Source organism: Rosa chinensis, chromosome 1 (assembly GCF_002994745.2).
Source record: "Rosa chinensis cultivar Old Blush chromosome 1, RchiOBHm-V2, whole genome shotgun sequence".
Taxonomy (NCBI): domain Eukaryota; kingdom Viridiplantae; phylum Streptophyta; class Magnoliopsida; order Rosales; family Rosaceae; genus Rosa; species Rosa chinensis.
The window spans coordinates 16,399,112-16,470,438 of NC_037088.1; the positions used below are offsets into that span (position 1 = coordinate 16,399,112).

The 71,327-nt window shown below is 38.2% G+C and overlaps 5 protein-coding genes, 2 long non-coding RNA genes and 1 pseudogene across 12 annotated transcripts; 1 reads left to right on the top strand and 7 right to left on the bottom strand.

Moving 5' to 3' along the window:
* The first annotated feature begins 1,240 nt into the window (after positions 1-1,240).
* On the top strand, positions 1,241-7,265 carry LOC112188572 (putative disease resistance protein At3g14460). Of its 5 annotated transcripts, none has more exons than XM_040518590.1 (5): positions 1,241-1,384; positions 1,539-1,626; positions 1,842-6,061; positions 6,581-6,667; positions 6,901-7,265. In XM_040518590.1, exons 3-4 carry the CDS (start codon positions 1,869-1,871, stop codon positions 6,603-6,605), a joined length of 4,218 nt encoding a protein of 1,405 aa, XP_040374524.1. In that variant the 5' UTR covers positions 1,241-1,384; positions 1,539-1,626; positions 1,842-1,868; the 3' UTR covers positions 6,606-6,667; positions 6,901-7,265. The 5 variants fall into 5 exon arrangements, with proteins under 5 accessions (XP_040374524.1, XP_040374537.1, XP_024183483.1 ...); XM_024327715.2 differs by adding an exon at positions 6,343-6,468 and having other exon boundaries at positions 1,248-1,626; XM_040518628.1 differs by having other exon boundaries at positions 1,248-1,626; positions 1,842-3,822; positions 3,907-6,061.
* A 2,091-nt stretch (positions 7,266-9,356) lies between these two features.
* Positions 9,357-23,069, bottom strand: LOC112187276. 2 transcript variants are annotated; one of them, XM_024326024.2, is made up of 13 exons: positions 22,963-23,069; positions 19,416-19,517; positions 19,177-19,320; positions 17,175-18,071; positions 16,847-16,934; positions 16,627-16,697; positions 15,093-16,173; positions 14,706-14,998; positions 13,339-13,445; positions 12,568-12,715; positions 10,895-11,044; positions 10,464-10,693; positions 9,357-10,206 (listed from the first exon to the last, which is right to left on the bottom strand). In XM_024326024.2, exons 1-12 carry the CDS (start codon positions 23,014-23,016, stop codon positions 10,565-10,567), a joined length of 3,264 nt encoding a protein of 1,087 aa, XP_024181792.1. In that variant the 5' UTR covers positions 23,017-23,069; the 3' UTR covers positions 9,357-10,206; positions 10,464-10,564. The 2 variants fall into 2 exon arrangements, with proteins under 2 accessions (XP_024181792.1, XP_024181786.1); XM_024326018.2 differs by lacking the exon at positions 22,963-23,069 and adding an exon at positions 20,446-20,571 and having other exon boundaries at positions 9,358-10,206.
* A 3,941-nt stretch (positions 23,070-27,010) lies between these two features.
* On the bottom strand, positions 27,011-27,827 carry LOC121052024. Its single transcript, XM_040515864.1, has 2 exons — positions 27,379-27,827; positions 27,011-27,291 (listed from the first exon to the last, which is right to left on the bottom strand). Exons 1-2 carry the CDS (start codon positions 27,799-27,801, stop codon positions 27,028-27,030), a joined length of 687 nt encoding a protein of 228 aa, XP_040371798.1. The 5' UTR covers positions 27,802-27,827; the 3' UTR covers positions 27,011-27,027.
* Positions 27,828-27,845: 18 nt separating this feature from the next.
* On the bottom strand, positions 27,846-29,954 carry LOC112202348 (PKS-NRPS hybrid synthetase CHGG_01239-like). Its single transcript, XM_040519456.1, has 4 exons — positions 28,900-29,954; positions 28,587-28,820; positions 27,963-28,469; positions 27,846-27,873 (listed from the first exon to the last, which is right to left on the bottom strand). The coding sequence occupies exons 1-4, from the start codon at positions 29,952-29,954 to the stop codon at positions 27,846-27,848; spliced, it is 1,824 nt and encodes a 607-aa protein (XP_040375390.1).
* Positions 29,955-31,990: 2,036 nt separating this feature from the next.
* On the bottom strand, positions 31,991-33,821 carry LOC112202358 (annotated as a pseudogene).
* Positions 33,822-33,916: 95 nt separating this feature from the next.
* Positions 33,917-34,950, bottom strand: LOC112180096. Its single transcript, XR_005804862.1, has 3 exons — positions 34,797-34,950; positions 34,275-34,663; positions 33,917-34,174 (listed from the first exon to the last, which is right to left on the bottom strand). It is a non-coding gene; the product is annotated as an uncharacterized LOC112180096 (long non-coding RNA).
* Positions 34,951-35,463: 513 nt separating this feature from the next.
* On the bottom strand, positions 35,464-37,437 carry LOC121051031. The gene is made up of 5 exons (XR_005804863.1): positions 37,192-37,437; positions 36,314-36,378; positions 36,170-36,226; positions 35,597-35,720; positions 35,464-35,474 (listed from the first exon to the last, which is right to left on the bottom strand). It is a non-coding gene; the product is annotated as an uncharacterized LOC121051031 (long non-coding RNA).
* A 31,031-nt stretch (positions 37,438-68,468) lies between these two features.
* On the bottom strand, positions 68,469-70,118 carry LOC112181775. The gene is made up of 2 exons (XM_024320179.2): positions 69,129-70,118; positions 68,469-69,008 (listed from the first exon to the last, which is right to left on the bottom strand). The coding sequence occupies exons 1-2, from the start codon at positions 69,996-69,998 to the stop codon at positions 68,808-68,810; spliced, it is 1,071 nt and encodes a 356-aa protein (XP_024175947.1). The 5' UTR covers positions 69,999-70,118; the 3' UTR covers positions 68,469-68,807.
* Between the last annotated feature and the right edge of the window lie 1,209 nt (positions 70,119-71,327).

Genomic DNA, 71,327 nt, shown 5'->3' on the forward strand with positions numbered 1-71,327 from the left:
CATTGAAGTGACAGGACGGATCTGGAATATAACGACAATTATATTTTTAAAAAAAATCATAAAATTAACGGTATACAACGTATAACTATTATATCTCTTTTTAATTACTGATAAAATTATTTGGTTACTATATTTTTTTGAGGTAGGGCCAAAACGGCTGCCCTTAAAAAGGATGGGCATGACGAGGGAACCGCGTCCGCATCAGTCGACGTGGTGGAACGTCCTCCTGAGTTAAAGAGATAGCTTTCTTTCAGGACCCCTCCCAAAGAGAGACGATTCGGTATTTGAACAATTGAACCAGCTGAAGGAGAGTGAATAGCCTATTTTTTGAGCGGATGACGAAAGTATTTTCGGCCTGGGTTTCAAAATTAGGGTTTTGGACCTTGGGTTGGGTGGCTGCAAGGTGGAAGGTGACCCTTTGATTCCCATGAGTGTTTGTTGGGTATTTTGGCTGCGCTTCATGATCTTTAAAAAGGCTGAACTGCTTAAGTAATGGCTCTTTGGTCAGCTATATATCTGTCAGCTCAATCAGAGTGAGTCGTGATGTATAATTTGGCTAATCAATTAAATGAGTTGACATTTGCTCAACAAAACAAAAGAACTAAAATGGTTTCACTTATTAATATGTGCATTATTAGCTGGAATCAAATCTTCTACAAGGAAATTAGAAACTCAGAATATTGGAAGTTAAAAATATGAAGTCATTGAGTTAGCCGCTAAATCGCTCTTAAGTTACAATTAAAATTGCTCAAATTACAACACCGATGGAATTACATTTGTCATATATGATGGTCGAGAGAAATTGTTCTTTTATTAATATGAATAAATTATATGTTTAAGTAAACTATGTCTTTATACGCAAGCTAGGATTCAAAATTCCCTCATTCAAAATTGTCCATGAGCTTGAGCTCAACTAATACAGGTGCGACTGGCTAAAGGGTAGATGTTGTTTGTACGTTTAGCTCTAACTAGTAGAGAACATTTTGAACGTTTTAACCGAAAGAGATTCAAAAAATAGTAGATGCTGTAGCATCATCAGTTTTCTATTTTTCACGCATTCCAGCTTTTGAAATGTTTATAAATTATAAAACAAATTAAATAAATAAATAAAATGTTTTTGTGTGGAAAAAGCAGCACGAAAGGAACAAAGTGACACACACTCCTGTGCTTTTCTTTCAGTAAAGTAATGCAGATGCTTTTCTTTTGTGGTCTCTTTCTCAAATGCAAATGCTATTCTTTACTCTAGGCCAAAGGACTTGACCGGTGTCCATTCATACTCAATCTATAAGAAGAATATTGTTTGCATTCGTTTACAGTTCGTACTTCTTGAATTTAGTCGTTTACAGTTCGTGCTTCTTGAATTTATACGGATCCAAACGTCCATGTAAGTGCTTCTTGAATCCAATACTTCTCATTCTGTTTCAATTTTTATATGTATGCATCATTAATTCAGACTTGATATGTGATGACAAACTAGTTCCACTAATTTCTGCACTAACTTGCTTGCTTGCTTCAATTTGGACTGGTTGGGATTTAAGCGGAATCAGAGACTTGCTTGCTATCGAAGTTGAAGAATTAACTTCGCTAGTGCTTTCATAGTGTTCTGAGACAAGAATTAACTTTCATGTAAGTGTGTTCTGATCCTGCAAATCAAAGGGAAACATATCAAATTAAACAGATCATCAAGCTATAACAGCATGCATGATATAAATTAAATTCCCATTATATCGATTTCTCATCATCTTTTTTTGGTCAATGATTTCTCATCTTCTTAATTTATGAATACATGAGCCAAATATTAGATTTGCGCCTTATTTAACTACTAGTTTCACTTTTTACAGTTTTAAGCGCTCTCATACAATAAAGCTATGGGAGAGGCTGCACTTGGGGCATTCCTTCCGGTGCTGCTTGACAAGTTAGCGCATCGAGAGGTCTTTCAGTACTTCGGACGCCTTAAGGGGGTCGGCAAAAAGGTACTGGAGAAATGGACTAGAATGTTGACTGCAATTGAAGCGGTGCTGAGTGATGCGGAGGAGAAGCAACTAACACAAAAAGGAGTGAAAATGTGGCTAGATGATCTCAGAGATTTGGCTTATGATATTGAAGACATATTGGACATAGTTGCTACTAAAATGCTGAAGCGAAGGATAGAAAGACATCAAGGAAGCAGACGCAAGTTGTGGATCAGCTCACTTTCTAAACTTAAATTCAATTTTAGTTTGAACTCAGAGATCCAGAAGATTACTGATCGGCTAGAAGAGATATCTAATAGAGAAAAACAGTTTGGATTGAAGAAACTAGGAGTGTCTAAAAAGCCATGGAAAATGCCACCCACTACATCTCAACTAGATGGACCTGTGATCGGAAGGGATGAAGCAAAAGCAACAATTCTTGATGATTTGCTCTCAAAAGGCGAACAAAGTACCAACAATTTTCAGAATTTTCACGTGGTTTCCATTGTTGGTACGGCTGGACTAGGGAAGACAACACTTGCCAAACATGTATTCAACGATGCTGTAACAGAACAGTTTTACCCAAAGGGATGGGTGTCTGTGTCCGATGACTTCGACCTTCTAAGGGTGACAACTGCAGTTCTTGAATCTGTCACGTCAGGTGATGTGAAGAAATCCAAAGAGCTCAACTCAGTTCAGGAGAAGTTGAGTAAGGAATTGGCTGGCAGAAAGTTTTTAATTGTTCTAGATGATGTCTGGAATACATGCAACTATGATCAATGGACAACATTGCAGTCCGCGTTTCGTGTTGGAGCAGTAGGAAGCAAGATCATAGTGACGACACGTGATGCGAATGTTGCAAAGATGATGGGAGACACTGAACCTCATAACTTGGAGTCGATGTCAGAAGATGATTGTTGGAAAATCTTTGTCAACCATGCACTCTTAAACAACAGACCCCAAGATGTTGAGTTATTTAAGGAGAAAATTGTAGTAAAATGCAATGGATTGCCGTTGGCTGCAAGGACTCTTGGAGGTCTTTTACGTTGTAAAAGAGCAGACGAGTGGGAAGAAATATTAGACCACAAGATGTGGAATCTATCCGACCAGATGGGCATCCTTCCAGCATTACAATTGAGCTATCATTATCTCCATTCGAATTTGAAACGCTGCTTCACCTACTGTGCAATACTTCCAAATGATTACGAATTTGGGGAGATGCAAATGATCCTATTGTGGATGGCAGAGGGTTTGATTCCGCAACAACTAAAAGAAAATAAAGAAATGGAAGATTTGGGTCGTCATTATTTTCAAGAGTTGGTGTCTAGGTCATTATTTCAAAAATCAAGCAAAGAAAAGTCGCGATACATAATGCATGATCTCGTTACTGATTTGGCACGCTGGGCTGCAGGAAATTCATGTTCTAGATTGGAGGATATGCAGAATTATGACTCGCAACTTAGATGTTTGCCCAAGGTTCGTCATTCATCTTACATTTGTGGTGACTTTGATGGGGTCAAAAAGTTTGAGGTCTATTATGAAGATAGATGTTTGCGGACGTTCTTACCACTTTCACTTTCAGATTATAATTTTTTGGCTCATAAGGTTACTTCTGATTTATTGCCCAAACTCCAATACTTAAGAGTACTTTCTCTGTTTGGATATCAAATAGAAGAGCTGCCAAATACAATTGGTAAATTGAAGCATCTACGGTATCTTGATCTTTCTCACACTCAGATAAGAAGTTTGCCAGATTCAACAACCACTCTTTACAACTTGCAGACATTGATATTGGACAATTGTAAGCGATTGGAAGCGCTACCCCCAAGCATGAGGAATCTGGTAAATTTGCGTCATCTCATCAATTCAGGTACTTATTCATTGGAAGAAATGCCTCCTCAACTTAGTCGATTGATTAATCTCCAAACATTGCCTAATTTTATTATTGGCAAAGGTAGTGGATCAGGAGTAAGAGAGATTGGGTCATTGTTGCATCTGCAAGGGACATTGCACCTTTCAAGACTAGAGAATGTGATTTGTGTCGAGGATGCTAGGAGTGCCAAATTAAAGAGCAAGGAGAGGCTTGAAGCCCTGTTACTTGAATGGTCTTCTTCAAGTGCCTCAACAGAAATTGCAACAGTTGTGCTTGGCATGTTAGAACCACATAGCAAGCTCAAAGAGCTCACCATCCAAGGTTATGCTGGATTGAAATTTTCAACATGGATTGGAGATCCTTCATTTTCTAATATGGTGCGTGTAAAGTTAGATGATTGTGATCATTGTCGATTCTTGCCACCATTTGGACAATTGCCTTCTCTCAAAGAACTTTATATACAAAGAATGGATGCAGTGGAAAGTGTTGGTCTTGAGTTTTATGGAGAAGGTAGCGTGCCATTTCAAGCTTTAGAGATCCTTGAATTTCAACATCTGAATAACTGGAAGAAGTGGTCTTCTTGCCAACAAAATGAGGGGGTTGGGGTTTTTTCTTGCCTGAAAAATCTTTCCATCGAATGGTGCCCCAAATTGGAGGTTAGTCTACCGGAGAAGCTTGATTCATTAGCACAGCTACATATATGTGGATGTAAGGAATTGGTGGTTTCAATATCCAAATATAAACAGCTTCATGAATCAAACATCAAATATTGCAAGATGGTGGTTTACGACACAAGTACGGTTCAGTTTGAATTACTAGAATCCTTGTGTTTTTCAAAAATTTCAAAGTTGAGATTCCAAACAGAGACGTTCGTGAAAAGCTTGAAAAATGTTAAAGAGTTGAAGATTAGTGGTTGTGAGGAGCTAACATATTCCTTTCAGAATGAGGATAGATTACTGCAACACCTAATTTCTCTTGGTCGTTTGTATATTGAAGACAACTCTGGCCTTGTTGAAAAGCTAGGGAAAGAAGCAGAGCAGTTGGTGCAGTTGCAGATACTGGACTGCAAGCTTGAACGTCTGGAATTAAGCAAGTGTGGAAGCCTTTTGAAGGTACCAGAAGGATTGCATAACCTTACATCTCTTCAAAAGCTTTGTATAAATCAATGTTCAAGTCTTGCTTCTTTTCCGGATGTTGGTCTGCCACCCTGTCTTAAAGTCATAGAGATTCGGAAATGCGATTCTCTGTTGCACTTTGCAAAATACCAGATTCCTCCAAGCCTAAGAAGAATAGAGATTCAGAAATGTGAGAATTTGAAATCATTGATAGAGAAAGAGGAGGTGGTGGTGGATGGTTCTTGCTCGTCTTATTGTCTCGAGTATTTGGAGATAACGATGTGTCCATCTCTGCTGTTCTTATTATGCAAAAGCCAATTACCCAAGGCTCTTAAAGAGCTTATGATATGGGATTGTAGACAGCTGGAGTTAATAACTGAGAGGTTCCTCGATGACACCTATCAACTCGAAGAACTTGGCATCATGCACTGCCCAAACCTTAAATCCTTACCCGAGGGACTGTGCCACCTCACCAATCTTCAGACATTTTATATTGTGGATTGTCAGAGTCTTGTTTGGTTTCCGAGAATGAGTGTGTGGCCAAGAGAGACGACTATCGAATCTTGTGAGAAATTGGAGGTGGCACACTTGCTGAGAGACATGATGCACTCTAATAATCTTGGGCATTTGGGGATTGAATACTGTGAAGGTTTGACTACTACTTTCTTTCCCGCCAACCTAACATCACTTCAAATTCAGAAGATCAAGAATTGTAAGGCGCTGATGGAATATCAAGGGTTGCACAGACTCACCTCTTTGAGGAATTTGTGGATCTATGGTGAAGATGATCCAGGTCTGGTGTCGTTTCCACCTGCTAAGAATTCGAAGGAGAAGGAGATGCTGCTCCCCAGATCTCTTGTTGAATTGGCAATTCTAAACTTCCCAAATCTAAAGAAACTGAACAAGGGCTTTCAATTCCTCACCTCTCTTGAATGTCTTCGCATCTGCAACTGTCCGAAGCTTAAAATCATTCCAGAGGAGGGCCTGCCTCTTTCACTTACTCAACTTGATATTCATGAGTGTCCTCTACTTGAAGAGAGATGCAAAGGACGATACCGGCCCAAGATAGCACACATCCCTTGCGTACAAATTTGGCCGCCCCTCAATCCAGCCCTTTCCAGGTACGAACGTGTAATTTCAGACAACATCCGCACTGATGATAATGTTTATCAAATTTCCCTCTTTTTTAATTTTTACTTTTTATTTGTTCCGTCTGCTGAAAACTGTTGAGCAAAACCTTTTCCTCCTACACATATTGACATAAGAGAACTCAAATCAAGGTTTCACTAATCAGAAATGGGGGAATTTAATTGACATAAGAATATCTTATTATTCTCTTCATTCTTATCGGTACATTTGCTTCATAGTTCCAATAACATAATATTTGGATTCTCAATTCCAGGTACTTGTAATTTCAGACAACATCCATATTGATCCTAATGTTATACATATGCACCAAATTCAGTAAAGCGAGGGAAAATAATAACCTGTTGAAGCACTCTTACTCCTGTTAATCAAGCCACTGAAGGTCAGTTATTGAGTCATGAACTCTGCTGGTTGTTGTGATCCATATATAATAAGGATAACAACATATATTGCTCTTCTAATACTTTCCTCTGTTTTATTTTTTCTATCTGCAGTTTTGCTTATGCTGGAAACTGTTGAGAACATCCCTTTCCACTTGCTGAGAAGGAGAATGAGATAAGAGACGATTTAGATCTCACCAGGTATTTTAAACTCAAATGGCGTTATCTAAATTAAAGCTTTCAGTAAGAAAAAAGAATATCTTATTATACTCTTCATTCTTATGAATACATTTCAGATGTCAGGGTTATTGATGATAATGTTATTTGATATGTTACGCATGTAGAAAAGCGAGGACGATTGAATGACAACATGTTTCGAAGCAATTCAGACTTTCCTCTGTTTTAACGTTTAACTTTATTTTTTCTATCTGCAGTTTCTGCTTGTGATGGAAACTGTTGAGCACATCTTTTTCCACCTACAGATATAAGAGACAACTCAAATGGTGTCATTTGGATAGCAGCTGTAACTGCTAAAAATAAGAATATCTTATCATCAATATTTGCTTCATAGTACCAAGAGTCCAAGACTATAGTATTTGGACTCTCAAATTTCCAGGAGGTTTGTCATTCACTGATTCTAGTTTTGTATCCATGGAAACAATATCAGCTCTATTGTGGCGTGTCAAAGAAACTTGGTTTTCAAATGCAATACAATTTCTTAGTTCTGTATCTTGCTGGACAACTTGTCATTTATAATGTTCTGATTTTCAGAGCGTTTCATATCCTCAATCCTGGATTTGATTTCTTGGTTTATCTATTACAGTTAGTTTGTTTTTATACCGGCGTATTTCAAATTCTTGTGTATTATCTGCTTGTGTTTGGAACTAAATCAGATAAGGACAATATTGAAATCAGTTCATTTGCAAATGAATTCTCCATTGGTTCCAGTGTAATGAACAGTTTGGATGTAGTGATTCAAATCTATTGACTTTATAAGGCTAAATTCCTTGTGCAGGCTATTGCAATCTAGCTATTACAATCTATAGTTTTCAAGATTTGAGTTGAATGAAGAATAAAACATACGGATATCAAATCATTCCTTGCACAGGCATTTCAAATTCATTTCAAATGTATTGCATCTAGCCTTTTTATGTTAGGGTTCGATTTGCCAATTAATCACTCATTTGAATAATTTTATCGCTCATACTATTCAATGGGTTTTAACAATGTGTTTATGTCATCTTAATTAAGCTACTAATCAAAACAAGCAGCTGCCATTGCTAGTTGTAAGCGCACACAAAACAGGGGCGTAGCTAGCTAATAACTAGAGGGGTCAACTGACCCTCCTCTCTTAGTACTTGCCTATAACAATTATGAGGTTTTAGTTCTATTCTCGATCATGACTAATTTTTGTAACTTTATTCACTTGACCCTCCTCTACTTTAGATTTTCTATTGTTTTTTCTTCACTTTTCTACTAGAGTTTTCTAGTCTCAATAATATAAAGTATCTTGAGAAAAATCTTATTCAAGAGAATTATAAATATCTTAAAGTAATTTATGAATCACATTTTCTATGTCATTAGATGAGTTTAAACAGTAATTAATTTTGTTATTGAAGGCTGACTCCCTTGGTAAAGTTTCTAGCTACGCCACTGTATATGTATGTGTGTGTTTAGATATTGAACCTTGTAAACCCTGCTAAAGTATGCAAAAGATCATGTTCATACAAAACACTCTTTGAATCTATCTAACGATACCCAAATCAAATAGATTTATAAAACGTTTAGTGAGTATTAAAACTTCCTTCTATACATACTGAATCCATTTCAAAGTCCTTGATGATGAGTCTTAGTTCAATTAACACAGTATAACGAAATAAAGGCTGGACTAAGTTCCATTTTTCCTCGACATATAAATACATTTATATTACCTTGTTGAAACCACGAGTTACGTACTATGTTTGTTTCATAGTACATAATTATCTTTTTGCGAGTTGGGACACACTGATACATAGTTATGCGATCAATTTTGAGCGTCACTGCCATTCTTAAACCAAGTAGGAAGCTCCAGGCTTCAGCTTCACGCACTTCCCCTATACGAATGAAAGCAGCAATGCCTTCGATCCATACACCAGAGTTGTCTCCAATTTTACCACTTTGGATGCTCCTAGCACATCAATTCCAATACGTTTATACCAACTAGGACAAGGTTTCGACGATTTTACCAAGCAGCAGCATTATCACTAATAATTTTAGCTGGCTGTATAGTAAACAGAGTTCTCATCAAAAATGGTATTTTCTCAACTTCCACAAATAGTCATTTAACCAGCAAGTGAAGAAAAAGATAGTGCACCACTATAAACCTCCATAATAATTATTCTTTACAAAAGGCATTGGCATAAAGTTAACCATTCCAATCCAAACCAAGGGTACTGTAGATTGAATTGGAATAGATAACTCGCTTCCAAACCATAGTAGCACGAGAACAATCTCTCAAAAGATGAAGTAAAGACTCATAAGGCAAAAAGCATCAGAAGTGAGTCTTCTTTTGAACCTTTCAAGATTGGTCAGAAGTTTTTCATCAAAAATAAACCGAGAGTTTTTAGCATAGATGGTATGCGTAGCTTCCATATAAACTTCCAAGTAACAAGAGTGAGTCTTCGCCACTCTTAATTCATGTTGTGTGAGTTTTTGACCCGCGCAGTACTTAACAAACTTAACATAGAAAAAAACAAATGATAATTAGTCAAGTATTTTGCTAGACAAAGAATTGCAGGTAATAGTTTACCTATTTCTTCAGTACATATTAACTGAAAATGCAACTATAGTTTGTTAGTATGCAAAAGCACTCTAGTTATGACAATTGGAAAATACCAATTTGTTTTGGTCATTTGGCCGATGACTATGAGTATGCATGCCCTTCATTATACAGAAGAAAAAGAAAGTCTTATGTATGCCCTTCATCTAACAGAAGAAAAAGAAAGCCAAAGACTTTGAAGCTACGGGAAAAAAATAAATAAATAATGTGTTAGCAAGAGAAAAGAGTTGGGTTAGACTGCCAGGTTTGGTCAGAAACATATTACAAAACGGCAGCCAAACAATTCCTTGTCCGAAGCTTCAAAATTAATGAACAAAGTCTGAGCCGTTCTGCAATTGTGACCAGGCTTGTATTTACAATTTTTGCCTGCTTGCAAAGAAAAATTCAGAACAGACCCCATCTTTTAAGTATACGTATATATATCCTCTCTTTTACTTTTGTTTCGAAAAGAGAACATAGTACATTATGTGACATTATATATATATATATATATGTGTGTGTGTGTGTGTGTTTTTTTCCCTATTACAACTTTAAATATATATGTTACAATTTTTCTCTCCAGTTTATCTTCTTGTTCCACTTTATGAACAGATCAACTGGTCTCAAAGAGCAAAGATTTAATTGCGAACCTGGCAGCTGAATCAGTGAAGGGTTTCCCTACAAGCGTCGCAGAAACTGTTACATTTCAGAGTACATAAGATATCATGCACCACTGGTCACTGTAGGACAACACAGTTGAATTGGACCAGTGATGCTGGCAGGAGATGCGATGCATGCAACGGCTCCATTCCTTGCACAGGGCGGGTCAGCTTCTTTAGAAGATGCAGTCGTGCTTGCTAGGTGCTTGGCGCAAACAAGTCTCATTGGTCCAAGTGGAAGAGAAACCAAGATGATGATGATAGAGGAAGCATTTGACGAGTACCTGAAAAAGTGAAGGATGAGAGTTCTGAAATTGTCTTTGCAGACAAACTTAATTGGGAAAATGCATGACACCGCATCACTGTTTTCAACTCCATAGGCATTGTTTTAATGGTGATCAATTTAGGGACTTTATTGGTCATAGCCACTATGAATGGTAACCTCTAAGATGCACGACTCTGTTTTATGTTTAATGTAAAAATTGTTTTAAGTGACAGTGCACATGCTTAACTATTCAAATTCAAAACTTTGGTTATATACCTTGCTAGTGGTTGAATGGATGCAAGATGCATGGTTGAGTGGATACATAACCATTGCATACAACACATCTGCATGAAGTTGCTTACAGAAGCAGTTCATCTTTATACATCTTCACTCATCCTATGGAAACTGGGCCCAGAAATTGTAAGCACTGGAGATGAGGAAGGGCCTGCATCTGAAAATGGAAGACGCTTTCCTAAATGCAAGCTTTTTATGATCCAGCTAGCTGGCTGCAACAAATGATCAACTCAGTTCAAACTAATATTGAAGTTCAAAGTTACATGAAATGAGAAGCCCTTGAACACAGCCTCATGAAATCAACAGATTTGGCTCATTTAAAATTTTAAGATGCAGCGGCAATCTATGAGCTTCATATAGATTGCCCTAGTCAGTAATCAAATTAATTTCTAAGGCAGTTAATGATTGCTGACCATTATTGGTATCTTTTGTTCGGCGGCACAGTGCCTCAAGTGGCGTGATGTCTTTTCATCCTCAGAAACAATAGCTCCCCAAGAAATCTTCTCTTTCTCCAAATCGAGGATTAACCTCTGGAGGGTTTTAAAGACCTTCCCACCTCCATGCTGCACAACCCATACACATGAACAGAATAAATCAGGCAACAACAACTTTTGTTGTTAGAAAAAAAAAAAAAATTAGAAGTCAAGTACCAAAGAGATAAGATCAAAAAAATTTAAAAATCTACCGCATGTTGATTGTTTCGCAGAAAAAGAAAATAAGAATAAAACACATATGAAACCAGTGATTATTATCCAATAAGAGGCTAACAGAAGCCATGCATTCTGCATCAGTTAGTGACTAAAACTCAACAAATTGGAAGACTTTATAGTAACATGTGTCAAGAGTCATGACCAAAATTCACCGGTGGCTTACTTTTTCCAGGGAATGACAGTATTATTCTGACAACATGGCATTCATTCTCCATCAAAAATATATTAAACGATCAGGAAATCAGAATGGAACCACTTAGTAGTCATGAAAAAGGAACAGTGGTCCAGTTCATATCTGCAACATCTTATACCAAGGCAGATTCCTGAGTCTCAAATGCATTTCACAAGAGTTTTTTTTTTTATTACTCCTAGTAAGGTGCACATCACACCTTGACAAGCCAAATAAAGGATACTACACCCTAGTAAGGTGTGCATCACACTTTAACAATTGTGGTAATTAAAGTTACGAACTAACTTGGCTTAATCTTTTTGAAAGCTCATGAAGGGTACCATATTCTTCTATGCTTCAAAGTATATTACATTATTTATTCCTCTTTTCATTTTAAAGAAGACGAGGAACATTTGGTCTGACCATGAGCCATTTAATTTCATTTATGATTGTGCAAGGCAGGATGAGATTGTCTCTGAGGAAAAGCAAGCTCCTGAGCTATTTCCTGAGGTAAATTAGGATCTGAACAAGCGACATGCATGTCCCGAAGAAATATTTATACTTTTCAAGCATGTTCAAAATTTAGGGAGCCATAAATTTCTTATTCTCTTTCAAATTCAAAATATCTAGGGAAAAAGATTAATTTAAAAATGGATCAAATATTCAAATACGGTACTTAATGCACTAGTATCAACTTTCTCTCTCCTTGCATATAAGAGCTCCTAGTAATTTTGCTATTAGGAACATGACTGGAGCAAATTTAAATTTAACTAGATTTTAAATTGCCAGTTCGTTTAGGTAGGGAGCCCATTGGATGCTTAATTTTTAATTTAAGATTACTTCAGATACAAAAGCCAACATTTCATTAGTGAATAATAAGATTGAATGTACGGGTGTGAGAGAGAGAGAGAGAGAGAGTTGAATGTAGTGAGTTAGTGTGTGTGTGTGTGTGTGTGTGTGACTCCAAGTGGCTCCTACTGCAATAAAGTTATATTGTAATTAATCTATTTAACTCACAGTATCGTTTGATAAGAAATAATTATGATATGAAACTATTAAATTTACAAGAGAAACAATTATGAAAAATTTGATGAAAAAATAAGGTGTCATTGGAGATGCTCTAAGCCCTTATCAGAGAATAACAAAACAATTATGCATGCAAAAGAGAAATAAGATGAAATAACAATTTTGTAAGAGAGAGACCCACCTTAATTATTTTCACCAATCTGCAGCAGAAACTTTGCTTCCCATGAAGCATAATTCCTACTTTATCAAAGACATAATCACGCTTGTGACAAAATGGCTTCCCAATGCTAATATGCTCTGCAGCAGCTTCATTCCGTAGAATAATGTATCTGCATAAGATATTGATTAGATTAATAAACAAAAGCAGAGAAAATCATTCCGCCATATGCCTATGATAAGAAATAAAAATGACCAGAAAAAGTTAAACAGAACTCATCTATCTAACAATAGAGTGCCTAGTAAAGCTATTATTACTAGATTGTTAGCGAGTGCTTCTTTGGTTTAGCCTCCTTTGTGGGTTTTTTATTATATTTTCGCCAGGTTTTTCATGGTTGACCACTTTTCGATCTGGTTCTTCCCTTTCAGTTACATTCTTGCTTCTTATAAAAGAAAAGGGAATAATCAGCAATAATATTAAGTGTGGAACGTGCACAGCTAGTTGTAGACACACTATTTACCCAACGGTAATAACAAATTAGTAGTAAAAGCTTGAAAAAAATAAATATATATATATATATATTAATGGGTTACAGGTTCTGGAGGGATGAGAGGGTAGAGGGACTTCTCTCTGTCGGCCTTTAACAGGACAAAGATGTTGATTGACTTAAAATCATGAACCATAGTCGTTGTAATCAAACAAAGGAGGAAGATTCCCTTGCCCCAAGCCTCCTAGAACCAGAACTCAAATCATCTCTAACAAGAGTAACAAATGCAAGGAAAATAAACCACTTACTGCTCAGGTGGTACAATATAATCTGCTGAAATTGAATTGGTAAGCCAATCATCTTTTAATATGAAGGCATTCACAGCACACCCATACAAAAACTTTGTTGTTTGTAGCTGCAATTAAAAGATAAAACGTGTCAGAGAAGAACATTACACTCCCAGCAATTATAAAATCTGGTTGTTGCTATCACAAAACAGTATAAAAGAGGCACCACACTGCACTCTTTCCATTTTGACAACTGCCAGATAGTTTAGATAAATCCAATCATTGCAGATTTCTCATTACATTGCACGGATGTGCACCCTCATCACAAAATATGGGTTATGAAAGTGCAAGATGTATTTGTATTTTGTGATAACAGTTAAGATGAACCCCTAAATTCGACAACATAACTGAAATCACTAATTTGACAGCCTAATGTTTAAGTGATTTCAACTTAATGAAATCATAAAATGTATTTGATGTGTATCAAAAGGTCATTTCTCACCTCTCATAGTATTTGAATTTAAGGTCATTTTCATTTTGTATTACTCAACCTAAAGTTGCAGCCACTGTGCCTAAAATTTATAACATATGATATCTGGAATAACTATAATAATAATAATCCTAGACGTAAGTTCTGGAAGTAGAACTTATACCATGATACAAGGATTACCATCCAGTGTCGCATAAACATAAGCCTTTTTCTTTTGTGTTTCAATTCACTAAACAAAGGTCAACCATGAAGGTACCATGTACGAGCTAGTCTTTAGGTAGCAATTCATGAGGTTCAATAAGAGACTCAGTTACTGCTAAGTGCTAACCATTTACCAGTTTAGGACTTTAGGTAACTTTTATGAGCAGGATTCTTGGAAGACTGCTCCTAATATGATTGGACTTTTCCCCGGATCAATTAGTGAATTCTTTGATTGATAAGATCAGACTGTCTTACCGAGCAAACCAAAAAACCAAAAGCAAGTCACAAACCAATTGGCAAGTGCAGAGAGAGAATACACAAAGTGAATATACAATAGAATGCACTGTATGTAGGGGAGAAAATGTACAAAGTGAGTCCAAAACCAATAAGAATCACCGTAAAAATAAATAAATAAATAAATAAATTACAAGTAATTCTGGTATAAATAATGTAATTAGCAATTCACGTATCTAGAAGTTCCAAAAGAAGAAAACTAAAAAGATGAAGAAAGTGGATGAATAAAGCAAAACATAGATGATAAAGAAAGTATTGATATTTATAGCACATTCTGCCAAACATGAAAACCATTGAAGCACCAGAACAGTGCAAAACAAACCAGAAAAGAAAGGGACCAGATAAAAAGAAACAGTTTAAGTTGGCTCTTAATTTTATTTACCAAAAACAAAAGGAAACCAACCTTTTTCGAACATAGAATAATAGGAAGCTGGTAGCCATTAGATCTTAAGCTTCTGTTTGCCCTTGAATTTGGAGAAGGAATGTCAAACAGAACAATACCACCATGTTTCCATATTTTTCCTTCAAGATCCTTTTCTTTCTGCCTAGAAAATCCTGTAAGCAGGAATTGTATACCTTGAAATAGCAATCTTTTCCTAGCCTTAACATGAGAATTGGTACGCCAACATTTCTCGTGATTTTCAAACTTGGAATAGTTTGAATACTTGCGTTTTTTACTTGCTCTATCAGTTAACCCTACATTTAAAGCATTAGCAACATAGTTAGTAACAAAATATGTGAGGTTTACGAATTTTAATGGAATGAGAGAGAATCAATGGCCACTACTTACAATTTTTGGTGAAAAAATCTAGTACTTTAGGGTTCTTGTTCTGCTGAACTGGAATCTCTGCTTCAAAGAAGTGAACTCTTTTTTTTGCTGGAACATCTCTGCAATGGAGACTCTTGTGTTCAGATGGTATACTCTGGGGTTCCTTGTTTTGTTGAAGCTCAACAACATTTTCTGCCACCAAAGCCAGTTTGGGAAGTTTCTCCCCAGTGGAATTGTTGACAAATGATTTAGAAGCCTGAAGATGGCAGTGTGCCCTGTGGTTAGAAGAAACAGACTGCCTCCTCTTTTTTGATGCCTGAACAGGTAACTGATTCCCATCTCCTATAGTCTCATTATATTTTCTCTTCAGATATTTCTTTTTTACAACTGGAGTCCTATTTGAGATCATTTTATCATTTTCCTTACTATCTCTTGAAGATAAATGCCTGGATATGGGCTTGAGAGGAAGGGACTCTTTACGACTTCTATCAGAAGATCTAATGCAACCCACATTCTGATCTAAGGCTATCAGCCTCTGATCACAATCTAGTTTAATTGACTGATAAAGGCTTCCCCCATTGGAAACAGGGTTTGGGAGAAGTGTACTATAGGTCTTCAGTGAAAAAAACTGCCTTCGAACTGTGACAGGAGAATCTTCACCATTAATTGCAGGAGTAGCTTGACCATCCTCAATAATTAGATTTGAGGATTTGTGTAAATTCCCCATCCCAAGTTCTGTGGTGGGTCTAAAGCATTTTTCAGTATGACGTTCCTTATCCCTCTGAGTCTGTGCTAATGTCGGAACTTCGTTTTCTGAAGGAATACTGCAAGGAACAACTGAACAAAGAGGATCAACTAAAGACAAGCTAGACGATCTCACCACATCTTGAGAAAGTAATATCCCCTTATTAGCTTCACCAGGCAAAAGACCAAAGTGTATGCTTGACTGTGACATTCTATGTGACTCAGTTTCATGAACTTGCACGAAAGAGTTCATATCTGGAGCAATATCTGCCGATTCTGAGAGAAAGCTTGTCTCGCCAGCAAAACATTTCACAATACTTTTAGCATTCTGTCCCATGTGTCCAACAGCAGATACTTCCTTTGAAATAGGAGATTTAAAGAGAAAAAGGAAAGAACAAAGGACCATCAGAAACAAAATAATAAAATACACAATAACCATGATGTTAATATTTAGAAATAAGTTGCATCAAGAGAGTTGTTATGTTTTATATAACAGGAAAATGCATCAAGGATGATAGTGCTAAGTAGTTAATCATAATATCATAGGCTATATTTTATGGACCTTTATTTGTGAAGAATGGCATTATTCTGGTCAAGACAAAAGGAAGGAAAATATTAAAGGCAGTTACGTAAGTATACAAAGCTTTCTAATAGGTATCTGGAGTTATCCAAAACCTTACCACTTACGGCATATTGTTTCTAAGCTCTCATGTAAGGATAGCAAAATTTCATTCATAATAACTTGATATTGGGATAAGAACGAATGAGAAAATTAAAACAGAATTGCTTTAAAAAAGAATAGAGCACATACTTGGCCTGTCCAACCACCTAGCCATCGGCTCCTGAACCTGTCCGATACTAAGTAAGATACCCTACCATCTCCTTCAAAAGAACATAAAAACCAAATAAGAATCCAAGTAAACAAATACCACCACCAAAACCAATTCAGACATAACAAAAAAGAATAACCAATGAATGTGTAATTAAGAGTAGGGATAAAAGGGCACATGGAACCATAAATGTTTACTCACTGGCATTTCCGGAATTCCAAGCATGGGGGTGAATATCTACTTTTTTAGGCTGATAAGAAGTTACATCCACCACACTTGGGCCAATTGTCTGCAAGTTGCACAATTAATTCATTATAAGTCCAAATTGCCCAATAGGAAGCTGATTAAAATGGGGAAAAAAATGCCAATCGGAAAGATACAAAATTCAAAGATTCCAACCAAAAAGACAAAATTAAGTGCATAAAGATAACCAATTCTAATGAGAAATTACATTTTTCTTATGTGTCCTTTTTTTCTAAAATAGTTAAGTTGAGCACAGTTGAAGAGAGCAAGTTAATATGACCCTTACCTGTTTCCTAGCCAAAACATCTGAGTTCTTCAGAGCTAAATGGTTGTATCTGGAGACATTGCAGGTGTTTAAACCCGGAACAAGGTTATCATAGAACTCTTCTCTCTCATGATTGAAAGATGTTGCAGGCACATTGTCTTTTGATATATCCACAACCATGTTCTCTGATAGCTGCCTTTGTGCGGACACATCATCAAACTCGACTTGTGGAGCCCCCAGCTCTACAGGATCACATAGGTTTACAAACTCATGCTGCTGTTCCGAGAGAGGAGTTTCTTTTACCAGAGAAATAGCTGACCCACAAGTGCAGTCATCAAAAGGAATACTATGAGACAATCCTACATCTTCATATGCATCAGCCATCATTAAATCATCCAAGTCTGAAAGTGAATCACTCTCGTCTGTTTCGTCAGCTAGGCTGTCTAAGGCATCTACTGACCACTCCAACCGAGCTTTCTTTACCCGAAGAGCAGCTTCAAGTACCACTTCAGTTGGCAATGCATCTGCAACAAACCCACGCCTCACTATTTCATGTATAACCAATGCCTCAGATGCGGCAATTGAGAGTTCAGCTGCAGCAGTCATATCAGTTGCTTTGGGGTACTTGACATTATACTTTTCTCTTTTATGCGTTGCTGATATCTTATAATTGGAAGGACATTGTGGACCAACATCTTCCATGGATTTCTGAACGGAATTCAGGGGTAGAAAATTTCTCCCACCAAGATTAAGCCCCATTTCAGAACAAGTCTTGTCCTTGGAACCTACTGAGATGTCATTTAGTTCCACAGATGCAACTCTACTGGATTTAAGATCATTTTGGGAAGCATCCGGAGGTGGAGTTGGGCTACACTGTGAAAACCCAGTTGATGAAAGATGAAGATGGAAATGAAGAACCTATTCAATTAAAGAGATGCATATTAGTGTACAAGGAAAAATAATAATAATAATAATAAATAAATAAAAAGGAGTCCTGAGTACCTATTTTAGGCAAAACCACAGGAATAGTAATTAGGCATGTTTACTTACTTTTGTATTTCAATTTTTTTGGGCATGATAACTTCTATTATTTGTTCTCATTGTGTCATTTATTACATACATCAAAACAGGCCTCTTTGTATATATGAATGCAAATTGATCAGCGTAGAAGTAGCAAGTTTAGTTGATCTTTTTTATCTATACAACTCTTCCTCCCTCCCAAAGGAAACTGAAGCCCATAAAGAGACTCAGAATCAAACCCTCTTCTGCAATATACTCAGCTTTCTCCTCCCCCACCCTCTCCTCATACATACTTCTGTTCTTCCCATCCAAATTTTTCAAGATAGCCATCATAGCACGTCTTCACAAAACCATTCCCCTCTTCCTCACCATTATATTGTCGCTTTCCCTCAACAACCGACACAAGAATTTTTGCGACTCCTCCCAAAACAAGCCTATATTTTACTTTTATTTAATAAAAGTTGATGTTTCCTGTTAAAAATGTCCTTATTTATACAGAAGGGAGAAATTTTGCAACCTTTTTTCTTTAAAAACTTCAAGAAAGCAGTCAATTTTTGTAAACGAACAAAGCCCAGGTTTTGAACCAAAATATACAACTTTCCTCACATCTTTAATTCAAGTTAGGCAGCAAGATTCACATCATGAATTACTTTATACAAGTATAATACTATAATACTCCTTTCAGAAAAATAATTTTACAGCATTCTATTACGTTAAAATATCATAATATTGGTATCACAACTTTTATAAATAAAAGACCAACTAGTTTGGTAGGATAAGGTTCATATAGTATACAATCTGTAAGCAACATAAGAAGAATATAATAATTCCAAGAGATATATATTCTACTCCAATATTTAGCACTGCAAATGAAAGGATAGTTGACAGTTTCCCAGATTTATTACACAGTGTTATGGGGCATGATATAGATCAAAATTTACTTGTTTGAATGAGAAAAATTAATCATAATTTGGCTAGCATACTTAACTGATTAAAAGCTTACATTTCCAGGAGATGAAGAAAAACCAGCAGGCGTATTGTCTTCCCCAGATAAGAATAAATGATAGCTTTTGTTTCTATCTTCTTCCCTTGACAATGTATCAGCATAGTTACCTTTACTGTTTTTTCCTTGAGAAACTTTCAAATCCTAACCAGCGCAGTAAAGAAAATGAATTAGCAAACAGTTAACATAATTAAACCACAGCTTCTGGACTTCTGAACTAGAATAGGTCTAGTTCCAACCTTGCATTCTAGCTCTAAGTTGGTACCCTTAAGTTTCTCGATGCACTCATCAAACTGTTCTATCTGATGCTGCTGAAGCCAACCAGGAAGCCAAGCTAAGTCCTGTATAGTAAGCACATAAGTAAACATCACTGTTGATTGGGCAGAGTATATAACTCATCAGTGTTATAATTACATGCAATAGGGTTCGACATTTCTGTTGGAAAATTAGACATTGACATCACTGTATCAATTATTAAAAGGAACTTCACTGGAAGGCATATTTCATTCGCCCTTCCATCCTTTTCTAACTGTACAAAATGCAGTATTTATATTTGCATTTGCGTTTTGCTCATCACACCCTAAATAATGCCCATTAACTTTACCACTAACCCGTTACTTATATTCATCTTCTAAATATCTTTCGAGCTTAAGCAGCTTAAAAAAAAATAAAAACAAAAAACTAATCTTTAAAACACATTAGTAGCCTAGAATAGTCAGTAACACGGAGAACGTAATGAGATGAGGGGAGGGAGGAATAGCCGAATAGGAATGAAATGACCATTATGAACAATTGAGGCATGTAATGTGTACATTGAGGAAGGAAGAGATTCACACAGTCAAGCCCTTAATCTGACTCTCCTCTTTTAACTCTTCAATTCTAATCTAATAGCTTTATGTTGTACATAACAAACAACAGCATCCAAAGAAATGCATGAGAAAAGCTTTTGGAAACTAGAAAAGAAAAAAACACCTAAAACAACATAGAACTAAGATACCCCTTCCACTTGAAAAAGATCACAAATTTATCAGAAAAGAAAAATTGTAAAATCCCACATTTGGAACCAAAAGAACAGTACATACAAAGTTATGATCAAATTCAAACTATACCCAGTTCATTTGAGAAATCAATTCATAAATGTGATCTCCTCTATTAATTGAAAACCCAAAACATCTTGAATTGACCTAGAAAATTTATGAAAAAGAAGAGATTTGCATCGAATTAATGGACAACCCAGAAATGAAATGGTAAAGTAGAGAATGGGGGTACCTCGGAGAACTGAGGAGGACGAAACCCTAAGGTGTTGATAGGATGATGAGCCATAACAGTTACTGTGCCTCTTGCCTCTTGCCCGCTTCTGCTTATAAGGCCAGCATCTTCGCGCCAAAACCACACTATTAGGATTAGGGTTAATTGTAAAATATATATATATATATATATATATATGTGTTTGCATATCCGCACCGAAGAAAAAGGTGCGGATTTCCGGTTTTGACCCACTTTCCGATCACATTTTCACATCTTAGCCGTTCAGTTTTTAGGTCATAATGTATAGATCACATCTGCAAAATTTCAGCCAATTTGGTGATCGTTAAGGCATCCAAAACTGCAATTTATCATTATAAATACGAACGGTTCCGGTTTGACAGATTCTGTCCGTTCGTGTAAATTGCAATTTTGGATGCCTTAACGATCATCAAATTGGCTGAAATTTTGCAGAGGTGATCTATACATTATGACCTAAAAACTGAACGGCTAAGATGTGAAAATATAATCGGAAAGTGGGTCAAAACTGGAAATCCGCACCTAAGCAAAAAATGCGGACGTCCGCACCGGAGAAGCGCTGTATGTATATATATATATACATGGGTTTAGATTTATGCTATTGGCCTATTGGGTGCGTTGTCATCCTACCCAAACACAGGCCCGGACCTGATGCGAGACCCAAGAGGCAGTTGACTCAGGACCAAAAAGTTTTTTTTGTTTTTTGTTTTTTTTTTTTTACATCTTATTATGATGTTATATATATGTTAAAATTCATTTTTGAGACAGAGAATAGTTCAGTTCGAGAGTTTTAACAAAAATAAAAACCCTAAGGCTGCTGTAGTCTTCTATAGCGTTGCCAGTCAAAGATAACGAGATTGAGAGAATGAATTTTCTGATATTTGATTCATCTTACAGTGGAGGTATATAAAGAGATATACAGGAATACAATTGACTTATGTCTCTATTCTCTACCACAGATAGAAAAGGTAAGTACTAACTACGATACAATTACAATATATTACATCTCTAATGTTATGTCATGACTCACGCTAACACTCCCCCTCAAGTTGGCTCATATACATCAACCATGCCCAACTTGCTTAGTGAGTCATAAAACGCCTTCCTTGAAACTCCTTTGGTAAGTATATCTACAAGTTGCTCTTTAGTTGGAACAAAAATAAAGCTAATAATTTTGGCATCTAGCTTCTCCTTTATAAAGTGACGATCAACCTCCACATGCTTAGTGCGATCATGCTGTTCTGGATTCTGTGATATGTCAATAGCTGCATTGTTGTCACAATACAACTGCATGGTACTTTTGAGTTTGAAACCCAAATCACGTAATAGATTTCTCAGCCACAGCAATTCACACACTCCGTGAGCCATACCTCTATACTTGACCTTAGCATAGAGCGTGCCACAACTTTTTGTTTCTTACTCTTCCATGTAACCAAATTACCTCCCACAAAGGTAAAGTAACCTGATGTCGACCTCCTGTCTGTAATATTTCCAGCCCAATTTGCATCTGTGAAGCTACAAACCTCAAGAATGTTGTTGTGTTTATAAAACAGTACTCCCCTTCCTGCAGCTGACTTCAAGTACTTCAAAATTCGCATAACAGCATTCATGTGACTCTCACTCGGGTTATGCATGAATTGACTCACCACACTCACTACATATGCAACATCTGGTAGGAATGAAGTTTTTGGAGTTGTGAATATACCTAGGCTGACGCACAGAGGTGTGCTTGTCAGAACTGACCTGAGCACCTTTTTGATGGGTTTCAAGGGCTAAATTTGCCTCTAATCTTTTGGGCAACTTGAGACCAGAATCATTGTTATTTGAAGCTTGTGACTGATCCAATGAACTTTCACATTCCACACCTTTAACAAAGGTTAAAGGCTTGCAAGACTCACCTTCATAACCTAACCCTTCTTTGTTGCCATGAGTCTTACCAAAGCCTATCATCTTGGAGACCTTTTCAGACCCTATAGAGAACTTGTTGAAGCTTTCCTTGACTTTGAGTAGCTCATTCTGCAATTTCTCATTTTCAAGGGTTAGTGAAACATTTAGAGTGGACTGAGCCTTGACTTCAACTTGCAAAACTTTAATTTTGTTAATAAGATCACCATGTTCCTTGTCCCAATCCTTAGACTTGACATCACCCTGCAAAACTTTAATCTAATAGCTTTATGTTGTACATAACAAACAACATCATCCAAAGAAATGCATGAGAAAAGCTTTTGGAAACTAGAAAAGAAAAAACCCCTAAAACAACATAGAACTAAGATACCCCTTCCACTTGATCAAATTCATTTGAGAACAATACATACAAAGTTATGATCAAATTCAAACTATACCCAGTTCATTTGAGAAATCAATTCATAAATGTGATCTCCTCTATTAATTGAGAACCCAAAACATCTTGAATTGACCTAGAAAATTTATGAAAAAGAAGAGATTTGCATCGAATTAATGGGCAACCCAGAAATGAAATGGTAAAGTAGAGAATGGGGGTACCTCGGAGAACTGAGGAGGACGAAACCCTAAGGTGTTGATAGGATGATGAGCCATAACAGTTACTGTGCCTCTTGCCCGCGCCCGCTTCTGCTTATAAGGCCAGCATCTTCGCGCCAAAACGGATTAGGGTTAATTGTAATATATATATATATATATATATATATATATAAATAACTTTGCTCATCCGCACCTAAGAAAAAAGGTACGGATGTTAGGTTTTGACCTACTTTTCGATCATATTTTAACATCTTAACCATTCAGTTTTTAGGTCCTAATGTATAGATCACCTCTGCAAAATTTCAGCCAAATTGGTGATCATTAAGACATCGAAAACTGCAATTTACACAAACGAACCGAATCTGCCGAACCGGAACCATTTGTGTACATTGTTGTAAATTGCAGTTTTTGATGCCTTAACGATCACCAATTTGGCTGAAATTTTGCAGAGGTGATCTATACATTAGGACCTAAAAACTGAACGTTAAGATAAGAAAATATAATCAAAAAGTGGGTCAAAACCTAAAATCCGTACCTAAGAAAAACTGTGGACGTCCACAGTGGAGAAGCGTTGTATATATACATATATAAAATAGATTTAGGTACAGGTCCGGACCTGATGCTGATGTGAGACCCAAGAGGCAACTGACGGACCAAAAGTGTTTTTTTACATCTTATTATTTTGTTATATATATGTTAAAATTCATTTTTGAGACAAATAATAGTTCAGTTCAAGAGTTTTAACGAAAAAAAAAATCATAAGGCCCCCTCCGTCTTCTACAGCGTTGCCAGTCAAAGATAATAAGATTGAGAGAACAAATTTTCTGATATTTGATTCATTTTACAGTGGAGGTATATAAAGAGATCTACAGGAATACAGTTGACTTACGTCTATATTCTCTACCACACATAGAAAAGGTAAGTACTAACTATGATATAATTACAATTAGGGATGTTACATCCCTAATGTTATGTCATGACTCACGTTAACACTCCCCCTCAAGTTGGCGCATACACATCAATCATGCCCAACTTGCTTAGTGAGTCATAAAACGCCTTCCTGTAAACTCCTTTGGTAAGTATATCTGTAAGTTGCTCTTCAATTTGAACAAAAGGAAAGCTAATAATTTTGGCATCTAGCTTCTCCTTTAAAAAGTGACGATCAACCTCCACATGCTTAGTACGATCATGCTGTATTGGATTCTGTGATATGTCAATAGCTGCCTTGTTGTTACAATACAACTGCATGGTACTTTTGAGTTTGAAACCTGATCGAACCAATATTTCCTATGTTTTTAGTGCATTTCTCTCTACATTTTACTTAGTTATTCTCTTAACAATATCATTTCTAACTTACTTTGTTGTAATTAGGTACATTTGAGCTCCAAATGCAAGAAATGAGCTAAGAAGAGCTGGAAATGAAAGAAATGAAGGCAAGGAGGAAATGTGGCGCAGAAATGGGAAATAAATGGAGAAATAAAGCTTTCCTAATCCTATTAAGAGAAGGAATCCCAGTTGAATTAGGAATCCTAATGCAACTAGGATTGAGCTTAGAAAAATGGTGTTCAGAAATGAAGAAATGACAGAGTCCCAGTTAGACTAGGAAACCTGATGACACTAAGAGTCCTGGTGTGCTAGGAGATGTTGTGGCTTCAAGATGACTCAAGATAGTTCAAGAATGTTCTAGAATATACAAGGAATTTCGGCAATTGAAGGAATGGGCTTGAAATTGTTCAATTGAGAAGTCTGGCCCAAAGATTGAAGTATGTGACTTGCACATGAGTTTCTAGACCCTTCTTGACATCTTGGAAGAGTCCTAAATCAATTCTTATTGATTTTTGCCGTGAGAATTACAAGGAATTATAAGTAGATTTCGGCAATTATATTATGGGATTTCGAAAAGTGACCCTCTCCTTCTTGGATAAAGCTGTGTATAAGGAATTACGTGCCTTGAAATCACAACTTCTATTCCGAACCTCCTCTTTTGTCCATTCCTTCCTAGGCTTAAGAACTCTTGCAGATGTCCCTTCTACTTTGTTTGAGTCTTCAGCCTTGGTTGGGTGTTCCCATCCAGTCTCAACTATATTCCACATATTTTCATCTTGAGAGTAGAGGAATACCCTCATCATGATCTTCCATTGTGAGTAATCTTCACCATCAAACAAAGCGGGGCAATTTATCAAACTGGAGGCTCTGTTATATTCACATTCCATCATGTCCTCAAATCTACTAAAAAGCTTTAGAACCTACTCTGATACCAAGTGAAAATACTTGGATGAAACGTTTTTCTAGGTTTCGGAGATTGATAGACATGTTGCAATCCTTACTGAACAGCAGAAAACAAAATTAACAAACAGAACACCAGATTTTGGTTATGCAGTGAAAACCTCAAATATGAAATTAAAAACACTGTGAGGCTCTTACTCTTGTGAACCAAAAATAAGAATTAACTTATGATGAAGGATTTTATCTTTATAAACTTGAATAGCACTAGCTCGGCTACAATGATTAGACAAAAACTAATACAAAGTTTGTCTTCCGTCTTGAACTTCTTCACTTGAACGATCACCAAATATTGCTCATCTTTCTTCACAGCCTCTCTACTGATCTCAAGAGAATTTATGCATATGAAAACATGATCAAGAACACTTATACATGGACCAAGTGCTTTGACTCTTGTGAAGACTCAACTTTAAGCAAACATGCAAAACTCTCCAAAACACTCTTGCGTTCTAGGTGGTCCTTCTGACCGTGTATATTTCTGCAATATATAATTGACCAACGCAGCTGTTCAATGCCCCAAGATTCTACCCTAATTAGACTTTAATTAGGAAAGGAACTTTTAATACAAGATATCCACCAAATCTTAAAATACTTAGGAAATCAATAACACAATTTGGCAAACAAAAAAATATCTTTAAATAAGGAATATTAAACCCCAAAAGATACTTCCCTAGACCAGCCACTAATCTACAATGTATGCATGGATGCATTTACCTGAGATTCTCTTGGATAAGCTTGGGAGACACTTCACCATTTTGTATGGAATGCCAATACACCAAGTTGGTCAAAACTTGTACCTACACTATGCCAGAAAAGCAATCAGACGACAGAGGAGATCTGTCGTCTGATTAAAAAAAATTATGTTGTCTAGTACGGTGCCGTCTCTTGGGGCATCAGACGACAGATTTCCTCTGTCGTCTTATTTATCAGGCGACAGAAATTTGTTAGGTCTTCTGTTGTCTGATGAAATCAAGACATGAGCTAACTGTTTGCACTAGTGAATTCAAACGACAGATAAATGTCGTGTGATCTAGAAACAAATAACAGTTCCTTATAATTTGTATGATCTAATGCTTATTCCAAAGACAGAAAAATGGTCATTTCTGTGGTTTGAATGCACCAAAGTAGAAGATATGAAATCCTATATGTTGTCTGAATGGACTTATAATAACAGTTTAGTGTTGTTTTATTCAAATTCCAATAACAGTTAGAGGAGTTTTAAATACACACCCCTATTTTCTTAATACACATCTCATGCTTAATACACCACCTATCTAATTTTTCATTCTAATATTTGACTAGATACACAACCCAAAGTACCTAAAATACCCTTACTTTTTTTAATTTTTCATTCTAATATTTGACTAGATACACAACCCAAAGTACCTAAAATACCCTTACTTTTTTTAATCCTATTATTTGACTATATTAAGGCAATTATTTAATATAATTATTATATATTAGTGTATTGACATTTCGTAATTTTTTTTTTTTTTACATACTTTGTTCTATTTTTTGCTGGAAATTTTGGCCTGTCCTAGCTCCATTACGACATCAATCAATTGAAATTTGAAAATATAAACTTTCAAACATTAATTTGGAAGTCCTTCAAAATTCACACTTTCAATATGGTCTGTAAGGTGAACATGTATACATATTCAATATGGTCTACAAGATTAAAACTAAAAACTGATAGGAAAAAAAAAACAAAATGTTATACAAATTCAATAAATAAATATAAGTTGAACAGTTAGCTAATAAACCCAACAGTACGTTTCTAACAATTCAGTCATCACCAAGATGCATTGTTTCTTCTTTGCTAGATATAGTGGCATCACCAAGTTGAACAATTTCATCAGTAAGTTCATTGTCATCGTCAAGTTGCACTGTTTCTGAGGATATATTAGTCACTCTTTCAGGATGTGGCAATTGATCATATTGTTGGAAACGGTCTTGATATTTCAAGTACAAACTTTTAGCTTTATCATCTGCATGGTAAATCCAATTTGGTGTAACCGGTGGCAATGGGTGCCCAGGCAATAAACATATCTGTGTTGAAAAAAAAAAAAGTTTCATTAGTCACATAAAATTATATATATGAAATTTACCAGCAAATTGATCTATGTTACTCCTCACCTGAACAAAATGATCGTTGTTCACAAATCCAAGGCCAATCTCACGTAAATTTGCTTCCATTGGTTTTCCCTCTCTGTATTCACGTAATGGGAGAAATGTGAAGCACTGACCATCTGATAAGTTGACAACCACTACTCCATAACAAGTTGCAATCAAATGCCCCATGTCTGGTAGATCCATCCATTTCCGTTTAGGTGCAATATTGGACGCAGAATGGTTAATTCGTTTACAAAGTTTGTCCACAGCACTTTGTCCTCCATAAAGAGCTTCGTAAAGCTCAGGCGTGCCTTTTAGCTCATTTAGCAAATCAATTCGCACTTTACGCCAATGTTTTCTACCAAATCCCAAAGCCGATGCCACAACTCTAAAACCACAATTACCATCATTTTCGACATCCATCGAACCGATAATATATGGTCGCATGCCAAATATGAACTGTGTTGTATACTTCTGAGTTAGCTCAAACCTCATATCCTTCTGAGCCAGCTTATCTTCCTGTGAAAAGATAATACTATACATAAAACAACTAGTAAATTATCCATAAAGTTCAAGTACATATTACTAAAAGCATATTTGTACCGTACCTTACTTTTCTCTGAGTGGTCATTACTTGTCTTCGTATTTGACTTCGTGAGACTTTTTGAACACTTGGAAGAGGCGAATGGGTCTCACGCTCAGACAACAATGTATTTATAATTTCAAACCCGGATGGCGAACGACGAGTGCCACTGTCTTCCTTACTTGGTCGCCCTTTGGTCTTTCTCTTTTCAGCTGGCTCCCTAAGTAAAGTAGAGGTCGGATTTATCAGCTCATCAATCTTCACTAAGATTTGACGTCTTGTATCCTCATTTTGTTCTTTAGCCCATTCTGCCAATCGTTCTAATTGTTCTTTTAAAGGAACCTTTTCGTGCACTTTCGAGTCTTCCACTATTGCCCCGATCTCTAACTTTCTCCAGTGGTGATGCACAGATGTAATTGGTATGGGACTGTCACAATGCTTATATTCAGCTATCTCATGCGCACATGGTAACCCATGTGTTTTACGTATGGCACAATTACATGATGCAAGTTCCAATGTAATATCATCAGCCCTATGTAATCCAAAAAAAAAAAAATCCTATCAGACCTAAACACAACCTCGCATTGTATAAATTTATCTCCATAGAAGGTTGCCAACATAATAAATATAAAATTCAATGAGTGCTTACTTGTTCGCTTCATAGACGATCTTGTTCAATGCCGCAATGGACACAAATCCTATCAACTCTCTCAAGTATGCATGCTTAAACTCATGTTGCACAAAACATCGACTTTTTTCAAATGAAGCCTTAACTTCAGTATGATGTAAACACAATAATGAGTGGATGTGCTCCCATGATACATTGAAGTCAAGTTGGGAAGATCTAAGTTCTCGCTTGAGCTTTGCATGTGCACTCTCGGCCCTGATCAAGAAATAAATTGATTAAGTAAAAAGATAATTAAGAATAACAAAGTTGAAATGAGGCAATGTATAAATATTACCGATTCGAAGTCTTTGCACCAAGATGCATGTAGTTGTTTGTCCATGCTTCAATGAACATTTCCTTATACTTGTTCAACCAATTGGTCTTCAAATAATTTATCTCCTCAGGAAATGCAAAGTATTTTGATTCAAAAGCTGTAAGGCTATGTACATACTCGTCCTCAGTGCTACAATCCACCAAGCTATGCCAATCATTATTAAATGCTTCCCACCCTTCTTTTGTTGTGAATTTTCCTTTGCATTTTCTCATCACATTCTTACCAATGTGCCACTTACATAAAATCTGATGAGTATCGGGAAAGACATTTTCAGTGGCTTTCATAAGTGCTAATTCTCGATCAGTGACAATTACCCCAGGCATAGAATTCTCATCCATAAGTGTTCTTAACCTACTCAGTGCCCATCTGTAATTATCTTCTGCCTCCTTTGACATGTAAACAAACGCAACGTTGAAAGTTTGCTCAGTGCATGTAATACCCACAATCTCAAAAAGTGGAAAACGATACCTGTTTGTCTTATAGGTGCAATCCATGATAAGAACATGTGGGAATGTACGTAGCATTTGAAGACTGAATGGATGACACCAAAACAAATCAATGATCACGTGATCTTCGCTTCTATGATGCTCAATATAATGATGATCGCGCAAATTCTTTAGTAATTGTTGCATTTGAGTTCTGCCTGCTCTAGCGATAATCCGAGCAAAATACCTAGCATTGTATATAGTTCTCATCGTTGATGTATTACTTGGATCTCGGCTCTTTATGGAAGTCAATATATCCTTGGGTCTCATTAAACGCTTAGACATATCCACCAACAACTCATGTTCTTCTTTAGATAGTCGCCCTGCATAGGAATGACCTTCTAGATGTGATGGGGCAACATGATTGTGGATTCCACAAGCAACCTCAAGTACCCACTCATCCCTACCAATATTAAAGGCTTTTAATAAGAATGGACATTCACATTTCTTTGTAGAAGTCAGCCTCGGGCGTTGTTGTTCATCAATGTTGTTACTATCTACTTCAGATTTTTGGGTACTTTTGTCAACCATCTTGGTTATTCCCTTAAACTTTCTAAACTTTCCACCCCTCTCACAACTGAATCTTATTCTTGGTCTCCTTCTTTTCTTGCCCGAGTTTCCGAAATTGGACCTTTGTATCACTATGACACAATTGTTTCTCTTCCCCGTCGTAAGGACCCATCGAATCAATGCGGCTTTGCTTTCAAATACCTGTACACAACACGTTCAACTTACTACCTAATATACATAACAACTCACAATCCAAATTCCAACTTGAACAATTATTACCTGGTACGTCGTGAATTCATTGGTATAATCACGTGAACATTCTTCTCTAATTCTGCTATATATGGTCGAGACATCCTGTTGTTGGACTTCAGCATGCTATAATACAATAAAAGTTAGATGTCAAAACTTTTCCTCTTGACCGAATAGTAGCAGGTCAAGTAAGAGTATTGCAAACGAAAGCACTATGTTACAAGAATCATGCTTATGCTCACAAACTTATTAATTTAGGTATCGAAATCATGTTGTATTGTATTCAATTTAGGTGAAGTCAAATTCTAATGTATGGTTGGCTTGCTATATTAGAGGCAGCACTAGAAGTTCTAAGCCAAATTAAGTTCTATATATCCTAAAATGCATGACCAGAGGCAGAATTTGGCATGAAACAAAGTTACCAGAGGCATGACAAATAGAATAGAGGCATGACAAATAGAATGAAACAAAGTTCGAAGCATAGAGGCATGACCAGCGGTCTTCGAAGCATTGATTAGGATGAAACAAAGTTACAGTACTATGCAAATAAGGAGCCAAATTAAGTTCTATATATCCTAAAATGCAAAAGAGAACAATTCATCATATTAAGCAAAAATTCAATGATTAGAAGCATTGTCAACGAACCTTTCTTTCTATGCTTCAACGAACCTTTCTTTCTATTATATACTCTTGATGTAGTTTTTTGATTATAAACGAACCTTTCTTTCTTATTTGACCAAGAATCGATGCAACACCATAACCACATGATTAGAAGGAATTTAACACTAAAACGGGCATAATATTTATCAACCCAGAAGCTATGGTTACTTTTCAAGTGCTCAACAATTGGAAACAATTAAGCAACATGAGAATGTTAAACAAGATGAAGAATACATACCTCTGTTGAAGATTGAGAATTCATGTGATTATATCAATAGTCGAAATTCAGGTGATGAATTGTGGAGAAAAGAGATGTATTGCAACGTCTAAGCTAGGTTTAGGAAAAGAGACGTAGAAAAGAAGACGTTAGACGGCTAGGGCGCGATTCAGTTTTTTTTTCTTTTTTTCTTTTTCCCTAATGATAGATGCCTGTTTTGGTCATTTAACCTACCTATAAAATCTGATTTGAAATATAAAATAATAGGGATGTGTATTAAGAAAATAGGGGTGTGTATTTAAAACTACTCTAACAGTTAACTGTTATTAGCATTTAGTTTAGATTACATTTATCTATCGTCTTTGGTACCCTTCAATAACATTTATCTGTTGTTTTAGTGCACAAGTAACAACATATTTTTTCTTGTTTCTGTTGTTCTTAGACATGTCCAACAACATATTTGGATTTCATTTTGTCGTTGCTTTTTATTTCAGTTGACACTTTTCTGTTGTTTGAGGGCACAAGTAACAACATATTTTTTCTTATTTCTGTTGTTGTCCAACAACATATTTAGATTTCATTTTGTTGTTGCTTTCTAATTCAAATGACATATTTGTATTCTCGTTGCGCCACAATTATGTAAATCTGGAAACTACCCAATGCATTCATCAAATATGGAATCCATTCATAAAAATACCAATATTTGATTAATCTGTTACTGCAGCTATACATACATCCATAATAGAGCTAAACTTAGTAAACATTAGCTCAACAACCCATAGCAGTTGGCATGATCAACAAATGAAACCCAAAAAACACTGATATCTCATACTGTTGATCATGTTTGGTGAAGGCAGATTTAGGTGGTGCATCAGTCTGTTTAACAAAATTTTCCAAGAAACTCATAATGACAAGGATGTACCTCCCAGCAGTCATGGTTCATGTAGATTCACTTCTATTTCAGAAAATCCAACGTCGTTTTGGTGTACAAATTGTATTCTCCAACCTGAAAGAACTGGATGGAGATCATGTCAAATACTCCATCTTATTCAAGCTTCATTTCACAAGGCCAAACAGAATATAACTAGACCACAAGCAAGCAAAAAAAAAAAAAAAGGAATTTTCTCCAGTTCATGAGCTTCGTGCAATATTTCCTCCAGTTCTAGAGTGCATGCCTAAAAAAATAATAATTAATAATTGCATGCCTGTCCACATTAGGAAAATGCTCCTGACCCTATTTATGGAGGTTAATTTCTTATTGACAGCAAATGTCTGAAAACTTGCCACCATTTACCATCTACGGTAAAGCAATAAAGTGATCAATCATCCAGTCAAAGTCCATTTTGACTCCATTCTCTCCTTGATTCAATGGAAGCACTGTCATAAAAAAATTGGTAAACTTTATTGCTTTTGTTTCAAAAAGCATTTAATGATATTGCCATATCTAATTGTTGTACAGAAAAAAAAAATTACATTAACTTTGAATAGAAGCAAAGCAAAACTAAAGTGTATACTTATAGAAAGTGTGGTCTTTTTGCTGACAGAGGTTTAATGTTGAAAAAAAGAGGTTAAACCACACTAAATAAATTCTGTCATTGCAGAAAAAAAAACATCAAGATAAATTTTGAATCAAATAAAAACAAATCTGAAAACTGGAGTTAGTTTGAATACCAAACTACGATTTTCATAGTTAATTCTCAAACCACCTTCAAGCCTGTTTTTGAGTTTAGTGATGTATTTGCAATGAACGAACAGAAATGATAACATGAATTTCAGACCAACTATAACAAATAATATAACACATTTCAATGATCTATGATATTTATAGTTGTAACAATCTTTGTGAATACTTAACCAATAAATGCATGCATTGACTGTCAGTTTACTGCGCAGAGTATGCATGTTCGATGAAGAAGGTAAGTATCAAGTCAAGAGTTACCACTGGTGTTGAAGACTTTGTCAGCGAAATCATATACATGAAGTAGCTGCACATAAATAAATTAAAGCAGATTTTAGTAAAAAGAATGGAAATTTGTATAAACAATAAATATTTGTATTATATTTGGGAGTTACAAAATACGAAATGTAAGTAAACAAAATCAATAAAAATGGACTCTTTAGAAAGCCATATAAAAGGCACACATATGCTATATACATATTTGATACTCACCTCAAGAACTCTTTCCATTATGTGCATGTCCAATATATTGGGTTTGAATCCAACCCCATTTCCAGTAATCGAATGAGGACCTATTACCATTGCAGTAATAAGTCAAATAGGACAATAGACCTTTACCTCAAAAACTCTACAACTCTCCTACTAACTCTAAATAATAGAAAGGCCCCTGAACACTGTACAAAGCATTTAGGAAAGAAAGAATTTGAAATAAGGTCAAACCAGTAAAAAATATGAAATCGAGTATTGGTCTACCTGGTTTACCACCATTTAGTATATTATTACTTTCAACAAGCTCCACTCCATATATCTATCATGACAGAAAAAGACTGAACATTACGAATTAAAGAAATAAAATAGAAGATAATGAGACACATCACAAAAAAAAATGAATAAATGAATATATGGATAATGTAACTTCAGATATTTTTACCTTACAATCAGGGTTTTGAGTTTGAGATACTGTCATCAACCCCAGATATGGTGCCTCCGCTACCAATTTCCATCAAAAGATGTTAACTTTTCCATTAGTATCCTCCCATATCTGTGGTCCTGTAGTTTCAAAATGTACCTGTTGTTTCACCATTTTAAGATCAGTCCTACATAGCAAAATGATGCAGAAGTTTAATAATTAATTAAATCAAGTACTATAAGCAAATTTGTAGAATTCGGTACCTGAGTATTGGCAAGGTTTGAGAATTGTTGGAGCATAAGGGCATTTGGAGTGGATTCTAAAAGGTCATAAGCCTTCTTGACAGTTCCTCCCATCCCTTTTGGAGGTTCAGTGAGAATCAACTCAGCTCCTAAGGCTCTCATACACAATCTTCTCTCCAAGCTTGTGTAAGACGGCATGGTCAAAACCATCTTGTACCCTTTCATTGCGGCCATAAAAGCCATGTTGATTCTCATGTTTCCTGATGTTGGATCTATCAGAGTTTTCTGTTAATACAATTAACATAGTCGTTAGTGAAGGCTGAAGGTATAATGTGTAAAATTTGAAGACAAATTTATCTCATCAGAGGTTTAGGCTTTTACTAACCACTCCAGGAGTTAATAAGCCTTTCTTTTCATCATCATTGAACATAGCAAGTGCTGCTCTGCAACAAAACATCATCAAAACAATGAGAATTGGAGTCGCGGTGAAGTAACATATTCAAGAACTTGTAGTCACCAAAAAATTCTAGAGATTACAGGAATGTATGCAGAAATATAAAATTCAGTCATAAAAGGCATTACTTGTTATAGAATGAACCATATCCAAATTCACAGATCAAAAGTGAACAGTAAAAAACAAACACAACAAAAACTTTACTTTCTCAATCTTAATTTTACAGTTGTAGAATGAAGAAGAAATAAGAGATACACCTGAAACACAAATCTTTTGACAGATAGATCACTTGAATCAGGAACAGTAATAGCAAGCAAAACCTGCAAGCAAAATCAATCACAACCCAATATCAAAAACAGCATATATTCGATTTTGAAGCATCCAATCCTTGACTCATTAAATACAGGACCCATAAACAACTTCAATCAGAAAATCTGAGATTTAAAATAATACCTTCCACTTGTTTTCTCTCAAGCAAGCAAGAGTTTCTGATCTCTCTCTTCTTCTTCTTCTCCTCCTTCTTCCCCCGTTCTCTGGAAACAAAGAATAATTATGATTAAAGGACAATTATCAAGAGGACCTTCTTTGACTAGCTTCTGTAGGTAGAACAACTAGATCCAATGCCCTGCAAGAAAAACCACTGTGATCAGTACATTACTTCCAAAGGTGATAGGCTCCACATTTATAAAATGTCTCCAAACGTTCAGTTTTGGTGGAACTTCAATCACCTGCATTTTCTCTTTTTGAGGTACAAACAGTAATACCATGAAACAATTTTGACATTGTTATAGTAGAAGAAAAAGAACTTTGTTGGTGAGAAAGGATTAACAACTGTTCCACTTCTATAATCATGCTGACTACATAGTTGAAGGCAAAGAAACTAGTCAAACTTCGTTAGAGAACTTTTAGATTTTCTCACTTTTATTATTTCAAAATTGTTTTGGTGGAGGAAGCAGCTGTTTTGGATCTGTTTAATACTTCTCATGAAAAGATAAAAATTAGAGTTAACCACAAAATTACAACACAAGGACACCTGCAAATGAGCATTGCTCCCGTCCATAGGAGCAAAGGTTGAATATATGAGTTCGTAACATAGTGTGTGTTTCTCTTTTTCCAACTACTATCATTCTTCTGCAGGAGGTTATGAAAAACTAGTTAATATTATCAGGAGTACATCCCAATCCAGAATGAAGGCAAAATTTAACTACAATTACTATATAAACAATGATGAACAGACATGCGAATAAACATACACTAAGGATTAGGTTTCTGCTCAGACGCATAAGTGGTGCGAGACCCCATATGGCAAATATAATGACGCCAACTAATGGAACCAATTTGAATACAAGAGGATAACCTTGCAAAACATCATATGACCTGCATAATAAAAGAACAACTGTTTATTAATATCTAGAAAAGAAGACTCCACAAATCACAAAAGTAGAGCACTAGAGATGGCACCAGACTACTGACAAACATGAAAACCTGCATTTACAGTATATGCACCAACTGATCATACAAGTATCTCATGGAATTCCAGATACTATTAACCAAGCCAAAACACCAAGTTATCCTTCTAACTTGTCTAGACTAATATTCCTGAGTAGTTTTACTATCATCTACCATTGTTACTAGAGGTCAAAAATATTATTGTTGTTCATAAGTAGGGAGAGTAGGATATTAATGACAGAGTCAAACATGATACATCAAAACAACCTTCTTGAAACTCATCCAGGCCACCAAATACCTATTACCATTAATGGGACAAAAGGTTTGCGACTTAATCTTCAAACAAGAGAAACTAATTAACCCTAAGAGGGAGATACCTTAATGTTTGTCAAAATCTTCTCCTCCCCCAAACTTCACACACGTCAATTTTGTACCTAAATCATAGACAACGTTTTCCTCAATTCCATTGCTAAATTAAGGAGTTCTAATATAGGAAACATAATGAAGCACATCACCCTTACCTCCCTTGCGGCTAAATCCCTCGCTTCTAGGTTTTCCTTCTCCAAAACTGTATTTCCTTTGTTTCCTGCAATTACAACGTGAAAATTATTTCAGGACTCACAACATAGAATCAAGGAAGAAGAATTAATGACTAAGTGGATATATGGGCTGGAAAACCAACAAGAGTAATCGATTGATTCAATTCAAAGCCCATCAAAAGTTCAAAACAGAATAACACTCCCTGCCTGGCTTCTGTAATAACATCACTTCCCTTTGAGAATAACATATTAACAAAATAACATCACTTCTCATAATTCATATAATCATATTTATAAACAGAACAATAGAATAAGCCAAGAACTAGGTTTAATTAGTTCTAGATTCAGAGCAATCAATCAAAACCAATCCTAGTAATCAAAACCCACCTAATAAACTGATCAAAATTTTGAATTAAAGACTGAGATATCGAGTGATGTGGAGAGAGAGATGAAGGTCGTCATTCAAGGAGAGACCGAGAGAAGAGATGTGTCGCTGCCCATCATGCAACCGCTGTCAATCATCGATTCGTCAAGGAGATTAGGAGAGAAATCTGGGTGAAAGAGGACTGGGTTTCAGAAAGGATTGTGAGAGGTTGGATTTTTAGTTTTGAATCAAGGGGATTGAGAGAGGACTGGGTAACAAACTTTCTGTTTAAAGAATGAGAGACGAAGTCTCTTTATTCTTCGTTTTGAATGTTGACCGTAAACTAAATGAAGCAAAATCGAAACTCAATCGAACAAAGACCTAACAACTACATCGAATTTGCAATGAAAAACCCCAAATCAATTTCCAGAAAAACCCTAAAATGGAACACTGAACCCAATCGAAACCCCTAAACTAAATGAAGCAAAATTCTTACCAATAACCCAATAGAAAATAGAATAGTCCAGCTTCTTCTAATCTCTTGAGTCGCTGGTGGAGAACTCCATTAAGCCGGACTTGAATGCAAACAGTAAGAATGTCGGGGTTGAAGGAGAGATTAGTTTTGGGTAAGGAGATATTAGATTTGAGAGATGGCCGATTTTTGAGAGGTATAGATGGCTAAGTTTTCCTCCAGATGCTGTGAGGTACCGAGTTTCTGGTTGGTAAGAGAGTTTTAGACAGAGGTAATGTTTGTGGGAATGGAAAACACGAAGCTAGGTTTTGTGTAATGTCAAAAGAGACTTCAAATAAAAAAGTCAAACTCACCTTATTCAAACAACAGAATTTCTTAGCTCTGTTGTCTGAATAGTTTTACATTCACTAGTCACCGATAGGGTTTGGGCATTTGGGAGGGAAAAGACTTAATCTTGTTGGAGGGAAATCTAAACTTTCTGCTAAGAAAATTTTCATGTTTCTAGACTACATTTAAGTGTCGTTTGAGTCTGACCATATCTTCAAAATGAAACAAGCATGGTTTCTCATTGTATTCAGACAACACATTTAATTTATGTGTCATCTGAGTTTAGTTTGAAACACTCAGACGACAGAAAATGACTATTCTGTCGTCTGAACTCTGTTGTCTGATAGCTTTTTTGGCATAGTGCTACAAAAAAAAAATCTCTTCAGTCTTTCCCTACATGATTGATCTATTTGCTGTTTTTGAAACCTTTTTTAAGTTAACTTCTAGCAGCTCAAGAATCTATCTTCAGTGTGTGGACCCGTGGTTTTGACTTCATATTTCCTTCTCCAAGCTCAAGATGTTTCAAAGATCGAAGGTAACAAGACAAATTGAGCTAGCTCTCAACTGTGTCACCTCATATTTCTTGTTAGAATGTAATCAAGGGTGTGATCAGGCAGTGGCGGAGGCAGAAATTGATCTCTACTAGGGCACTCGAAAGTTAAAAAAAAAAAACAAAAAAATGGAAACTTAGAATATATTAAAATTAAAAAATTAGAAAGATCAATTTTTTTTTTAAATTACATATTTTATTAATCAAACATGCAACTACATGAAAGTACAATGTTAATGTTTTTGTGTTGAGTAGCTAGAATAGTACTAATGTTATAAAAAGGATGAAATAAATAAAAATGTTGACATATTGCGGCCGGGACCAACACTCGAACCTAGGACCAAACTCAAGTACTTAAATACCTCAACCACTGCATCACAAAAATTTTTCGAGTAAATATGAAACCAGAAACATATATAATGAAGATCGGACTGGGGCACAGGACCCATCGTGCCCTAACGTGGCTCCGCCTCTTTGATCAGGGTAGAGTTATATGACACAAAAAATTGTAATATTAATTTCGTATTGGGAGAACCTGAAAAGAGTTTTAGATTTGCAGATAAAATAGTCATTTCGTTAAATTCATATGCCAACATGAAAGTACGATGCGGCACACAAATAATGATGCATGTGAATAAAATAGATATACACATAATAAAGCCTTAATAAGGCCTAGTATCATTTTCCTTTTAGAAAATTACATAGTAGCACATGACCAAAGATGTAAACACAGAAAACCCACTTTTAAAAAGATTTATACAAATAAGGATATGGGCCCAGGCCCAGAAGCCAAATAATGCATGTCTGATTCTCAATTTTAATGAAAAATGACCAAAATGCTTGAGTTTCAACACAATTTACGGGCATTGCCACTGACCCAATATCCAATACCCAGAAACGGAAAACCCAAGGAACCAACGCCAAATCTAACCACCTCCGCTTCACTTCTCCTCCTCCCACCCTTCTTTCCTCTTCAAACCTAACCACCACCGCTTCCACTTCCTCTCGCCATGTTCGTCTCTCAAGAACAAGACCAGCTGCCTCTAGAAGACCACCGCTGCTCTGCCGCAGAGCCTCAAGTGGCTCTTCAATAATCCCAAGAGCGACGACGGCGGCAAGATTGAAAAAATCGGCGGCGGAGGTGATGATGATGATGAGGGCGAAAGTGGGTTGGCGCTTAAAGGTATTGTCTTGGCGGGGCTGTTCTTGGTTGGGATTGTTGGTGGGTTTAGGGCGGCTAGGTATTTGTACAAGGATCAGGTTAATGCCTTCTTGAATCAGTTTTCGACTCTTATGAAAGTTGACAAATTTGAGTGCCCTTTTTTGAGATTTTAGTGAGCTGTGTAGATTGAATGCTTGTGGTTTTTGATCGAGTTGATTTTCACCGTGGCGGTGTGTGAATTTTGCGAGGTGATAAGCTTTGTCTGCACTATGAATATTTTGACTCTCTTCATGTTCTTCCTCTGCGTTCACAAACCCACCACGGAAAGAACTTTGCTTTCAATAACAGAGCACTTTGTTAATTAAGTTTTTTGTCTTATTCACAGCTTATTTAATTTAATCCCTGGGTCTGCAACACCACCATTACGTTCATTCTTCTTTTTTCCTTTATATATATATATATATATATTGCTCTATGCTTTGTCAATTTCTGGAATGGTTTTGACCACATTGACCATCAGCCTTGTGCAATTTCTATTTGCTAGCTGCATGTTAGATGGTGATGATAAATCAATGATGATCATGATGGCTATGTGAAAATGTGTGTTTGGATGAAGAAATGGGATTGCATGTCGGTGAAAATATTGGTAGTTTTGCGTTGATAGATCTAGGATTGGTGTTTTGGAGTAATGAATGCACATTAAAGAGATGTTAGTACTGTTATTGATTTGCTCCGCGACAAATTTAGTCCAGGAAATCGTTATCGGAGAAGTATACTGGTTTACAGAATAATGTTTATATATAGCTCACCCAGTTATCCTCTCTAAAGTCTCTTTTAAGTTCGTAATATAAAAGTAGTATCGTATGTACTTATATGACACTACTGCTCCTGCTACTGCAAATGAAGCTGCTACAAGGGCAGTAGCAGGATTGGACGAGTGCAGTAGCAGAATTGGGCGATGACGAGTGCAGTAGCAGAACTGGACGAATATGAGTGTAGCGAGTACAGTAGCAGGATTAAACTAGTGCAATAGCAGGATTAGGCGATGACGAGTGCAGTAGCAGAACTGGACGAATATGAGTGCAGCGAGTACAGTAGCAAGATTAAACTAGTGCAGTAGCAGGATTAGGCGATGACGAGTGCAATAGCAGAACTGGACAAATATGAGTGCAGCGAGTACAGTAGCAAGATTAAACTAGTGCAGTAGCAGGATTAGGCGATGACGAATGCAGTAGCAGAACTGGACAAATATGAGTGCAGCGAGTACAGTAGCAGGATTAAACTAGTGCAGTAGCAGAACTGGACGAATATGTGTGCAGCGAGTACAATAGCAGGATTAAACTAGTGCAGTAGCAGGATTAGGTGATGACGAGTGCAGTAGCAGAACATGAGTACAAGTGCAGTAGCAGAACTGGACGAATATGAATGCAGCGAGTACAGTAGCAGGATTAAACTAGTGCAGTAGCAGAACATGAGTACAAGGCAGTAGCAGAACTGGACGAATATGAATGCAGCGAGTACAGTAGCAGGATTAAACTAGTGCAGTAGCAGAACATGAGTACAAGTGCAGTAGCAGAACTGGACGAATATGAATGCAGCGAGTACAGTAGCAGGATTAAACTAGTGCAGTAGCAGAACTGGACGAATATGAGTGCAGCGAGTACAGGAGCAGGATTAAACTAGTGCAGTAGCAGGATTAAACGAATTAAACTAGTGCAGTAGCAGGATTAGGTGATGACGAGTGCAGTAGCAGAACACGAGTACAAGTGCAGTAGCAGAACACGAGTACAAGTGCAGTAGCAGAACTGGACGAATATGAGTGCAACGAGTACAGTAGCAGGATTAGGCGATGACGAATGCAGGAGCAGAACACAAGTAGTAGGATTGGACGAGTGCAGTAGCAGGATTAGACGATGAGATGAGAGTAATAGGAGAGTGAGGTTTTGTGAAGTAACCTAAAGAGATTATTCTCAAGGCAAAAAAAAAAAAAGTAACATAAATGGATTATTCTTAGAAAAAAAAAAAAAAAAAAAAGTAACATAAACGGATTATTCTCAGAAAAAAAAAGTAACATAAATGAATTATTCTCAGAAAGAAAAAAAATTAAAATAAGGGGATTAAAAGTCAAAAGAAGTAGTTAAGGTAAAAAGTAAATTAACTCATGACATGTGGTAAGTGGAGAATATATTGTCCTTATTTGTAAGATTTAATCTTTATAAAGAAATTAGAAGTCAAAAGAAGTAGTTAAGGGCAAAAAAGTAAATTAACTCATGACATGTGGCAAGTGGAGAGCACATTGTCCTTATTTGTAAGATTTAGTCCTTATATGTTTAATTCAATCTTTAGAGGATGTATTTGTTAAGTTATCTTTTGTCAATAACTTATATGTAATTTGTTATTTTCCTTTATGGTGTGTTTTCATTATTCTTACAGTGCATTGTAATCATAGTGTAGAAAAGGAAACTTTTTTATTTTGGTCAAGAATAGAAAAGGAAACTTAGAACAGCCACTAGTTGTTTATTTTCTTCTTTGTTTTTGAGCAAGCTGAATCCACGACGTTTTCTCAGCAGTGCATTTATTCAACAGCTAGTCTTGCGGCAGCAAGCACTACTTATCAGGAAAGCTTCGTATATTTACAACTGACTGGAAAGAGTTACAAACACGAGTTCGAATCGGCCGGGGGAAGTCCTTTATTTTATAGTGTCCCTCCTGAGAAGCCTGTGATTTTTAACGAAATAAAAAAATGAAAAACCAGAATAAACTTGCAACATAATTACAAGGACGATATATGAGAATACCTCTATCAAATTGCGTACTGTAAATGCAGAAAGAATGCTTGGTGTAGCTGCACATCAGCTTCCCAACAGGGGTAATCTTCCGGGATTATAGCTAATGCTCTACACATGGGGCAGAGGTTGCTCTTGAGAAGCCACTCCTTTATGCACTCTTCGTGATACTCATGACAACAATAGTATAAACTCGCAACCTTGTCACGGTCCTTGTATCCGGCCTGCATGTTTTCACCCATTTTATATAATTTGATTACATGATATATATTATATAATATATATATATATATATATATATATATATATATAAGATCATATTCAGAGTGAGGCCTCACTCTGAAATTAACATGTGAGGTTGGAGTTTAGGGTCACTTTTCAGTCTCATATCCACATCTCAACCGTTCAGTTTTTAGGTACTGATGTATAGATCATCTCTGTAAAATTTCAGCCAAAATGATGATCTTTAAGGTATCTATCTCGCTTAAACCAATGGACGAACTGAATTTGTCCAACCTGAACCGTACTAACTTTAAGGCAGTTATCAATACCTTAACAACCATCAATTTGGCTGAAATTTTGCAGAGATGATTTATACATCAGTACCTAAAAACTGAACGGTTGAGATGTGTATATGAGACCGAAAAATGACCCTAAACTCCAACCTCACACGTTAATTTCAGAGCCCTCGCTCTGGATAAGATCTGTCTATATATATATATATAGAGAGAGAGAGAGAGAGAGAGAGAGAGAGAGGGGGGGGAGAGAAGGAATGATTTTTCACAAACCATGCAAATACTACAAGCATCGGGGTTTTCCTCCACTTTCGATGCTACATAAACCTTTGTTTTTAAACGCCTTGCAATAGTTTTCTCTGACAGCCCTGCTTTCTCCTTGCACAGCTGTTCCTCCAAGAAACAACGCAAATCCTGCAAGATATATGGCTAGCTAAGTATTATAGATTTAATCTTGAAATACTCGCTAAGTCCTAACAGCTATTCAATCTTATGAATCGTTGCATATCTATGCAAGGACTGAGTACCTGTTAGGGCTTAGTGAGTATCTCATTCCTAAACATTTAGCAACTCTAAATTTAGGTCTAACAGTGAATTCATTCGCTTCACCTCATCATTCAAGTTGTCAGCCACCTTCGAAGCACGGTAGTAACTAATAACTTTCTCCATGGGTGACAAAGTCATCATGTGTGACACCGTCCACATTGGTCTTTGGATCTTGGAAGCTTCAGCTACTTTTGTCCTCCAGTACACCACCTAAGATGATTCCAAGGAAAGCAAGTCCACGAATTAGATGTACGTACGACTCATAGAATTGCTAGATAGAAACCAATAGTTCACGGTCTCTGTTTACAATAAACAAAATATTCTTCATGTCAAAACAATTCACAAAACATAGTGCACATGATATCTGAAAAAAACAAAAAAACAAAAAAAAAAGAAAAGAAAAAAGCATACGGGCTGCAACCAAACACCCTACCCTTCATATAAATTTATGAATTTATCTATTATTAAGATATTCGAATCTGACCATTTAACAAAGAAACGAATAGCAATTGAAACCTGTTGGAAAAATATAACATTGCCTATCAGTTTATAAGGATTTTGATCAACTCCAACTCTTCTAGCTTTACTAGTTATTTCAAATGCTTTGAAATCATGGATGAACAGAAAAACAATAAATATTTCTCTAATTAATTTTTGGTTTTATTAATCAATACTTCAAGTTTGAAATCTAAAAATTATAATATCTAATATATTCCTAGATTTTTTTTTTAGTGGGAAATTGGGTGTAATCCACTAGAAAAACATTATACAATGACGACTCACCCAAAAGGACTATTATCAAAATCGAATCACTACCTAGAAGACCCTAACATAACGTCACCATTAGACAAAGCTCCAAATAAAAAAGTAATCTGACAATATATTCTAAGACTTAAAACTGAAAATTCAAGTTATAGTCCTAAATTATTCATAAACCAGAAAAACCTCCTTGTTCCCTCAGAATGTCAGCCGTCTCCAGCTCCGGCTCCATCGGGGCCTCGTGCTCGGTAGTCAACCCTGTCATACCTAAAGTCTTCAAAAATCTCTCCGTGGCTTCTTTGCCTCCATTGGCAATTTCAACTTATGGGAGACTCTCTCTGTTGTAGGTTTATACTTACTATCTAACGACCGTCCCACTCTACCCTTTTTGGGCGGAGAAACCAATACCACCCCATCCTTCTCCGATAGAGCTAGCACTGGTTCAAAGTTGAGCTCCAATGGCATTGTCATTGTAGCATCAATGCCGTTGGTACGCTTACAGTAGGAGACCAGTGCTGTGGATGCGGTGCTTTTACCTCTAGAGATGTGAGCTGCAACATTGATTTTTGCCATCGCCGCTGGTGGCGCTGACATCATAGATGGCTTAGATAGAAACTTCTCAAGTTGCTTAGCCAGAATTTGCACCGACACTCCAGGGATAAAAAACAACAGCTACTTGGGTGTCGTCGTGAATAAACTTAAAGCCTGAGCCTAAGTGGTTAGCCTTCAAAGTTGAACTGTTGCCGCCTAGGACCCATTGTGCGCCTTCGTCTCCTTCGAAATCACTAGTGGTACTTGAAACCCTAGCAGGGGCCGTATTCCCCACCTCCACCTCTGGTGGCCCCAAGCATCCCATTTTTGGATGCTCCAGTAGCTGGCATACACGGCAGAATCTGACCATCTTCTCATACCGAAATCAAACTACAGCTGCAACCCCGGACACAAACACAAAGAGTAGTGGAGGGTAGGCATGTTCTATTGGATCCACAATGCTTTGTCAAATCCAAACCTGTACCGCCATGCCTCGCCGTATTACATGCTTGTCAAGTTGCAGCATCGGCCCCAAAGTCGAGTGTATCACGAGCATTGCTCCTACACCGGAATCCCCGAAATTGAAACCCTAGCAACCTTACAACGACCATCCAACTCCTCCATGGCCAGCATGGCCTTACCGAAGAACCACGACCTCCCTGCACTACTTGTTTCCTCTCCTCCCAGGAAAAATTGAAAACAAATTAATCGATCACCTTGTACCTGATAGCCATGGCAGAACAGTAGAGCTAGGGTTTCGTAGAGCGGAAGAAGAAGAAGGAGAAGAGAACACTCGAGAGAAAATATTACTCAATGTTTTTTTATTACTTTGCTGAAGTATTCAATCTATCTAAACAAAGAGAGAGCTCAGCTATTTATACAACTTGAACAGCCTAGACGACTAGCCAACTAACCATGCTAATTAACCTAGCTAACTAATTGAAGCAAGAAAATTAGCAACTAATTAGCAACTAACTAATACAACTAACTAGCTAACTGGTCCACTGCCACGTGTTCACAAGCAAACGGAGACTCCAGGACTTCAGGATTTGATTACGTCACTTAACAGTACCCTTATCGATAGTCTGTTTTGGAAACCCCAAACCTTCGTGATCATTCCCATGAAGGCTTTCGAATCTGCCTTATTCCGAGATTACAGCAGAGGCCCCACTCCGTAGTAATGGTTCGAGATGGTAGAACCACCAACAGAACCGAATGAGATTCTCCCCTTATCTGGACTAGCAAGAGACACAGCCAACCGAGCAGAGACTTCGTTCACCATGTTAATACAATGGCAAAGGTGCTAAGAAACGACGGAAAAGCACACCCTAAGGGCATGTATTCCTAGATCTAATAGACCTACAAAACATAAATAAGGAAAATTTCTATGTATTGTAGACTAAGACAAGGAACCTTATTCAAAATGCAAGAAAAAATAAAATACTAGATCTTAGAAGAATATCACTAGTATTTTAGAAGAATATCACAAAATTACGCTCTTATATTTAGGGTCCGAGACAAATTTTTACTTGAGAAGTCCAATATATATATCCAAACAAATTTCCTAACGTGATGACGTTTCTCTCTTTTCAATTTTCTTTACCGAAGCCAAATTCTCTTCCACAGCTACGTCGTGAAGAATTGTTATAATTGGAGTTGTTTCATCAACATTATATTAAGCTAGTGAAATGCCTCAGTCCTTCTCCCATGGACGTAGGCACAGATTTCAGGCGAACCTCATCAGCAATTCTGTTGTGTATGTCCCTCGACTTCATTGCTTTACTATTGTGCATCAAGTATCGTTTGCATACTCATAAGCTCCATCAATTATCAAGATCGACTTCAAAAGAATCGCACATTAGCTACAATACACTACACCAATTCCAAAGCAATAGCGCGTTGAAGAAATAAATGATCCTCAGACCCAGACTGCTCTTAGGTGATACAGGAAATAGGCATGGGTCCTCTCTTCTACTTTCTGACACGTTGCAAGTATTACCCTTGCCAGCGATGAGCTCTAAAATTTATTCCCAGCCCAATACTCCACCCACCCATCATGTCCTTTCCCCACCGCGAACTAACTTTGACGATAAAATAGCTCATGTCCTTGTGAAATTTCTTTCTGAAGACAATTCCCTTAGAACTACCTCACTGTACCAATTATGAATTCATTCTTATTTTACACACAAAAGTATGCTCGCCACAATCACTTGACAGAATCTATGTCTGTCTACTTAGTTTATAACTATAAAAATCCCATACCTTCGTTTCTCCACTAGCTACTTGAAAAGCCATTTCCTACTTAACCAAATGGTCTTCCTTTCCTTTTCCAACGTCTAAAGCAGTCTTCACTGGAATTGTGGAGCGTTATAAAATGAAGTAATATAGTGACATACTGCTCCATATAGTGCCCGAATTCTATCACCTCTTGCTAAGAAGGCTCTCTCCTCCACCGTTATTCTACCACTTTTTCCAACACTGAAAACCTTTGAAATTTAATCGCTCACATCTGTACTTCACACTTTAAAGCCCCTGCTAACTCTTGGTTTACTAAACTTCAAACCTGACAGAATTTTTCCATTTCTGTAGATCCCAGACAAGAAGTTGGCGGCATAAACAAACTGCGCTACTCAGAAATGTCCACTGTTGATGACACCCCACCTTAAACCCTCAACACAATTTGCCATAATTAACAGTCAAAGTGAATACAAATGGGGATAAACGGTCTCCGTGAAGCAGTAAATAAATAAATAAATAATAAAAAAAACAACCGGTGCTCTAAGACTTAATTAACAATAGCATTCTTCATACATGCTTTGCATTTGTAATTTTTTTTTTTTTTGAGAAAATGAATGGAATAAAATAGTTACCGGAGATAGAAGATAGTGGAAAAGAAAAGTGGACTGTGAGATCATTTACTTTTATTTTTCTTAATACAAATCTATTTTATAATTGTCATATTTACCTTTGTGATTTAATTTATTTTCAAATTTTTTTAATCATTTAAATGTTCAAGTAAACCCTAATTTGTGTTTGGCCCAAACTCTAGGTTACTTGCTCTAGTGGTAATAGGGTTAAATTAGAAGGATCTAGATTCCTTCAATGTACGATTACTTTCCTTGTATGATTGAGATTCTCTATATAAAGAAGCCCCTATTATCAATGAGAATACACAGCGAATTTCCCTAAATTTCTGATTCCCTAAAACACGTTATCAGCACGAAGCCCTAACCCTGAAACCCTAATTTCGTAGCCCTCAAATTCCAACATCCACCGCCTCAAATATTGAAGCCCTAGCCTCAAGGAACCCAGAACAGGCGGCGGAACCACCGGAACAGGCCTGAAAACCCCTGAACCGGCCGTCGGAAAAATTGAACCGGCCCCTGCCCCTGCAAGCATCTGCCGAGTCCTACCGAGAGCCCTGCACACCCCTGCCGAGATCTGCCGAGTGCTGCTGACATCTGCCGAGAAGCCCCGCGCGCATCTGCCGAGCCCTGCGCACCCCTGTGCCTGCCCCTGCCGAGACCTGCCTAGACGTGTGCCTGCCCCTGCCGACAGCCCTGCACACACCTGCCGACATCTGCCAAGCCCCTGCGCCGCAGCTGCCGACATGCCCTACACATCCTCCGCACAACCCCTGCACAGCCCCTGCAGCACCCCTGCACAAGCCCTGCTGCAGCCCCCGCAACTGCCCTGCACCGCCCTGCCTAGCTCCTGCCACCAGTTTCCGGTGACCTCCGGCCTTTTCCGGTCAAGATTTCAGGCATCTTTTCAAGGTAAACTTTTCTAAAAGTTCCCGTTTTTTAAGTTTTTCAATTTCTTCTTCTTTTTCTCGGGGACTTCCAACATCCCTTCTTCTACCCCCCTTTCTTCTTCATAGGGGAGACCAAAAGCCAAACTGTGGGGGTTCGTGCTCACTCCAAGCTTGGAGCTTGTAGAGTCCTCCAAACTTAGAGTTTGTTGAGAAGAAAACGATTGACCACACACATTGTTGTTTCGATCTAATCCAAAACTCCTCTTGGAATCGGATTTTTCTTGGAAGCTACTAAGCTCATAAAATCCCTAATTTCTTGGAAGCGACTATGTTCAGAAATTTTATAGTTTTTCGTGGTAGCCTTTTTTGCTCCGAAACTAACCCAAATCTTGTGTTGTTTTTCAGGATGAGTTACCTGAATAAGTTGAATTTTGTTCCACTGGAGACAAATGGCGCATGATACCATAGGTGGGTCCGAGATGTGCGCCAACATCTTAAGGCTGATGGACTTCTGGAAAGAGCAAGCTACTACTTTTGAAGCAAATCAAGCTAAAGCCATAATTCTCATGACAAGGCACATGAATGACGCGCTACAAAGTGAATACCTCAATGAGGAAGACCCAAGAAAGCTATGGATAGAACTTGAGCAGCGATTTGGCAACGTTCGTGACTCCCTGCTTCCTGATTTAGAAGTGCGATAGCATAGCCTCCGCTTTTGTGATTTCAAGTCTGTGCTTGATTATAACTCGGAAGCTCTTCGTATCAAGTCCCTGATGGAGTTTTGTGGCCAAGCCATAACTGATATGATGTTGATCGAGAAGACTCTCTTTACCTTCCCTGTCTCTGCCCTGATGATTTCAAAGAATTATCGGATTGATGTGAATGCAAGACATATCACAAGGTTTCATGAGCTCATTGGCGCCATGAACGTAGCTGAAAAGCATGACAATATTCTTGTGAAGAACTATAATGCTAGAGCCGTGGGAACTAAGTCTATTCCGGAGTCTAACTATAGTCTCGCCCCCAAGAGAGGACGCAAGGAGTGAAACCCTAAGAGTAGGGACAATTCTGGACGTTTTGGTCCATATTCTCGCCCTAAAGAGGAAGGAAATCTCCTAGAGAGCGTGCACGAAACCTTGGAGGTCAACGTGTGAAGAGAGAGAGAGGCGGAGCCTCCGACCATGGTGGTAACGCCACCAAGAACAATGGTCGTCCAAATCGAGCCCCAAAGGTGCCTCGATCAAGGGAGTCTGACCATAATGATGTTTGTTTTCGATGTGGATCAACTGAACATTGGGCCAAAGCATGTAAAGCACCCCAAAATATTGCAAACGCATACAAGACGTATCGTGAAGCGAGGGAGGCAAATTACATGGAACAAGAAGATCAAGATGGCGATCTCGATCTAAGGGTGGAAGACTACAAGGATCAAGACCCAGAAACTGGTGATTTTGATTAAGTCTTTTTATTTTCCAAGAGATGTAGGCAATTGCCATATTATTATAGTAGATGCCAATGGTATTAGTCTTTCTTCAAAGAGGCGTACTCAATGTAAGTGTGATGTCTAGGAAGGTTTTGAGATAAGTGGTACTTAAGTGAGCTTTGCTCCACCGACATCTCTCTACTCACCTGGTCACATTTGCATTGAAATTACTAAAAGGAGTTAGACGACTACCATTGTTTTGCATTAGCTAGTTTATTGGATTAGATTCTTTTTTGTTAAAGAAACGATGATGTAATTCCGTTTGGCTTATTAATAAAAGTTGAGTGCTTTTCTTTATGACTCCTTTTTAGTTATGAGCTTTTCTTTTTAGGAATGGATGAACTACAATGTCTTGCGGATAGTGCGACTACGCACACCATTCTACGACATAGGCAATTATTCTTAGAGATGTTGCCTACATATTCCTCTGTGACTACGATGGCTGGGCCATCAGGTTTAGTTCAAGGACATGGAATGGCCCAATTCCTATTCCCAAATGGCACCTTGATTAAAGTCACTGAAGCTCTCTACGCTCCTAAGGCAAATCAAACCTTATTGAGTTTTAAAGATATAAGAGCCAACGGATTCCATGCGGAAACCCATAATGAGAACAGAAAAGAGTTCCTTTGCATTACCTCTAATGATTACAGACGAAAGCGCATCTTAGAGAAGCTTATGTGTCAATCTAGTGGACTTTATGTCACTACAATTTGACCAATTGAATCCAATGATGTCATAAGAGAAGATCTCTTGGATTTAGACACATATTGGCTTTGGCAAGACCGAGTAGGGCATCCTGGTCGTGATATGATGCTCTGTATATTAAAGACTTCACACGGACATCCATTCTTCAGAGTGAGAAGAAGCAAGAATCGAAAATTGATTCCTGGACTTAGCAAGATCGCAATAATTGCAGCTTCTGGCACTGCAGCCGTCTTGGGGCGCCATAGGGCTACCCAAGTCCCATGTGATGATGCCATCAATGGCGCCAACCATGAGCATGATGCCATGGTTTCCCATCCTAGTGGCCATGACGCCACACACACCAATTTCCATGGATCTAATGCCATGATGGGAGATGTAGTCACACATTTTGCTTTTACAGCGCTACAGACGCTCAGGCCTAACCAAAATCCTCATTGGTTGCTTCTAAGGCCCCTCGCTCATTTTGCAAAGCCTGTTCATTTGGGAAATTAGGACCGAGACCGTCCTACGCAAAGGATCCCAAAATACTCATTTTGTTCTTACAGAGAATCCAAGGGGATATCTGTGGACCAATTCAACCATCATGCGGACCTTTTAAATACTTTATGGTATTGGTTGATGCGTCGACATGCTGGTCATATGTCACGCTGTTGTCCACTCGAAATGCTGCTTATGCTAAACTCCTAGCCCAGATTATCCGTCTACGGGCTCACTACCCAGATCATCCTATTAAGTCGATTCAACTTGATAACGTTGGGGAGTTTACATCAAAAACGTTCGATGACTATTGCATGTCACTGGGGATTGATGTAGAGCATCCAATTCCCCATGTTTATACCAAAATGGTCTCGCAGAAGCTGCTATCAAACGACTACAGATGATAGCACGGACATTGGTTATGCGCACCAATCTCCCGGTTTTTGCTTGGGGATATGCAATATTGCATGCCGTGACGCTAATTCGTCTACGACCCACTACAACCCAATCTTACTCTGCATTACAGCTAGTGACTGGGTACGAGCCTGATATCTCGCACTTACGCATCTTTGGGTGTGCCATTTATGTGCCTATTACGCCGCCACAGCATACTAAGATACCAACAACGACGAATGGGCGTATACGTTGGATATGAATCTCCAACCATCGTCCGCTACCTTGAACCCTTGACAGGCGATCTCATTACTGCTAGATTTGCGGATTGTCACTTTGATGAGACAGTCTTCCCATCGTTAGGGGGAGATAAGAACACATATGTTCAACATGAACGACAAGAATTGTCGTGGTCCATCCCCACTATGTCTCATCTCGATCCCCGTACCGCACAGTCCGAACTTGAAGTGCGAAGAATAATCGAGCTCCAAAACGTAGCAGACACTCTGCCTGATGCGTTTTTTGATATTGCCAAAGTGATGAGATCACACATACCTGCTGCAAACATGCCTGCAAGGATTGATGTCCCAAATAATGGACATAATGCCACTCCTGTGACACCAGGAGATGGCGCCATTGCCCAGAATGGCAATGATGTGGCATCTATGGCCGCAGGTCCGGTAAGGAAGCGCGGTAGACCGATTGGTTCAAAGGATACTCGCCCTAGAAAGAGAGCGAATGAGGCACAAACAAATCCTTTGATCATCGATACTCAAAATCCATCCCATGAGAATATTCCGGATTATGGCTATGTCCAAGAGACATCATTAGGGGACGCCTCAATGTCAGAACCTATCCCTGAGAACGTAGAGATATCTGTTAATTACACTAGTGGACATGGGACGTGGGAAAGAAACTCCATCATCATTGATGATGTATTCGCGTATTCAGTAGCGCGTGAGATTATTGAGACCGATGACATCGAACCACGCTCCGTTGATGAATGCAAACGTAGAGCTGACTGGCCAAAATGGAAAGATGCGATCCAGGCAGAACTTGATTCTCTAGCGAAAAGAAAGGTATTTGGCAATGTTGTACCAATACCGCCCAACACCAAATCAGTTGGTCACAAATGGGTATTCGTTAGAAAGCGTAATGAGAAAAACGAGATTGTAAGGTACAAAGCTTGCCTTGTGGCTCAAGGCTTCTCACAACGCCCTGGAATCGACTACGAGGAGACCTATTCTCCCGTAATGGACGTCATAACGTTCCGCTACCTTGTCAGTTTGGTAGTTTCTGAAAAACTGAACATGCAGCTTATGGATGTGGTTACAGCGTATCTATATGGGGATCTAGATACGGAAATATACATGAAAGTTCCAGATGGAATTCAACTACCCAAATCAAGTGGCTCCAAACCACGAAGCGAGTTTGCAATTAGATTGAAACGCTCACTATATGGATTGAAACAATCCGGACGGATGTGGTATAACCGTCTAAGTGACTACTTGATTGGAAAGAGATATGTCAACAATGAACTATGCCCATTTGTGTTCATAAAAAGGACAAGTTCTGGATTTGCAATAGTAGCAGTTTATGTCGATGACATGAACATAATTGGCACCCTTAAAGAGTTAAGGGAAACCGCTGAACACTTGAAATCCGAGTTTGAGATGAAAGATCTTGGGAAAACACGGTTTTGCCTCGGTTTAGAACTTGAGCACCGTAGAGATGGTATCCTGATTCATCAATCAGCTTATACCCAAAAGATGCTTAGGCATTTCAACACTGACAAGATTAAGCCTTTAAGCACCCCAATGGTCGTCCGTAGTCTTGATCCAAAGAAGGATCCATTCCGTCCAAAAGATGACGACGAAGAAGTTCTAGAGGCAGAAGTGCCCTATCTAAGTGTAATAGGAGCATTATTGTACTTAGCACAATGCACAAGACCGGATATCTCATTCGCTGTGAACTTGGTAGCTAGATATAGCTCTGAGCCAACACGATGCCATTGGACTGGTGTTAAAGATATCTTTCGATACCTAAGTGGTACGATCGATATGGGCTTGTTTTATCCCTATAGAGAGAAGATGGATTCGGACCCATCTAGTGTCAGGGACGCCACATATGGTGGACCGCGTTCCCTCTCCCCACCCCAAAACGATATAAGTGTTTTGGAAGGTTTTGCTGATGCTGGGTACCTCTCTGACCCACACAAAGGTCGCTCCCAAACTGGTTATGTTTTCACCATGGGAAAGACCGCGATATCTTGGAGGTCTACAAATCAGACCTTAGTCGCTACCTCTTCGAATCATGCAGAGATTATTACTCTTCACGAAGCAGCTCGTGAATGTATATGGCTTAGGTCCATAGTTACGCATGTTCGAAGCAATTGTGGTCTGAAGTCTACCACAGATGAGCCAACAAGCATTTATGAGGATAATGCTGCTTACATTGAACAAATGAAGCAAGGCTACATCAAAGGCGACAACACCAAGCACATATCGCCTAAATTCTTCTACAATCAACAACAACAGAAGCTCCTCAAGATCAAAGTGAACCAGGTTCGATATGAGGACAATGTGGCAAACTTGTTTACTAAGTCATTGCCCAAATCCACGTTCAAGAAACATGTGGCAAGAATTGGCTTGCGGAAATTATCTGAACTCCCATGATCGTAGTCATCAAGGGGAGGCGCAAACATCAGGGGGAGATGTCTACATGTTCGTCTCGAATCGTGAAGGGTGTGTTGTGCTCTTTTTCCCCTTCGACCGAGGTTATTTTTGTCCCACTGGTTTTTTTTTACTCGGCAAGGTTTTTAACGAGGCAACGAGAGAAGCACCGCATTTGGGCAACACAAGGGGGAGTGTTCAAGTAAACCCTAATTTGTGTTTGGCCCAAACTCTAGGTTACTTGCTCTAGTGGTAATAGGGTTAAATTAGAAGGATCTAGATTCCTATTCAATGTACGATTACTTTCCTCGTATGATTGAGATTCTATGCATTGTAATCCTCTATATAAAGAGGCCCCTATTATCAATGAGAATACACAACGAATTTCCCTCAATTTCTGATTCCCTAAAACATTAAAGTTATTGTTGTCAAAATTTTTGATTTTGGCTAACAAAATATATTCTCTGAATAATATCTATTATGTATACTATCAGATAGATGGAGTATTTACTTAATATTAACTAAAGAAAACACTAAAAGAAATTATGAGTAATACCGAGTTATAATGGTGGGGTGGAAACAGATCAATTAAATTAATCTGCCATGGACTGCGGCGTTCTGTTGATGAAGCTGAAAAAGGGACATAATCCATTACATATTTGTAAAAAGTAGCTCACCATAAGAAGTTCTAAATATAGGAATACAATTAATTTTTTTGATTAAATTATTAATTTCAGAGCATGTTTAGTTTTTTTTTATCTATTTTAGCAACTGCATCAAACTCCTAAGTGGCTTTCTATTATAACTTTTAGTTATCTCGCTCTTAAATATAGAGAATGAGGCGAGGCTTTCTATAATTTAAAACATTTCTTTTAAGTCATTATATGTAATTTATAAATACATTTAAACTATTTAATCTTTATTTAAAAATTAATATAAATTCAACACTAGCTAAAATAGAGAGAACTGATACAGACGTATTTTAAAAGTGGCTAGCTAAAATAACTTTTTAGCTACTTTAACTAAAATTTGACTAAAATATCGTTTTTTTTTAATTTTTTTTTATCAAATACAACAACTAGTTTATTGTGAGTCTAACTCACAACCTTCTACTTACAAAAGAGACTTATGCCACTAGACCAAATGGTACTACACGACTAAAATATAACTAGCATTGCTAAAGATGCTCTCATATGTTTACAAAAATAAAATAAATGACAAATGACCAATGAGTCATGGCATAAAGTTATTTCTCTTGTTTAACTTTTTTTTTATTATTTTTATTTTTTATCAATTTCAAAGAACTTCTGTTAAATCCATCCAAATGCAAGAGAGCTTCACTGAGAAATAAGACTGGAGCAATTCAATAGACAAGGCTCACCCATATGAGATCTTAGCGATTCACCACAGTCGACTATAACGCGATGCTGTGGAAAGATCCCTTGGACATATTCAAGTACACAATCATAGATGGAAGATTCAGTAAGCTCGTCCTCAGAGTCGACCTTCCCTGAATTTGAGCCTATAGAAATATCAGCAGCTCGAAATTTGCTTGTTGTAATTTGTGTATTAATTTGGCCACCTAATTAAGAAGAGATCGAGGGATCGTTACATGTCATTACTTAAGTGAATACGTACCTTACAAGGAAATATTGCATGCATCAACATTTAAGAGTTGACATAACATCAGAAATAGATATTCTAAAAGAGTGGTAACCTGTCGTATAACCATAATCTTGCGCACTGCACTCGTAATTGTCTATATTACTTGAACCATCAACTTCATCCATGAAGTTACCGTTGCCGCCATGGCCATTTTCATCGTGATCAATGAAAACCGATGGTACTAAGTGGGATTTGTTAGGATCTGCCATACCAGTTTCTGGAAACCAACTACACTGGGCAACTGCAGGAGGAAATTTGAAGGGGAAGATTTCTGGTCAAAATGGTCTCCCTTAAGTAGTTGAGCCTTTTTTTTTTTGGTGAATGAGTGCTTTTTTATTTTATTTTTTTTATTTTATTGCATGCACTCCCTATTGTTTTCTAATATGCAGTTTACGCGGAACAGAAATCATTTTAAAGTTATCTTTTATTTAAATTTTTATATTATATTTACTTTCTATGTTTCTTTCTTCCGATCGCATATTTCTCATTTGTTTGTCTACCTTTCTTTCATCTCCCCAATCCATTCTCTTTATCGAAAATGTTAGGATTTTACGGGCCTAAATAATTAAAGGAATATTCCTTTAATTTCTTATCATTTCTTACAAAGAGGACATGTATTTCTCTTTCATTTGTTTTGTTTTTCATGCGGCTCATTTTATTTTGAGCGTAACTTTTCTAATACTTTTGTCTAATTCTTGGCCATTCCGCTAAAAGCTAGTATATAGCTTTCATGCATGATACGACAACTGTTTTCTAAGATACCAAGTGATTGCCGTCTTTCCTAATTTTTAGCATTAGGCCAACTAAGTGGCGACAATGTTTTCTTCTTGGCTTTCCCGCTCCTTGAATTATCTACTACATTGGAACATTCATTGTTCGAACAAAGGTCTAAGTAAATTTTTTTTTTTTTGAAAGTAAAGATTTCATTCATAGCAAACACAGGCTAGAATGGCCCAATGCATAGTTCCCATCAAGGGGATAGGTGTGATTACATTTGAAACAATTCCGCTCCTTTTGCAGGAGCCTAGCAGAATAACATAATTCTAAACTAAGAATAATAGCAGACAAAGGTCCCGGTGCCAATGCGCTCAATTGCGGTACACCAAAGAACTTTGCACCTAGATGTGTAGAATCACCGATAATTCTGTAGGCAAAGTACATAGAGTGTTCCTAATACAAGGAACTTATTTGTAATTAGACTAACTAAAAACATAGCAATGGGCTGAGAGGAAAACCCTAGTCCAATAGAAAGCCCAAAAAGCAGTCCAAAGAAAAGTCACAGCCCAAAGCCCAACAAGTTGATGAGCACCCAGTCCACCTCTCCCTCTCCTTCACGCTCGTGCAGCACGTACAGCAGGCCTCCCTGCCGTCAATCAAGGCCGCCACCAGTACGCCGCCACGATCATCAACGCCACGACCACATCACCGGCACCCCGCGGCCGCGACCATCGCCACGACCACATCGCCTGCACCACGCCTCCATGACCATCGCCACACCCACGTCGCCAACACCACATCACTATGGCCATCAACGCCATGACCATACCGCCACGACCATCAACAGCCCAAGCTCCACCTTTGTACATCACCACCGCTGCGCATCGAAGGCTTCAAATCAGAACCCCGCCACCCCAACAAACCTACCGGAGCATCAAGCGGCAACCTCTCTAGACCACCTAAGCAATAGCCTTAAGACATTCCCGTCTGGCGCACTCACCACACAGTGACGAAGCCGGAGGCTTGCCAAGGGCCGGAGCCACCGGACGAGTAGCGAGATGGAATTGGGAAAAAAAACCTAGTTTTTGTTAGGGTTTGCTTCGAGAACCAACCTCTCCTCCATAACTATTGACAGTAATAAAGCTCTGAGTAAATTGTTAAAAGCAAAGGCTCACATAAGGTGTTTTTTTATTATTTATTTATTTATTATTTTTTAAATAATGGAGTTTGGAACCCAATTAAGCTGATAGACTAATCATCCCACACCCATGTTATTATTAATAATATTTGCCGCATCGAAGGGACGTAATACCTATATCCCGAGTATGCATAGCATTACAATATCCTTATAGAGAACATCCTATAAGAAATCAGGAGCCTCAATTAAAGAAAGATCCACAATATGATCTAGGCTCGCCTAAGTTTTTATTGGGTGAGATTTGAATTTGAAATTATTTTTTTATAATTTTTTTATTTTTGAGAAAAACAATCCACCTTTGTTAAATTTCTGCACGTAGTACAGTAATGATTGTCAAAAAGTGAAATCACATACAATAATCATGTAACACCCTGAAATAAAAGAAATAAAAAACAAATCAAAGTTCCGGTATCCATTGCGACGAGCCGACGACCACTCAAGCAGAACAGTCGAAGTTTCGTCGACCAAAATCTTTGGCAATTTCTTCTTGCCTTTGATCCTACGAGTAGCTTGTCCGCCTTTGGTTCAAGTTTCTCTACCTTAGGTATGTTTTTAGCACACTCGCAACTTTATTCTTGGCCTGTGAGATGGTCAATCAATCTCCCATGTTGTTTATTAGAATTAACTAATGTGATGTCGTCAACACTCTTCTAGCCTCCAACACCTCAAGAGCAAGGAAAGCAAGCTAGAAGTCGAGTCGATTTACCTGGGCGAACCAATTCCAGCGCAACAGGCTACTTGTTTCCAATCAATCTAGGCATAGCAGCCAGCGATGTCATAGCCGGTTTAGTCACCTCCCCAGCTTGGGTAGCGTAGCAAAAAAACTTCCGCCAAGGAGCTCGTAACCGTAAAGAAGTTTCTGGTAGATCCGAGCGGTCGGAAGGTTTTCCTAACTTCACGAAACTATAAGCAATTAAACTTGATTGGTCTTATCGGAATCAAACCCTCTAGACTTTTTCCCATCAGTCAAAATGCCTGCTGACGGCATTGAAAGCAACGATAGGCCGGCCATTGCTGATATGGGCAGCTTTGCCTTCATCTCCTCCATTTCCTTCAAGATCAGCTTGTCACACTTGCCTAAATCATGCTCAAACAGATCATATATATATATATATATATATATATATATATATATATAATCCATGCACAAGCCTTTGATTTTTTCAGACACGAAGTCCAGAACGTCCACTTATGGTGAGAAGATCAATAACCGAAAAACATATTCGGTGTCGGTGTCAATCACCAAGCTGATACATTTGAAAATATTATTGACTTGGAAGATCTTTGCTCATGCCAAGCTCTCCCACAAATGAAATGTCATTAGAATGTTGGTAAAATTGTTTTTGTTTTTTCCTTTTCTCTCCGTTGAGGATCGAACTCCAGTAATCCTAACTCAATTTTCTACCTTTCTAATCCAAAAATAAAGTGATATTTTCAATGTACCAATTGTCTACATTTCTCAAAATATTTTTATATTGTTTCTGTATCCTCCTTTTACTCTTCATGATAAACACAACATACACACATATTAGGGTAAATAACGAATATTATTATCTAATTAAAAAGCTATAAAACAAAAAAATGCATAAGGATTTCTATCTGTTATTCCTTAATCAATATATTACATCGACAATGATAACAACTACATAGGTGTTCAACTACTTCAAACATATTAGAGAAACTACTCATTTTCGTAATATAAAATCAGCGGCTAGAAACACCATGAGGCAAAAAGGCTTAAACATCTAACCACAAGAATCACTTATTTCACCTGCCTACTAAATGATAACCAACCCGGAGAGTCTCACTTGAGTTTTATCCTCTTTCGCACCAGGGTCTGTCCTAATATTTTAGAGGCCTAGTGCAAAAACTTAATGAGGTCCTATTAATTGTGATCTAGAATGAAAGATAAAAGAGAAATTTGATGAAAAAAGTAATAAAGAACTGCATTAATTTATATTGAAATTTATTAATCATAAAACTTACCAGAAATAAATACATAGAAAAAGGTTAGTAGAGACAAAAAAGAAAAAAAATATAGAATAAAAAAAGAAAACCTTGTTTTAGGGAATTAGAAATTGAGAGGAATTTGCTGTGTGTTCTCATTGATAATAGGGGCCTCTTTATATAGAGGATTACAATGCATAGAATCTCAATCATACAAGGAAAGTAATTCTACATTGAATAGGATTCTAGATCCTTCTAATTAAATCCTATTACCACTAGACACAAATTAGGTTTTCCTTGAACACTCCCCCTTGTGTTGCCCAAACGCGGTGCTTCTCTCGTTGCCTCATTAAAAACCTTGCCGAGTAACAAAAACCCAGTGGGACAAAAATAACCTCGGTCGAAGGGGAAAAAGAGCACAACACACCCTTCACGATTCGAGGTGAACATGTAGACATCTCCCCCTGATGTCTGCGTCTCCCCCTGATGACTACGATCATGGGAATTCAGCTAATTTCCACAAGCCAATTCTTGCCACATGTTTCTCGAACGTGGATTTGGGCAATGACTTAGTAAACAAGTTTGCCTCACTATCCTCAGATTGAATCTAGTTCACTTTGATCTCGAGGAGAGTCTGTTGTTGCTGATTGTGCTTGGTGTAATCGCTTTTGATGTAGTCTTGCCTCATTTGTTCAAAACAAGCAACATTATCCTAAATGCTCGTAGGCTCATCTGTGGTAGACTTCAAACCACTATTGTTCGAACATGCGTAATTATGAATCCAATCCATATTTATTCACGAACCACTTCGTGAAGAGCAATGATCTCTGCATTGTTCGAAGATATAGCGACTAGGGCCTATTCTGTAGACCTCCAAGATATCATGGTCTTTTTCCATGGTGAACACTTAACCGGATTGGGAATGACCTTTGTGTGGGTCAGAGAGATACCCAATATCAGCAAAACCTTCCAAAACACATGTTGTTTTGGGATGGGGATAATGGACGCAGGCCAGTGTTGGCGGCGTTCCTGGTGTGTGATGGGTCCGAATCCATCATCTCTTTGTAGGGATAGAACAAGCCCATATCATTCATACATCTTAAGTATCGAAAGATATCTTTTACACCAATCCAATGGTGTCGCGTTGGCGCAGAGCTATATCTAGCTAATAAGTTCACAACATATGAGATGTCCGGTCTTGTGCATTGGGATAAGTACAATAATGCGCCTACTGTACTAAGTAAGGCACTTCTGCCTCTAGCACATCTTCGTCATCATCCTTTCGATGAAGAGGATCCTTTTCAGGATCAAGACTATGGACGATCATGGGGGTGCTTGAAGGCTTGACCTTGTCAAAATGCCTAAGCATCTAGCGACACGATGCTCATGTTCCAAACCGAGACATAATCGTGTTCTCCCAAAATCCTTCATCTCAAACTACGGATTTCAAGTGTTCAGCGGTTTCCCTTAACTCTTTAAGGGCTTCTAATGAAGATCATGTCCAACATGAACCGCGATAGAATCCGAAACCTGTCATAGAAACGCGTGGGCATATCCCTTCCCAATCAAGTAGTCACTTTAGTGAGCGTTTCAACCTTATTGTAAACGCGCTTCGTAGTCTAGAGCCACTTGACTTGGGTAAATGAAGTTCACCATGAACCTTCATGTATATTCCGTATCTAGATCCCTATAGAGATACGTAGTGACCATATTTGTAAACTGCATGTTCAGTTATTCGGAAACTACCAAACTGACAAGGTAGTGGAGTGCAATGACATCCATTACGAGAGAATATGTCTCATCGTAGTCGATTCCAGGGCGTTTTGTGAGAAGCCTTGTGCCATAAGGCGAGATTACCATCTCTTTTTCTCATCTACGCTTTCTAACGAAGACCCATTAGTGAACAGATTTTATATTAGGAGGTGTTTGCATCTCTAGCTCGAAAAACCTTCCTCTTCGTTAGAGAATCCATCTTAACCTGGATTGCATCTTTCCATTTAGGCCAAAAACTCTCTACGTTGGTATTCATTCATCAACGGAGCGTGGTTCGATATCATTGGACTCAACAAACTCATGCGCAATGAAATACACAACTACATCATCAATTATGATGGAGTTTCATTCCCACGTCTCATGTACACTAGTGTAAGTTTCATAGAGCTCTATATTCTCAGGAATAGGTTCTGACGTTGAGGCGTCCCCCAACGATAACCATAACCCGGAAGATACTAATGAGATGGATTTTGAGTGTCGATGATCAAGGATTGGTTTGTGCCAATGTATCCTTCGATCTCACAGTGCCACTCTCTTTGGCGTTGGCGCCATGCCTACCTCCGTGTAGGGTGGCGCTACGTCCTCTCGCAGGAACGTCATTCCTTGCAGGCATGTTTGCAGCATATTTGTGTGATCTTGTCACTGTAATAGGGATCGAGATGAGACATAGTGGGGACAGGCCACGACAATTTCTGTCGTTCCTGTTGAACATCTGTGTTTTTATCTCCCCCTAACGACGGGAAGACTGTCTCATCAAAGTAACAACCCGCAAATCTAGCGGTAAAGAGATCGCCTTGCAAGGGCATTAAGTGGCAGACGATTGTTGGAGTCTCAAATCCAACGTAGTTGCCCATTCGTCTATAAGGACCCACCATAGGGCGCTGTGGCGGCGCAATTGGCACAAAAATGGCTCACTCAAATGTGCGTAAGTACAAAAGACGTGTACCCAGTCACTAGCTGTAACGCAGAGGTACATTGAGTGGCGGTAGGTCGTAGACGAATTTGCATAGCTGCATGCGATATCGCATCACCCCAAGCGGATGTAAGAAGATTGGTGCGCATTACCAATGTTCAGACTACCATCGTAGTCATTTCCGCAAGACCATTTGGGTGTGTACATGGGAATGTGATGTCCAACATCAAGCCCATTGCAATATCCATCGAAAGTCTTTCGATGTAAACTCTCTAGCATAGTCAAATCCAATTGACTAAATAGGATGATTCGGGGAGTGAGCCCGTTGTTGTATGATATGTGCTAGGAGTGTAGCGTAAGCAGCATTTGTAGGTGGACAATTGCACAACATGTGACTAGTGTGTTTGCGTGTCAACCAACATCATGAGATATTTAAACGTCCGCAAGTTGGTTGAATCAATCCACAAAATCCCTACGGATTCTTTGTAAGAACAGAATGAGTATTGTCATATCCTTTGCATAGGACGGTCTCAGTCCTAATTTCCCTAAGGAAAAGGCTTAGTAAAACGAGCGAGAGGCCTTAGAAGCAACCATTGAGTATTTTGGTTTGGCCTGAGCGTTCGAAACGCTATGTGAAGCAAGTTGGTGATGGCAGCATCACCTAGGGCGCCATCACCATGATGGACGCCATCCATGGAGTCATGGATAGGGACTACGCCAGCCCTAGGATGGTGGTGGACGGAGGCGGTGCCCTAGGCAGCAGCGTCGGTCACACTTAGTCTAAGAATCAACTTTTGATTCATGCTTCGTTTCGCTCGAAAGAAATGATGTCCATGTGAAGTCTTTTGTAGACGGATCATCATATTATGACTAGGATGATCTATCCTGTCGTGACAAAGCCAATATGTGTATAAATCCAAGAGATCTTCTCTCATAACTTTATTGAATTTAATAGCTCGAATAGTGACATAAAGTCCACTAGAGCAACACATAAACTTCTCTAAGATGCGCCTTTGTTCACAATCATTAGAGGTAATGCAAAGGAACTCATTTTCGTTCTCTACATGCATTTTCGCATGGAATTCGTTGGCTATTCATAGGTGTGATTTTCCCTATGAGCGTAGAGAGCTTTTGCAACAATAATCAAGGTGCCTTTTGGCAAGGGGAACTTGGGCTATTCCATGTCCTTGAATTAATATTGATGGCCTAGCCATCGTAGTCACAAAGTAATATGCTTAGAATCAAAATTGAGTCATAATGAAAAGAACTTGAAATTTTATTCATAAGCCAACGGAGTACATCATTGTTTCTATGATCAAAGAAAATCTAATCCAATAAAAAGTAATATGGCAATCGCCTACATCTCTTGGAAAATAAAAAGACTTAATCAAAATCGCCAGTTTCTGGGTCTTGATCCATGTAGTCTTCCACCCTTAGATCCAGATCGCCATCTTGATCTTCTTGTGCCATCCCTTGCTTCATGATACGTCTTGTATGCGTTTGCAACATTCTGGGGTGCGGTACATGATTTGGCCCAATGTTCAGTTGATCCACATCGAAAACAAACATCATTATGGTCAGGCTCCCTTGATCGAGGCTCCTTTGGGGCGCGATTTGGACGACCTATGCTCTTGGTGACAGTACCACCATGGTCGGAGGCTCCTCCTCTCTCTCTCTTCACACGTTGACCTCCACGGTTCCGTGTACGCCTCTCTTGGCGATTTCCTTCCTCTTTAGGGCTAACATATGGACCAGAATGTCCAGAATTGTCCCTACTTTTAGGGTTTCGCTCCTTGCGTCCTCCATTGGGGGCACGACTATAGTTAGACTCCGGAATAGACTTAGTTCCCACGGGTCTAGCATTATAGTTCTTCAAAAGAATATTGTTGTGCTTTTCAGCTACGTTCATGGCGCCAATGAGCTCATGAAACCTTGTGATGCGTCCTGCATTTACATCAATCCGATAATTCTTTGAAATCATCAGTGCAGAGACGGGGAAGGTAGAGAGAGTCTTCTCGATCAACATCGTATCAGTTATGGCTTGGCCACAAAACTCCATCAGAGACTTGATACGAAGGGCTTCCGAGTTATAATCAAGCACAGACTTGAAATCACAAAAGCGGAGGCTATGCCATCGCACTTCTAAATCAGGAAGCAGGGAGTCACGAACGTTGCCAAATTGCTGCTCAAGTTCTACCCATAGCTTTCTTGGGTCTTCCTCATTGAGGTATTCATTTTGGAGCGCGTCATTCATGTGCCTTGTCATGAGAATTATGGCTTTAGCTTGTTTTGCTTCGAAAGCAGTAGCTTGCTCAATGGAGAGCACGTTCTGACCAGGCTCTTGGATGGCTCCCAGAAGTCCATCAGCCTTAAGATGTTGGCGCACATCTCGGACCCACCTATGGTATCCTGCACCAGTTGTCTCTAGTGGAGCAAAGTTCAACTTGTTCAGGTAACTCATCCTGAAAAACAACACAAGATTAGGGTTAGTTTCGGAGCGAAAAGGCTACCACGAAAAACTATTAAATTTCTGATCGTAGTCGCTTCTAAGAAATTAGGAATTTTCTGAGCTTAGTCGCTTCCAAGAAAATCCGATTCCAAGAGGGGTTTTGGATTAGATCGAAACAACGATGTATGTGGTCAATCGTTTTCTTCTCAACAAACTCTAAGTTTGGAGGACTCTACAAGCTCTAAGCTTGGAGTGAGCACGAACCCCCACAGTTTGGCTATTGGTCTCCCCTATGAAGAAGAAAGGGGGGTAGAAGAAGGGATGTTGGAAGTCCCCGAGAAAAGAAGAAGAAATTGAAAAAAAAACTTCAAAAACGGGAACTTTTAGAAAAAATTACCTTAAAAGATGGTCGGAAAAGTCGTCGACGGAAAGTTACTGTAGCCGCCGGAGTTACTGTAGTCTGTAGCTTACCGGAAGTCGCCGGAAAAGTGGCCAGAAGTTGGCCGGAAAAGTTGCCGGCGGTGGTTGACCTGAGGGTTGACCGGCGTTGACCAGATTGCTGACGTGGCACTGATGCTGACGTGGCTCGCTGACTGGACGCTGACGTGGCAGGAATCTTGGCGGCTGGGCGGCTAGGCGGCTTGGCTGCTTGGCTGGTGCACGTGGGCTTCGTTGGGCCAGCTGCACGTGGGCTTGACTGTGGGCTGCACAGGTTCTTCCCTTTTTTTTTTTTTTTTTCTTTCTGCCGGTTCAGGTCTGGTGGGCTCAGGTGGCCGGTTCAGTTGAATTTAGGCCGGTTCGCGTGATGAATTTTCGGCTCCGGTGATCTGGGTCCAGCTACAGCTGCTGGTGAAGTTTGGTAGCAGATGGCAGGGAGGAAAGCTTCGAACCGGGCAGAGGGACTTTCGCTACTTCCGGTGGCCGGTTCGGTGGTTTTTCGGCGGGTTCTGGGGGTGGGGCCGCCAGTTCTGGACTCCTGGAGTTGAGATCTTCAAGGTGGGCGGCGGTGGTTTCTGGGATTTGAAGGCTACGAATTTAGGGCTTCGTGCTGATAACGTGTTTTAGGGAATCAGAAATTAAGAGGAATTTGCTGTGTGTTCTCATTGATAATAGGGGTCTCTTTATATAGAGGATTACAATGCATAGAATCTCAATCATACAAGGAAAGTAATTCTACATTGAATAGGATTCTAGATCCTTCTAATTAAATCCTAAGGAAAAAGTCACCAACGGTGTCTGGACACTTTGGTGACTTTCACAATGATACCTGAACTCTGAATGTTATCAATGTGATACCTGGACTTATAATTGGTTGTCAACGTAGTACCTACGTCAACTTTCCCCCATGCCTCCGTCAATTTTGATCACATGTGACGCACGTGAGGCTGAAAATGAGGGCAAAAAAGACTTTTTCACTCCATTAAACATTAAAGAGAATAAATTCTAAATTCAAAATAAAAACTGAATAAATTATTATATTAAAAATAAAAGTTGAATAGTTTTTTTCTTTCTTCTATTAATCAATATCGCAATCAAATACATTCTAAAAAAAATAAAAAATCCCAATCCAATAAGTATCTGAACCTAGGAATTTCATGTTCATCTTCTTAAACCCAGCAAAAAAAAAAAAAGCAAAAGAATTCCAAGCAATTGTTCATGTTCTTGAACCCATTCATGTTCATCTTCTTAAGCTGGACAGACCCATTTTGGGAGAGAAGTGAACCCTTGATCCACAGTTGAGTATTCCAATCCACAAACTTTCTCACATTCGCCGTCTCCATCAGTATCAACACAAACACAGCCACACCTATTCTTAGGCTTGTCCAATTCATGGTTGACCAAAATATGGATGAGAAGGAGCATTATACATGGCAAAATTGGGATTGAAACAAGCCGAACATTCTGTTTCATATTCCTTTTCTGCATAAAAGAACATACAGAATTACATAACTCGAATCTTAACATTGGGTGATTAAACCAATACATAATCTTTGTATCACTATAATTTAGCAACTGAAATGGACCCAGAAAAGTAACAGCTTGACAAAAAAGCAACAAAAGAATCGATCTTTATGTACCAAAATGAAAGAAAAGCACAAAAACAAGCAAACCCAGAAATCTTGAGGCTCTTTCATTTCATAAAAAACCAAATTTGAACCCAAACAAGAATCTTAACATTGGGTGATTAAACCAATACATAATCTTTGTATCACTATAATTTAGCAACTGATATGGACCCAGAAAAGTAACAGATTGACAAAAAAAGCAACCAAAGAATCGATCTTTATGTACCAAAATGAAAGAAAAGCACAAAAACAAGCAAACCCAGAAATCTGGAGGCTCTTTCATTTCATAAAAAAACCAAATTTGAACCCAAAAAAGAAGAGAGAGAGAGACCTGGAAAGTTAAGTTCTTTCTAAGCAGCGCATTTGCTAGAGTACAGAATCTGGCACGGCCATTCCTCATCCTCCATTCATGTTCATCTTCTAAAGCTGGACGACGATTTCGAGGCCTCTCCTCCCTCCGCCGCTGGTACGCCTCCATCCTCTGCTTCCTCCCTCCTTCCCCTCACCCCACCAAGAGCGTCCTGCAAGTTCTTGAATTGATCACACACAATTGTGATCTCCCAGAAAGTGCTCGTCACCGGAAGGTTGGGCGGCACCATAGAATTGGTGGCATCATTGGAAGGTTAGGCGGTAGCATTCGAGGCCCGGGAGGTGGAGGTGCCGTAGGTTGGTATGGATTTGGATTCATCGCTAGTTGGCTACCAAAGTAGACTAATAAAGAACCCTAAGGCCCTAGCGGCAGAGACGGCGGTTAATCGGAAGCAGGTGAGGTTTTGGGTAAGAGACGCAGGTAGAATTTAGGGGCTGAGTGAGTGTGAAGATCTCTGAGTAAATAGAGGTTCATCGATATTGTTCGCAATTCGCAGAGCGGCTTCTAATTATCGGAGGCTAGTGAACATAAACGAAGCCCCGAGAAGAACAATTGTGTATAGCTGATGATGAATGAGAGAGAAAAATTTCTTTTTTAATTATTTCTTTATTTCTTTCTATTAATTATAAAATTTATTTTAAGAATTAATTATTTTATTCATTTAAATTAATTATTTTTTCATAAAAAAGTAATTTGAGAGCATATCAGTCATTTACTTCTCTTTTTGGGCCTCACGTGCGTCACACGTGGTCAACTTGATAGTGCCGTGACGAAAAGTTGACGTAGGTACTACGTTGACAACCAATTATAAGTCCAGGTATCACATTGATAACATTCAGAGTTCAGGTATCATTGTGAAAGTCATCAAAGTGTCCAGACACCGTTGGTGAATTTTTCCCTTAAATCCTATTACCACTAGGTCAAGTAACCTAGAGTTTGGGCTAAACACAAATTAGGTTTTCCTTGAACAAACCTAACTTAATAGTGAACATGCTTCTTAATTGTACATCGATTTTACTAACTAGACTAGCAAGGCATTTGTTACACACTTATATGCAGCTTTTAAGACGCATCTTGACAACAAGAAAATAGGGAGAGTACAACAAATTATCCCTAAAACTAATGCCATAGCAATGGCTAAGCATCTAGACCAAGATCAAGATTTCTGAACCCTTGCTCAACAGAGTAGGACTAATTTAACCTAACTAAAGACCAAAGACTAGTCCACGACCCGCATTCCTTTCCCTCAGCACCAATCTAGGCTTCGAGTAACAACTGCAGTGAAAATGGGTATCACAGTGCTAGTGAACTCGACCCCAATACACAAGCACCTCCATTTTCAATGTAGCTATTGAAAATAAAATAACCAACGGCAAACCGGCAGCCAAAACCATCATCGATCCATGATCCATCCACACAAATCCAATCTGCTGTAGAAACCTGGAATATGGAACCGCCCACTCTCCTGGCTGTTTTCGGCGGGGTCCAGTCCAGACCCCAGCCCCGCAACCCATGCCACCGAACAACAAACCACAGTGCACAATCACAACCATTCGATAATATATAAGTGACCAAAATACAAAGAGCTAGCACATACATGCTTTATATCGGACCTTACTAAGCGACTGCGAACTCGAGAAATTAATTGATGTAAAGAAATGCTTGCATGCTGCCGACATTACACACGTTTATTTCTTTTATTATACATTACTTATTAAAACTTGCAGTTTTCAAACACTTCGACAACCAAAGCCGCAAGAAAAGCACAGCCTTGCAGCGCATAATAAACTATATAAAAAAAGTAAAAGACAGACCAAAGCCATGGTGCCGAGGCGGATGGAGCCCTAAATATCGATCATTGGAGTTATGATTCAGATAATTTTCAGGCTGATGCAGAAGATACCAGCTCCTTTCCTTTCATTGCCGGCTTGTTTGGGTTCTGTGCTGTCGCGTCATCATCTATATGAAGTCCTCTAGCGTTTCGGGACTTCTTCTGCTCAGAAGGAACACCTAAAATGGCGAGTGCCTTGCGCTTCCAGAGGCCGCTGTGATCCTCACTCTCAGGTACGATGCGATTCTCAGACTGAAAGTAGTTATGGTGATGATGATGAAATGTAAGCAAACCAAAATATATATGATATGATGGAGGACGAAATCTGGAGGGTGGAATATGAATATATGAATGTAATATATAGTTATATACCACGCTCTCGTTGACAGTCTCGATACTAGGGAAGCAACAGGGTCGTGGTTTGCTTGCAGAGCGGCTAGCTTGGTCCGCCGTCCAGCCTGGGGGTGGACTGGGAAGAAGTGGTGGTGGTGAATGAAAGCGCATTGGGGTTATGAGGAGTCCATTATCTTCCAGTGCCTTAATAATCTTGTGTTCTAGTGTCAACATATTCCAGATCTGAACGGAATCGAAATTGTCTACCTCCTCAGACTTTTTACCGTTTATGATCTTCAGGTACTCTTCTTGCTTATCAGCACTTGCGTGTTGCGCAAGGTAATGACACACAGCGTCAATGAACGCCAAATTGTTCTCCAACTTAATTGCTGGCACAAAATCCATCAATCGTGCTGTCGCAGATGGGCCAAAATTCAGATTGATTTGCCCGCCATCTTCTCTGCCGTCGCCGTTGCCATAGCGTTTGGTATCATCGTTTGGGCCGTTGAGGCTGTCTAGAAAACAGAAGTTGACCTCAGATCCCAGCTGACTTAAGCCCGAGGACATACCCCAGTGACATGCCGCAACTGCACTACCCATATCTTCAGCTTTTGGATTCATGCCACGGACAATACCATCTGGAAGCTTGATAACAAGTGCATCTTGCGGCCGGGACAGCTTCCCGGGTTTGTGGACTGCAGCGTACATTCTCGCTATCTTCTTATACCCAAAACTTCCATCTCCGTTTACATCAATACTACAGGCCTCACATTTCGGGTTCTTCAACGGGGCTCGGTGGATACGCTTACATATTTTGTGGGTGCTTTCTTCATTGTGAGCCAGTCCTTCGCTCAAACTCACACCAGCTTCTTTGAGATGAAAATCCAGTAAATTGAAATAACGGCTCATTTGAGAGTGTATTTGGAGAGGGATTAATAGCTAGCTCGGTGAGGTGATCGAGGTTTAGGGTTTCGACAAGAGGTGGAGAATGGTTAGAATTTTGGAGGAAAAAGAGTGGATTGCATTCTTATATAGGCGCATGCTTATCACATTAGCACTTAGCAGGACGTGGTGATCGGGGTTTCAAGCGGGGTTTTGTCTTCATCATCAATTTTTAAGTATATAGTACTGAGACAACAAGGAGATCGTTGTTTTATATATGCTGCTCCAGCAACTTATAATTAAAATTAAAGAAAGCAATGACTTGATTGGTGTAGCTTATTCCAGTAACAAACAAATTGCGTATGCCAAATTTCCCAATCTCACCGTTCCGGCTCCTGTCCTTGTCCCTTTCTCTTGGTGTTGGGAGATTCTTCAATTAAGGATAAAAAAAAATATTTTAAAAAATAAAATTCTCATTTTTTTTTTTGAAGAGAAAAAGAAATTTATGATGATGAGAGAAGGAAAACCTTGTATTTCCCGACTAACTACGATGAAAGATAACGCAACCAGCTGGCTGATCCCTGCATCCCAATCATCGTGATTATTTAACACTTCCATAACGCTGACCCATTTTGGGCTTATTCTGTTCAACATCTTACATTTCAAATGTGTTTCCTTTATATAAATCAATACATTAATATATAAACCAAATTCATAGAATGATAAACCAGCTTTATCCAATATATATTAGCACGATTCACTTTATCAATCACTCTTCTTCCCGGTTTAGTCAAGTTTAACGATAAAAAAACCTCGCTCCCTAGATATAATTATCAGCTTGGAATTAATTAAGAACATCTTTAATGTGTTTCTATTTTGGTTCCCTAGTCAAATGCAAAATTGATAAAAGCTTCTATATTGGAGGAGAGAGAATGTGTCTTACGCATTAAATAATTTTCTTATTACAGGCTTTTTTATTTAAGGTACCAACATATATCTAATTTCCGAAAGGAGTTTGGAACCCAGCTTAATTTTCAGCTTCACGCCCGTTATTGTTATTATTATTTAAAAGATAATTATACTGCGAGGGGGACATATAACCTAAACCTCGAGTACTAATACATGAATCATTGTAGAGTACATCCCGAATCATCACAGGAGTCTCATCTAACCAATAATCATCTAAACACTAACTAGCAAGATGCGTCAATTTATCGGCCACACAATTTGCTTCACGATAAATAGATCGTAAAGTGAAAGAGGAAAGTGAGCTCAAATAGGCTTTACAATCCTCCACAAAACAACCTACCATCATGTCTTTTTTTTTTTTTTTTATTTGTTCATAAATTTTTTTTC

Excerpts from the sequence above, each read along its gene's own strand:
- LOC112188572 (XM_040518590.1), top strand. The coding sequence starts at position 1,869 with ATGGGAGAGGCTGCACTTGGGGCATTCCTTCCGGTGCTGCTTGACAAG. Across the intron at positions 6,062-6,580 it reads CTCAATCCAGCCCTTTCCAG|TTTTGCTTATGCTGGAAACT; the intron begins GTACGAACGTGT and ends TTCTATCTGCAG.
- LOC112187276 (XM_024326024.2), bottom strand. The coding sequence starts at position 23,016 with ATGGCTCATCATCCTATCAACACCTTAGGGTTTCGTCCTCCTCAGTTC. Across the intron at positions 19,518-22,962 it reads GTCCTCCTCAGTTCTCCGAG|GACTTAGCTTGGCTTCCTGG; the intron begins GTACCCCCATTC and ends CTTACTATACAG. Across the intron at positions 14,999-15,092 it reads AGATTTTTTCACCAAAAATT|GGTTAACTGATAGAGCAAGT; the intron begins GTAAGTAGTGGC and ends CTTTAAATGTAG.
- LOC121052024 (XM_040515864.1), bottom strand. The coding sequence starts at position 27,801 with ATGCGACCATATATTATCGGTTCGATGGATGTCGAAAATGATGGTAAT. Across the intron at positions 27,292-27,378 it reads ACAACGATCATTTTGTTCAG|ATATGTTTATTGCCTGGGCA; the intron begins GTGAGGAGTAAC and ends TTTTCAACACAG.
- LOC112202348 (XM_040519456.1), bottom strand. The coding sequence starts at position 29,954 with ATGGTTGACAAAAGTACCCAAAAATCTGAAGTAGATAGTAACAACATT. Across the intron at positions 28,821-28,899 it reads GGTGCAAAGACTTCGAATCG|GGCCGAGAGTGCACATGCAA; the intron begins GTAATATTTATA and ends TTTCTTGATCAG. Across the intron at positions 27,874-27,962 it reads ACCACTCAGAGAAAAGTAAG|GAAGATAAGCTGGCTCAGAA; the intron begins GTACGGTACAAA and ends ATCTTTTCACAG.
- LOC112181775 (XM_024320179.2), bottom strand. The coding sequence starts at position 69,998 with ATGAGCCGTTATTTCAATTTACTGGATTTTCATCTCAAAGAAGCTGGT. Across the intron at positions 69,009-69,128 it reads AGACTGTCAACGAGAGCGTG|TCTGAGAATCGCATCGTACC; the intron begins GTATATAACTAT and ends AACTACTTTCAG.